The sequence below is a fragment of the Petaurus breviceps genome, unplaced genomic scaffold (genome assembly GCF_028583685.1).
Source record: "Petaurus breviceps papuanus isolate PSGF00001 unplaced genomic scaffold, PetGlider_PUasm1.0 174, whole genome shotgun sequence".
Classification (NCBI taxonomy): Eukaryota; Metazoa; Chordata; class Mammalia; order Diprotodontia; family Petauridae; genus Petaurus; species Petaurus breviceps.
The window spans coordinates 25,860,715-25,932,803 of record NW_027185761.1 but is presented as its reverse complement, the minus strand read 5'-3'; the positions used below and the strand labels follow the sequence as shown (position 1 = coordinate 25,932,803).

Genomic DNA, 72,089 nt, shown 5'->3' with positions numbered 1-72,089 from the left:
ACCCTCCCCAAACTCCTCCCCTAGACCATCCCTAGATTCCTCCTACAACCTTCTGTATATAAGACCCTATCTTGTCTTCATGTTTGTGAGAGCATAGAATGCCATGTGGGTGAGAGTGCCATAGAATAGTGAGAGCACCATAGAATGACCTAGTACAGACTTACTCTGTGTCTTAATGCAAGCTAACTTTTAATAAACTTTACTTTTCTTTGGCTGAGAGAAGACTTGAGCTGAATTCATTCAGCAGGACCCAGTGTGTTGGTATTTTGGGATCTCCAGAGCAACCCTAACCCTCTTAGTGGGTAACCTCTTCAGGTAGGTCTATAATCCACGAAGAAAGGCCCTTTGGATGCTTCCAAACAAAGATCCATGCCCTGTATTCTTAAAGTGATTGAGAAATTCATCAAACTGATCAGGGATTCCTCTGATCAACCCCCTTTTCTTCCCCTAAGGGGAAGGGGAAGCACAGAGGTCGGGATTATGATACCCTGAGAATATTTATAGATATAAGACAAGAACCAGTGTAAAGGGAAACACTAAAGATGAAAGAAAGAGAAATGCCTTAAAGAGTAATATCATCAAGGAGGCCAGAGGGGACAGGACAAAGTACATAGCTGAAGAAGTTAATCTCAGCAAGAAGGAAGACCATTTTATTGTCTGAGACAAAAAGTTAGGGGGAGAATATGGACCCTTCCCTCTCACCTCCCCTCCCCATTACTTTTCATTTACTTAGTATGGATTTTATATTTAATTATATGTGTGTGTATTGTTCCCTCCCCCCCCCCAATAGGATGACTCCTTGAGGGCAAGACCCTTTCTATTTTTGCCTTGGTATCTCCAGCACCCACCATGGAGCCTGGCACATGATAATCCCTTAAGAAGTAGTTGTTTGAAGGAATGAATAATTTGTGAAGCTAACATAGAAGTTTTGAGGAACACAGTTGAGAGAACTCATAGTAGATGCCCTGAGTCTTCTCAGTAAAGTAGGAGGAGTCATCTACTGAAAGTGACCCAGGAACAGTGGAGAGTCGGGGGCTTGAGGAGTCCAGAAAAAAAAACACAAAGTCTCCATTGTACCAAAGGAGGAAAAATACCAGCTAGACTGTCCTCAGTCTCTGACAGCTTACATTACGCCCTGAATCTCACCATGCTTCAGTGAGTTTAGATGTCAAAAACAAGCCTCTGAGCCTATCTTAGAAGTAAAGCGTGATGCTCAGTGGGAGAGGGGACAGAGACGAGTGACATAGAAGAGAATCACAGAATAAATGCCATGAGAGGCACGGTCTATGTGCTGCTTCCAAAAAGCTCCATATTCTTTTGGTAGCCTTGGGGAAAAGCCTGCAAAATCCTGAGGATGCCCAGCCCTAGTGGAAAGGAATAATGAGCTGGCTGGCTGCCGGGAGGGTCACAGGATGATACAGAGGGAATGGCAGGGAAGAGGAAGATCACAGGTTAGGTTCTCTGGTGTTCTTGGTGTTAGCTTAAACGATCAAAGGACCTTCCAGGGAGAGGCAGTGAGGACCATCTAATCCAACCCCCTCACTTTATGGGAAAGGAAATGGGAAACCACAAGCCAGGGAAATAAAGGCATTTGCCCAAGATGACATAGGTAGTTAAGTACCAGAGACCTGGATTTGAATGCAGAGCCTCTGAAACCAAAAGCAGCTCTCTTTCCACTGAGTCATTAAGAAGAACTCTGGTGAGATGGAGAGTGACTAAGATTGTGAAGGGACCGGAGCATTGCAAGGAGCTGGGGGTGACCTGGGATGACTAGAACTGGCCAAGTGGCTGGGCAGTCTAGCCACAACACAAGTACCAGGTGCCCAGCTGTGGCATGAGTGACAGTATTCAAGGAGCCTTCCTCCCAAGCTGCACGGCCATTCTTCAGCCCCTGGTGGGCCTCTCAGACTCATGCACACTCTCCCAAGCATCATCCAAATCTTGCAGCGTCTGGGATATAAACTGCCTAGGGGCAAGGACAAACCGGTTGGCATCTGCCATAGTACTGAAGGTACCGATGTTGTGGCACAGCAGAAGTGCTGAACTGGGAGGTTAGGAGTTCTGGGTTCTAATCCAGATTCTTCCACTGTCTGATTGTCAGACCTTGGATCTGGTTTCTAAGGACCCTTCTTAGTCTGATTGTAGGTTTATTCCCTTACAGGAAAAGAGCTGGGGCAAGACCCATCACAGGGGAAAGATTGCCACCTGCTGTGCCACTCTGGGAACTTCCCAAAGTGCCTCCAAACAAGACCTTGGACCGAGGCCAAAGAGAATTCAAAACAGAACATTTAAAGCTGAAAGGTCCTCAGGGGTTATATAATCCCAGATTCTCAATTGATAGATGAGGAAACTGGGGCCTAGAGAGAGGAAGTAGATTTCCCCAGGTCACACAGAAAGTTAGGGAAGGGCCAAGACTAGAACATTGATTTCTGGGCTCCAAAATATTCAATGTTTATTCCACTAGAATTCAGGGAATTAAAAACTTGGGTTTTTTAAATAATATTTTTATAACTATATCTTTATATAATTAATTTTCTTCATATTCCTAGGTGTTCTGTTTTAAGCATTTAAAAATAAATGGACTGCTTCTGAGAAGGGCCATAGGTCTCACCAGAGTGCCAAAGGTGGGGGTGGAAATTGGTCCATGACACAAAATCATTTAAGAACCCCTGCATGAGAAACCATCTTCTAAACTCAAACCTGATCACTATGTAATCCTTATAAAGTCAAACAGTTCCATTGCTAGGGGTCAGGAGCAGCTGCCCCAAAATAAAATTATGGCAAGGGACAGTTTTTATTCAGCAATTTCCTGCCAGTGGACATCCCATTAAAAATCCATATCCTATGAACCTATTTAGGGCTACCCACCCATCATACACACAAGGTGCTTCAAGCTGTAAAAGACCCAAAGTTTCCATCAGGATGCCTCATCTTTTTAACCTGCCCAGCTGGTGCCACCACTGTATCCTCTGGCCAGCCAGACTCTGTCTCACTCCTTCCTTTTCCCTCTTATAGAAACTGTCTAGTTCAATCCTAGAAAGAAATATCATGTATTAACCTATTATTTATTCACCAAATCTTATTAAGCATCTGAAGCGGGATGGCCCAGGGCAAGACTGTAGCTGAAGCCTGGTATCAAAGTCCAAGAGTCAGAAGTGCAGCTGGAAAGAGAAAGGTCAATTCTTTTTAGTACTTGTTGAGTTTGAGATGTCTGTGAGACATCTAGTACAAGATGTCCAAAAGGCAGTTGATGATACAAGACTGTAGCTCAGGAGAAAGACTAGGGCTGCACATATAAAACTGGGAATTGACTGAATAATTGAGCCCATGGATGCTGATGAGATTCCCCAAGTTAGATAGTATTAGAGAGAAAAGAGGCCCAAGGCAGAGCCTTGGTCTTGACAGAACAAAGGGGGTGAGGGAAAGAGGAGAAACAAGGGTGATTTCTAGGTTACTAAAATGGTTTGAGAGTGGGGGTAGGGGAGAAGTTGTATTAGTTGTATTAAAAAGTTGTATTTTAGACATCCAGGTGGCAATATCTAGCAATATTGCCAGACTGGAGCTCAGGAGAGACATAAAGGTGAAACACGCAGGGCTAGGACTCATTTGCTGGAAATAATAATTAAACCCATGGCAGCTGATAAGATCATAAAGGGAGAGAGTGTGGCAATAAGAAAAGATTTGCCAGGATAGAGCCCTGGGTTATGCCCACACAGAAGGAGCATGGTAGATAATCCAGCAAAGGAGCCTGAGAAGGTGGGAGAACCAGGAGAGAACAGTATCATGAAAATCCAGAAAGGAGGGGAAAAAAGGAGTAACTGTCAAACACTGAAGAGAGATTAAGAAGGATGAGAACGGATAAAAGAACACTAGATTTACCAAAATGGAAAGACTTTGAGAATTCTCCAAGATAGCAGACCTCACCTAAGACAAAGAGCATCATACACCTAAACAGAGTAAAGACCATTACCACCAGCAGGTTGGCCACCCCTGGTGAATCCTTTGGCTAAGGCAACCCACAAACCAATCAAAACACTATATGGGCCTCAGTCCCATTTGCTTCCAGACACTTTCACCATTATTGTGGCATGATGGCAAAAAAAAGGGGGGGGGGGAACAGGGAGTGACAAGAGATATACTTTTTGACCACCTATAAACCTTAATTTAACAGCTGGCACTCTAAATGTGAAATCTTTGCCCTGTAACCAACAAGGTGGCATATTATTGCAGCAACTAAATTATATTTAGATTCAAAATCAACCCAGAAGATACAAATAAGTTACAGGCAAATGGAAAGATGGTTCATAGTTTCTTTTAGAAGAGACAAAGGAAGAAGAGGGCAAGAAGAAGTATCACTTCACATGGTACTTGGCTTCTTCATATTGAAGGCCTCATGTGGTACACAAGCAAGCAAACAAACTTGTCTTTTTTTTCTCTTGAGAGAATAATGTATTTCATGAGGTTAATGAATTGCATGTACTGCAGGAAAAATTTGTACTTCAGTTACAAATATATAAATTCAGCAAAGTACAAGTTAAGACATATCCAGCATATGGTCTAGGCAACCTGGAAGTGCAGTAAATCTATCTCTGGGCTTGGAGTCAGGAAGACCTGAGTTCAAGTCCTGATTCAGATGCTTGCTAGCTGTGTGACCCCGGGCAAGTCACTTCATTTCTTTAGATCTCAGTTTCCTTATCTGTATAATGGGGATAATAATAACATGTAATTTACAGTGCTATTGTGAGAATAAAATTTGTAAATATATGTAAAGTGCCTTGCAAAATTTAAAGTACTACATAAATGTAATTAAGGGAAGTTCTTATTCTAGAAAAGCATAGGAATTAATCAAAATAAGTCCCATGTGATGAAAATAGAGTATTTGATGATAATTCTAAAAATAGAAGACATACAATCATCCTTGAAAGTCAATGGGAATTATATTTGTCCTAAGTTCAGCAGGATCTGGCCAGGAGGTGGGCCACATGGTTCCTGTAACTGCCCTTTCTGAATCACTTAGGAATCACTACAATGCTTTGTGCTTATTATGAGAATAATAAATGAATAAGAATATTTTCCTATCTGATATATACAAACTATGGAAAATAATTTTTTAAAATCATTATTCCCTCCAAGATGTTCATTTCAATATTTCTGTCCCATTGATTTAGCAATGTCACTCTTTTCTCCTCACAGGGCTTCAGATCAATGTGAGAAACATTATTAAATAGCTAATTTGTCCTGGGAGACATACTGAGTAATGGGACTATAAAGAGTTTAACATAGTACCTGGCACACAGTAAGCACTTAATAAATGTTTATTGACTGACTGACTACAAAGACAAGACCAGAACAGTCCATACCTTCTGGGAGGCAAGCAAACTATCCTGAAATGAGCGGCAGATCATGTGCCAGCATGGCTCAGAGGATGAAAATATATGGATCCCTGCCAAGAACTTGACAAACTCCTACAAACCAAATCTATACAAACTATTATGCCTGGTGATTTCAGTGTGAGGGAAGAAAGAAGGCAAGATGATTAAAAATAGGTCAGAAAGTATAGCCTGGGATTTAGAAATGAAAGACACCAAAAGACATGTAGATTACTCAGAAGATTCATCCTTATTTAGCAGGTATTCTTTAAGAAGAGAGTTGGAAGGTGAAAGAAAGAAAGAGAAAAAAGAAAAAGAGAGAGGGAGGAAGGAAGGAAGAAGAAAGAGGAAGGAGAGAAGAAAGAAGGAACAAAAGAAAAAGAAAGAAAAAGGAAGAGAGAGAGACTGTCTTAACAGAATCATAGAATCACAGAGTTCCAGAGTTACAAGAGACCACAGTAGCCATAGTCCAACCCAAATCCAAAAGAATACCTGACAAGACTTCCAATCATCAAAGGACATCTACTCAGAGATTTCTGTCATCTTATTTGCCCTCCTCTGGATACTCTTGAGTTTAGTAATATCATTCCTAAATTATGGCACCCAGGACTAAACACAGTACTCCAAAAGTGGTCTGACCAGGGCAGAACATGGGGAGACTCTCCTCATTAATAACACAGACCAAGGCTACCAAATCACGGTGATTCATAAAGAGTTCACTGTTCACTAAAACCTTCAGATCTTTTTCAGGCAAACTGCTGTCCAGCCCTGCCTCTCCATCCTATACTTGTGAGCTTTAGTTGTTTTGTTTTTTTTAACTATGTTTATCCCTACTAGAGCACATCTTCTTAGATTCAGTCCAAGACTCTAGTCTGTGAAGATATTCACAGATCCTGATGGTCATCCAACCTGTTAGCTATCCTTCCCAGCCTGAGATCATCTGCAAATCTGATAAGTACCTCATCTCTTCCTTTATCCAAATCCTTGATAAAAGAAAGTAAAATGGCACAAGACCAAGTATATAGAACACTGGGGTCCTCTCATGAGGACTTCCTACCGAGATGACATTGAACTATTAACCATTGCTCTTTGAATCTGGTCATTCGATGAGTTCTGAATCCTTCCAACTATATTATTGTTTAGTCAACATGTTTAAAGGTTTAGTCCACCTTTTCTGCAAGAATAGATAAAAAAGGTAGAAACACGACCTTCCCGCGGCTCTGGCTTCCACCTTCTCCAATCCATGTAAAAAGGGGACTCTAAACAAACTTTGGAGCTGCAGAACCCACAAAATGACACAAAGAAGCTAACCTCCCGCTGAGGACAGCCCAGCAGGCCGGCAGGAATCCAGCTCAGCCAGAGCCGAGCCCAGCCCCACACCGAGACTTTAGCCCCAGGGCGAGCCTGACCAGCTGCTGGCCAGAGGGACTCCAGATCAGTAGCAGCAGTGGCAGTTTCCAGATTTATCAACACATAGATGCGAAGGACAAAGTGAGAGGCCAGTGCAGTCTGGAATTTGGGACCAGTAAGTGGGAGTGCGTGGCTTTTACCCCCAGGGCGAGAAGCCGCTGAGACACCAGCACAGCCAGCCAGTGCCACATGGCAGCTTCAGCTCCTGGCCTGCAGAGTGTAGGGGGACCAAGCACCAGTCTGAGGGGTAATCGCTCTTGCTTTAACCTGCTTGGATCTGGATTGCAGTCTAGGGTGGAGGTCCTGGGGTGTGTGTCCAGCTTGCCAGAGCGTGTGGAGACCTCAGAGAGGGCACCCAACTAATACCTCTGGCAGCTGAGAAAACGCCAGCATTTGGGACGAAAGCTCCCCTGTCTGGTGGCAGAGTCCTACTGTGGCAAAAAGCCCAAAAGTCAAGTAATTGAGTGGCAAAATGAGCAGGCAAAGGAAACAAAGCAGACAGGAGATTCCAACATTACACTCCTATTTTGGGGACAAAAAGGAGCAAAGCATGGAACAGGAGGAAAACAGTGAAGTCAGAACTCCTGCACCAAAAGCTTCAAAGGAAAATACAAGCTGGTTACAGGCCATAGAGGACCTTAAGAAGCAGATAAGAGAAGTGGAGGAAAAATTGGGAAGAGAAATAAGAACAATGCAAGAAAATCATGAAATGAGAGTCAACAGCCTGACTGAGGAAAATCATACCTTAAAAAACAGACTGACTCAAATGGCAAAGGAGGCTCAAAAAGGCAATGAGGAGAAGAATGCCTTAAAAAGACGAATTTGCCAGATGGAAAAAGAATCTCAAAAGCTCACTGAGGAGAATCATTGCTTCAGAATTAGATTGGAGCAAATGGAAGCTAATGACTTTATGAGAAATCAAGATGCTGTTAAACAGATCCAAACAAATGAAAGAATAGAAGGCAATGTGAAATATCTCATGGGAAAAACCACTGACCTGGAAAATAGATCCAGGAGAGATAATTTAAAAATTATTGGACTACCTGAAAGCCATGACCAAAGTAAGAACCTAGAAATCATCCTCCTGTAAGTTCTCAAAGAAAAACTGCCCTGATGTTTTAGTACCAGAGGGCAAAATAGAGGTTGAAAGAATCTACCAATCACCTCCTGAAAAAGGTCCCAAAAAGAAAACTCCTAGGAATGTTATAGCCAGGTTCCAGAATTCCCAGATTAAGGAGAGAATATTAAAAGCAGCCAGGAAGAAACAATTTGAATATTGTGGAAACACAGTCAGGATAACCCGGATCTGACAGCTTTTACACTGAGGGATCGAAGGCTTGGAATATGATATTCCAAAGGGCAAAGGAGCTGGGATTAAAACCAAGAGTCACCTACCCAGCAAAACTGAGTATCATGTTTCAGGGGAAAATATGGTAATTCAGTGTAATAGAGGACTTTCAAGCATTCTTGCTGAAAAAACCAGAGTTGAATAGAAAATTTGACATTCAGATATAAGAAGCAAGAGAAGCATGAGAAGATAAACAGGGAAAAGAATTCATAAGGAACTTATCAAAGTTGAACTATTAACATTCCTACATGGAAAAACAGTAATTGTAACTTATGAAACTTTTCTCAGTAGTTGAAGGGATTAGAAATATATATATATGTATATATATGTATGTATATGAGGGTATATGGGCATATGAATACATATGTGAATGTGTGTATATATGTTTACAGATATACATACCGTGATTCCCTGATAATAAGACCTATCCCGAAAATAAGCCCTCCCCTTACTGTGTAAGATTCCTCTAAAATAAGCCCTCCCCCGAAAATAAGCCCTATTGAGATTGCTACTGTAGTGTAGGTGATCCCCTGCGCTACATGCTACATTACGGTACCCTCTGTATGCACCGTCCCCCCCCCAGGTGAAACGTACGCCGCGCTCTGAGCTGCATCCAAATCAGAGCTGCAGCAGTGAGCACGTCATCCTGTTCTTCCCCAGTGATTTGCTTGCTGGCACCATTGAGAGCAGTGCTGCGGAGGAGAGCTGAGGCAGGACAACATAAGCCCTCCCCTGAAAATAAGCCCTCTGGTGTTTTTCTTTCCCAAAAAATAATAAGACAGTGTCTTATTATCAGGGAAACACGGTAGATAGAGGGCACAGGACCAATTTAACAGGAAGGGATGATACTTAAAAGGTGAAATTAAGATGTGAGAGGAATATAATGAGAGGAGATGGGGAGAGACAGATTGGGGTAAACTATCTCATACTGAAGAGGCAAGAGAAAATGGTTACAATGGAGGGGAAGAATAGGAAGGCAAAAAGGAATGGGTCAACCTTATTCCCATTGAATCTGGCTTTGAGAAGGGAGTGAAATACACACTAAATAGGGTATCTCACCCTCCAGGAAAATGGGGGGGGAAGGGGATTAGAGGGGGGATGATGGAAGGGAGGGCAGGCTGGGGAGGAGGGAAGTTGGAAGCACCCACTTTTGAAAAGGGACGGGATCAAAGTAGAGAATAGAACAAGTGAGAGGTGGTATAGGAGGGGGAAAAATATAGTCAGTCTTTTACAATATATCTACTATGTTATTGTTTTACATTAGCCACACATGTACAACCTATACTGAACTGCTTATCTTCCCAGTAAGGGTGGGTGACAAAGAAGGAAGGGAATGAATCTGGAATTGAAAGTTTTAAAATCAAATATTCAAATATATATATATATGTGTGTGTGTGTGTGTGTGTGTGTATACATATATATACACTATTATTAATACCATCTTACATATAATTGGGAAATAAGATATACAGGCACTGAGGCATAGAGATCCACTGGAAAAGTCGAAAGGGGTATGGGAGAAAATATGGGAGAGAGCAGATTGGAGGAGGGGATATCCTGTGGGACTGCTATTTTGGGGCGGTGGGTAGGGGAAAAACGGGGAGAAAATTTGTAACTCAAAATCTGGAGGAAACGAATGATGTAAATCAGAAGTTAATAAAGCATTAAAAAAAAGAATAGCTACAAAATATTTAACCTCATCCTTTGTTAAAATCTAAGTAAACTATATCTAAAGCATCTGTTCATCTACTAGTTTAGTAACCCTGTCCAAAACAAAGAAAAAAGGTTAAGTTGGTATGACCTGTTCTTGATGAAGCCATGCTGGCTCTTTGTCATTATGGCTTCCTCTTCTGGATGGTCATTAACCATCTCCTCAATGATTTGCTCTAGAATTGTCCCAGGAACCAAAGTTAAGTTCGCTGACCTATAGTTTGAGGAATCTATTCTCTTTTTTATTAAAAAAAAATACCTTCTCCAATCCTGCAGTACCTCTTCAGTTTTCCATAAGCTTTCAAATATCACTGACAAAGGCTTGCCAGTCACACCAGTCAGCTTTTTCACTACCTGAGGAAATAGTTCTGGCCAGGTATCTTGAATTCACCCAAGAAAGTGAGGGGCTCTTTTACGATGAATCCCCTTGCCTTTCTTGGGAGTCATTCAGTTCTGGCTTTTCCAGTGCTAAGGTCTTTCTCCTTGGCAGGTAAAGCAGAAGCAAAATCAAAATGGACTGATTCTGTCATCTCTTTATCATCAGTTGTTATCATCCCATCCACCCCAAACAGTAATTCTATCCCTTCTTTTATGGGGCTTTTAAAAATAATAATAACAATGCTAGTAATAATAACCATGTTTATATAGCACTTCACGATTTGCAAACCACTTTACAAATATCTCATTTGGTCCTCACAACAACCATAAGAGGCAGGTGCTATTATTATCTCCATTTTACAGATGAGGAAACTGATGAGGAAAAATGTACATACCACATACTTTTAAATTTAATCTGCATTATTAACATTTCCTCCATCACTTTCTTAAGTCTAGACAATCAACAAATTAATGAATCAAGCCCTGATTTGCAGCATTTGCCAGTTTCTGAGGCTAACAGTTGGCTAGTCTGTGTGAACTAGCTCGAGCATACCATTGGGCTAATGGAAGTTAAGGGACTTAGCCAATGCTGTTGCAATTAGTAAGTGTCTGAAACAGGATTTGAACTCAGGTCATCTTGACTACAGGCTCAGTGCTCTACCTATGTTCTAAATTCACATACAGAAAAAAAACCAACTTTTTGTCCTTAGAACTCCTCCCCAGTCTCAGCTTATTATGAATTTCAGTATTTCTTTCACTATGGAGCAAGAGTGGGGCATTGAAGAATGACTATACCCAACAAAGTGTCTATGATTTGGTCTCTAATTGTCGAGTCCCTGGGCTGGGACCTGCCACCACTTTCCTCTTAAATGCTGAGATGGAGAGAGAACTTGATTGATAATCGATAGACAAAGATAAGATAGAAGAGGGAAGGGGTAGGCATATAGTGCCTATGGCATACCAGGCACTGTGCTAAACACCTTACAAATATTAATTCATTTAGTTCTCACATATTATTCCCATTCTACAGTTGAGGAAAAAGAGTTAAACAAAGGCTAAGTAACTTGCCTAGGGTGACATAGTTAATAAGTATCTGAGGCAAGATTTGAACTTAGGTCATCTTGATTTCAGGCCCAGCAGTTTATTTACTGCCCCATTTATTAAGCTTTTACTATGTTCCTGACACTGTGGGGATACAGATACAGGCAAGCAAGACAGTCCCTGCCCTCAAGGGGTTTACATTCTAACGGGAGTTACATATAGGAGTTATATTTGAAAGGGGAGGAGGCAATGCTGCAGGTGAAAAGATGGTGGGGGAGAGTTAAGGCCTGAGTAAGAGAGTCCTTCCTAAACTGGTGATGAGCACAGTCAAGGTGTGTGTAATACAATATAACAAAGAAGGGCTGTGTGAGCCCTCTTTTCCTGGTCAGGGACTTTGAATTCCCCTGAGGAAAATGGTAAGGGCATCCATTGGCTTAGATATGTGTCATAATATGAATTCAGGTGATGGTAGAATGGGCCAGACTAGAAAAAGCTAACAATGAAAATCTCCAAGTACTAATGGGATGACCCGAAGACTAGCAGATGGGGAGACATTCCAAACACAGAAATATAATTAGGCAATAATGATTCTGGAGACAAGCAGTAGGAATATGAATTCAGAAATCAGATCAGAAACCATGTGATAAGGACAAGGGGAAAAGGGTAGGAGGGACATAGTAACTATTTGTCAAATTTTAGGCGGCCTGAGATCCAGGGAATTTCTCTAAACAGAGTCAGGATGAGCAATCAGCAGAGATCCAAGGGGGAAGGCAGGAAGTATCTGAAATGTATGGCAACAGGTGCTTTGGATCTAGCTAGGCAGAGAAGGGAGTTCAGAGACAGGAAGCCCTTATCCTGATGCTATCCCATCAGTTCCATGGAGGTAAGGGAAGATTTCCAGATAATAGGTTTGAAGGAGGATCACCAGCCTGTAAATGGCATGCAAGTTAATAAGGACATAAGTAACACCCACAACATTCAGACTGATAACCAGTGCATAGCCAGATTCAAAACTTCAAGGCCTTCAGGTAGAACAAATTAAAACCCAACTCTTTGTCTAGCTTGCAGTCACCTAGCCCCAAACTTTCACAGCCAGAAATTTAGGCTTTTCCTGGGCCAGCTCCCCACCTCCTCAAATCTGGTTGTGAATTTCTGATTTTGACTTTTCTTCTATTTCTGATACCCCCTCCATTTGTTGACTTGCCCGCCTGTATCTGGTGGCACTTACTCCAAACCTCCATCCATGTTTCTGCTGTATCCTGCCCCTTGTTCAAGTTGGGGGATATTCATTTAGCACCATAGACCTGGCCTTGATTCCATCTTGAAGCCTGGCCAGATGCCAGACACAAGGGTCATTATAACCTGAGTCATAATCCAGGCACCCAGGATTAAATGTTATCTTCCTGCTATGATGAAAAGTAGCTGTACCCCTGCCTGATTTTTTGCAGTCCTTTCACTGGGGTGACTTTTGTTTCTCCTTCCTAAGACTGCCAATTCCTACCACATTTACAGACACGTATAGTACAACTGCTGCTGCTTTTGTTGCTGCTGTTTGTCCATGACATCAGGGAGATGATGACATGACGTGCAAGTGAACTGGATTTAAGTGAGAGAAGGCTGTGCAAATGTCACCTGCACATTTAAAAGGAACTTTAAGTAATTTTCATTATTTTTTTTATCTGATTTGTACATCCAGCCAACTAACTGTGCTTGTGGGTCATGCGGAACAAGGTTTTCCTCTGTTACCCTGAATGATTGGGAGTTGACTAGGATTGAATTGTGATCTCCTGCTATTTCATCATAAACCACAAATTTCAAATGTCCCTGGGTGACTGACTTTGTGCTCAGCATTCAGGTACAAAAACTCATAAAAAATGTAGCCCATTCTCTGTCCTTGTGAAGGTGGCATTTGGCAACAAACTGAAAGCTGAAAGGAGCTCAGACATCAAAGGACGCACATAGAATTAGTGTCATATTTTTAGTTAAAGTCCAAAGACGGATTCCACATAATAATCTATTTTTTTATATTTTACATATTTTCTTTTATTTTAGCATAACAATGATAAAATGCTATTCTTGTATGCTGAAATGAAAAAATATCAGATGAAGGAACAAAATATAGTTTGATAGTCAATTATCTTAAAGAAGGTTTCACTCTCTCTCTATGTCCAGATCATGGAATCTCTGGGTTCCTCCAAAGGACACCTTCTTCACAAGGCCTTCCCCACCCACCAAGTCTTAGGGCTCTCTTCCTCTTTGCTCTGGTAATTGCTCATACCCCATGATTGGTTGCTTGCATTAAAGCAAAAGAAGGTGAGCTCCTTGAGGGCGAGGACTTTTTTGTTTGTTTGTTTTGTCTTTATACTCCAGGTGCCCAGCACAGCCCTTGGCATATAGTAGAAGTGCTTTGAATTGAATTGAATCAAATTGCAGGGAATTGCACTGAATCAGTGATCATTTCCTAAGGTTGTTTGACCCAATGTTTTTGTTTTGTAGTACAAGAAAGAAATAGACTTTGGAGATAGAGTGCAAGTGTATGAAATAAGGGAATGGGAAATACAGATGTGAATTTAGATCATGTTGGTCTATATAGGGCAAACTCCATTATGTTAAGCTCCAATGAATTGTCCAAATTCTGCTGCTTTACTGAAAATTTGCTCCATCAAACGTGTGAAAATAAGCTACTGGCCACACCACACACACACATACACATGCCTCTCCTTGATCTTTCAGTAACCCTTCCTTCTCAGAAGCTTATGGCTGAAACATGAAGATGCTGGAGGGTGGGAAATGAGAGACCAAATATTTTTAATGTGGGAAAGGTGTACTGGTAGACAAATCAGAGGAGACAGGACAGAGACAAAGATTTGGGATGATGTAGGGCACTGGACCTGGAGTCAGGAAGACTGGAGTTCAAATCCTGTCTCTGACACTAGTTGTGTGACCCTGGACAGGTCACTTAATCCAGTTTGCCTCAGTTTCCCCATCTGTATAATGAGCTTGAGAAGGAAATGGCAAACTGCTCCAGTGTCTTGGCCAAGAAAACCCCAAATGACGTTGAGATGAGTCGGACACGACTAAACAACAATACTGGTGAGGACATAGAGCACACAGATAGCCAGGGCTATAGCTAAATGGCTAATGCTGTTCCCCTCCCAGCAGTCTGAATTTAAGTGCCCAAACTGTTCTAAGCATTTTGCAAACATTATCTCATTTGTTCTATGACAATCATGCCAGGTAAGTACTGTTATTATCCCCATTTTACAGGTAAGGACTGAATTATCAACATAGGGCAGATAGGTGGTGCAGTGAATAGAATGCCAGGCCTGGAGTCAGGAAAACTCATCTTCCTGAGTTCAAATCCCTGGGCAAGTCACTAAATTGTGGTTGCCTCAGTTTCCTCATCTGTAAAATGAGCTAGAGAAGGAAATGGCAAACCACTCCAGTATCTTGGGCAAGAAAACCCCAAATGGTATCACCAAGAATCAGAGACAACGGGAAAAACTGAACAACAGCAAACCATACTTGTGTGGTTGATTTTATTATGTCACATGATTGAAATCTACCAAAACTTAGGGGGGGCAGGGATCTAGCAGAAGGTATAAATGCTGGGGTGCGTTCTTGAGAGTCAATTGTTAAATTTCCAATGTAAGCATTTACATCTTGGAAATCAGTAAATGCTACCAGTCAGGGCTTGAAGTGTTGTTTTGTTGTTCATCTAGATTTAAGAACATGATAGAGAAAATGTTAGTAACTCAGATTAGATTTAAAAGTGTATTTGGTTTTTTTTAGAAAACTGGTTGGTGAAACATTTACCAGCTCACACCACCATGCCACCCTCTCCCCCTCCCCCAGCATTAAAGTCTAATTGAAAAAAGATACCCTGCCCCCACTCCTAGATTTACTACGGGCAGCCACCCACAGTGGAGGCAGAGGCTAAGGTAACCAACTCTCTGAGAACCACAGAAAGCCTGGTGCCTTCCCAGACTGCCCTTGGTGTTAGGTGCACTCACAACTAACTGCCCATCCAGAACCTGGAACTGCCAAGTCACGCTTGACATTACTGAATGAGCGCAGGCAGCTGGGCAGTAGCACCCCCTGGTGGTTAAAGATAGAGCACAAACCCTTTTGTTTTAGAGAGAGTTTTTTTTCACCGCAACTCAAGGAGACCATTCATTAAAGCATGGAAGGGTCACAGTCTGTATCATGCTCATAGGATTCACCAAAAACCCTGGGAGGTGGTTATTATAAGGGTCATGTAATAGAGGAAGAAACTAAGGATCAGAAAGATTATGAGTGTTACCCAAAATAACAACCACTAAAAAGTTGCTGAGTCAAAACTAAAATTCATATCCTGACTTAAAGCAGCCCGACCATCTTTGCACTGGCCCAAACTACTTCCTGTTTTTTAATCATGTCAAGTGAGTTTCTAGTCACAGCTTGCATTTTCAAGCTTTTTCTTTATCCCGTGTATGAAAACAAAACAAAACATTTTTAAAAACCATCTTAGTAAATTCCTCTTCTCTAATAGTTGAGTTCTTATTGATGGAGTTTTCATGCCAGCTATGAACTAGTGAGTCTCAGGGACAGAGGAGTGCAAACAGGCTAGAGTAGATGAAATGTAACAAAGACTGCAAAGGGGACATACACACTGCATGGCTCAGCGCATGGAGAGCTTGGTACTTTGAGATGATGATGGTGGTGGTGGTGATAGATAGATAGGTAGGTAGGTAGGTACGTACGTACATACATACATACAGCATAGCTCTTTACAAGTACCAACAAACAAGATAGCACACCTACCCTCAAGCCACTGGGTCCTTTTGGAATTGTGTGACAGTGCTAAAGGATGGAACCTTGAGATAGGATGACAAAGCAATCCCTTTATCAACTGCTGAGCCAAAACGGCCAGTGAGTCTGAGGAGCTTTAAAAAGAGAATGGCTCCACCTCCCTTTCCTTTTCTTCCTTCAAATCTCCCACAATGGAGATTTTTCACTAGACTTCCCAAAAGGGCTTAGGAGAAAGGGAATTTGACCTATTCTCTACCCCAGCCCCCTCAGAGTCGTGAGCCCAGGACAGCTAAAGATTATGTCCTGCCTGGGTGAACCTCATCCTGAGTTTGAGACAACTTCTTCTTTGTTTTTTCTTTCCTGATCTTAGGTGAATGAGTCGATATTGAGATGACTGTGACTTGCACTTGGAGATCACCTTGTGAGTTAAAGAGGTTTGATCATCCTGGATCTTTCACTCACTGAGTGTTGGCAAAGGGGAGAAGGCCCATACAGCTGCTACAACTCTTTCTGAGCAAATGACCACCACCAAGAGGATGAGCCTAAGTCCTAGCCTGGCTTGCCAAGAAACACAGACAGGGAGTTGTTTATGACTATTTGGTAGCTCCACACGTTCCTTTAAAGTTGTTGAGATTGAAGTATCAGACTCCCAAAAAGAGTAAAACAAAATTACCCCCATCTCATTTACTCCTAACACGTACATCAAGTGAAGGTGCATCATCCACTTTGCCCAGACATTTATCAGATGAAAACATATCTGTGATTATTCTCTAAGTGTAAAAAATGCCTAGACATTGTCATAGGTACAAAAGGAATTGGCTAAGGGACTTAGTCTCATCCTCTGAAGCTCATCTCAAACCACTAGTGGGAACCAAGGCATCCCAGTGACTGGTGATAGAGAAGAGAGATGTCTACATCTGGAGTCAAAGACAGACTGACTCAGGTTCTACAAAGAGACCTGCAGAAAAGCTATGCTATACCCAAAGAGAACATCTTGAGAACTACAGCTAAAGGAGCTCCAAGATCTATGTTGCCCATTTTACCACATCTAAGATTGAGCCCTCTTTTCCCCAGATTCTGTAGTGGAACTTTTAAGATGATATTTTGTACCAACTGTTCTCACTATACCACCTTTGTAAATATCCCTTTCTAAAAGTTAATTGTCTGGCTGATTAATTGATATGAACCAATAATCATGGAAGGAAACACACCAGTGGGGGCTCATGAGCTATAGCATTAAGAAAGAAATCTTCCAGCCCCTCAGGATTAATCCTAGAACCCTGAGAGGGAGATTATAACCTTGCTCTTGGAGACCAGCCTGCCAGTACTAGTGGAGCTTAACAGAGTAGCTCCAATGTCAACATGCCCTATGTATATGGAGCACTCTGCAGATCTTAAAGCCTTATAAAATGTCTATTATTTTCATAGTTTCAATATACAAATGATAGACAGTTAACAGAAGTAGAGAAAGGGGTTGCTTAATCTCAGTGCCAGGAGTCAGTTTTCAAATCTGACATGTATTGACAATGTGACTCTGGGCAATTCACTTAACCTCAGGCAGCTCTCTCAGACTATAAATTGTAGAAAAGTTGTCCAACTGCATTGCTAGAGGGAGTTTCCTGATGGGAGCTCCCAACATTGATCAAATTATAAGTCTGGACCCCCAATAGTGAAGGACAGAAGGGCTTGGCATGCTATGGTCCACAGGGTCATGAACAGTTGGACAGAACTGAAAGACTGAATAACAACCACCTTATATAGATATAGATACATGGAGATAAAAAAGAGATAAAAGAGTGTTATGAATAATGTGCATGCCTTAGAGCATAAAGGCCTTGGAGTCAGGAAGACTTATAGTCACTCTATGATTATGAGCAAATTATTTAACCTCTCAGTGTCAGGCAACTTTCTAATACTATGAGTTACAGATCTGTGGCAGTGGAAGATGTTTCTCCTACACATGAAATCACAGATCCAGACTCAATGAAAATGATCATAAATTATCAACATAACAGTCTATTATGCTCTTATTTTCATAATAGTCCCAACAAGTGATCATCCAGGGTGACTCCACTCCAAGCTTCTACCAAGCCCTAGAAAACTCTCCATAGTGGAAGGTCACCGAAGACTTGTAGTGCAGCCATCAGAAGTGCCTTTCTTGGTTTTGGCCTCTCCCTCTGACTAGATGGCTCTACCTAGAACTTCCATTTAAGGAATGTGTGTTGGACAACCATGTCTTCATTCCTCTTCAAGCTGCAGTCAGGACTTTCTCTATCATCTGTCCCCCTCTCAAATGTTTACCTTCTTTTTTGTGTGTTGTCTTCTTCCATGAGAATGTAATCTCCCTGAAAGCAGGGTCTATCTTTTTTTGTCTGTATATTTGTATAACTGAAGCTTAGGACAGTGCCTATCACACAGTACATGCTTCAAAATGCTTATTAACCATCTGTTCTCACCTCTCTTGGCCTCAGTTTCCTCATCTGTAAAATGAGAGAGTTGGGCTAAATGACTTCTGCAACCCTTCCAGGCCTAAATCTATGATCCTATGCCTTCCAGGCAGGGCTCCTCAGCAACTATATTTTTCACACAGTTCTAATTGTTAGGTAATTATTTTTTTATATTGGGTCAAAAAGAGTTTGCAGAGATCACTCCTGCTCCAAAATTGCAAACATTCTCTCAGGCTACAGAAAGGTCCCTACTTTCCCTTTTCATTAAATATCAACTCTCCCCATCATCCCCAGCCCACAGCACGCGCGCACACACACACACACACACACACACACACACACACACACACACACACACCCCACTGACCCTTAACTAGCTGCTTATTGTTCGGAGTCTTGGGAAAGAAGAAAGGGGGGAAGGGATAAGCAAAGCCTGAGAAACCAAGACTTCAGTGCCTTTAAAAAGCACAAAGCTCCCTTATTCCAGGGAAGGGCCCAGAGCCAATTTGGTTTTGTGGGCCACAGTGTACTTCTGGCTCTCTCCTGCCAAGTCGAGGCCCACACCAGCCCCAAGCAGACAGCAGCCTGGGAGTCCTCTGTGAAAAGGGAAAAGCAGTCGAGGAAAAATAAAAGGGGGCCAGCCAGAAGCCAAGCTTTTCTGTGAGCCTTGGGAGGGAGGCTTCCAGGCTGAATGGAGCCTGTGAAAGGGGCCTATGTGGAGCTATCTAACAGGGGAGGTGGTGGCTGGCTGGCTTCGCTCACCCTCCCATTGTAAATTCCAACTGCATGCAGTCATTTCCTGAAACCTAGGCAGGGGAAACTTGGCTGCTGTAAATTTCTTTAAGAGCTTGCCTGGCCACTGATCCTCTCCTATCCCACCCTCAGTTCCCTCCTGGGAGACTGAAAATCAGAGGTTCAAAGAATGTTAGAGCTTGAAGGAACCTGGGAGATAATCTGGAGCCAAGGTAGGCCAACGCCCTCCTTTGACTAAGAAGCAAACCTGAGGTCATTCCCTTGCCAACAGAACAGAAAGGGAGCAGCTTGTATCCTGGGTGCTAGAGAGATGCCTATGGAGGGATGATTATTACCTCTAGGGATCCCTTAACTTCTTTGTAGAATTTTACCACTTTGTATGACTTTGCCCAGAGGTAGCTAGGTGGCTCAGTGGAAGACAAGCTTAAATCCGGCCCCAGACACTCACTAGCTGTGGGACCCTGGGCAAGTCACTCAACCCTGTTTGCCTCAGTTTCCACATCTTTAAAATGAGCTAAAGAAGGAAATGGCAAATCATTCCAGTATCTCTGCCAAGAAAATTCTAAGGACAGTATTAGCGTTCTATGGTCCATGTGGTCTATATTTTGCATTTGTTTCTCTGTTGTACACACTGTATCTCCTACAACATAAACTCATTGGGGGGAGGGGAAGAATTTTCATTTAGTCTTTGAATCCTCTGTTTAACACGATACCTGGCTCATAGTAGGCACTTAAACGAATTTGTTGAATTCTATCAGTCGGCAGGCATCGATTGGGTGTTTTCTTGTGCCAGGCCCTGGAAATACAAAGAATAAGCTCGTGTTCTCAAGGAGTATACCTTCTCATGTTGCCCTCTCAGTTACACTTCTTTCTCTAACTGGACTGGATTACCATGACTCAGCTGCCTGCCCTGCTGGGACTTCACTCACCGTGGCCTGAGGCCTTTTTGCTCTAGAACATCCTGCTGCCAGGGCCACCTTCTTCTCTCACTGGGGAGCTCCTCTTAGGGTCTCTCTTTTGGAGAAGGGCCCAGGCCAACTCAGCTTCCTTCCCTTCCCAGCTGTGCTTCCTTGGATACCATGTTCCCCCCACCCTCACGGCATGAGAATCCTTTCTGCCACCCCCCAATCAGCTCCTTTTTATGTAAGTTCCTTGAGGGTCCTTTTTGCTTGTATTTTTATCCCCAGCCCCTAGCACAGGGTCTGGCATACAGTAAGTACTTCATAAATGCTTGTTGCCAGCCTACTGAGAAATACAACGTGAATGAGCAAATAACAAAATAAACAAAAGGCAATGAGAATGGGGCAGGGACAGGAAATACTAGCAACTGGGGAGGGGGATGAGTATCAAGAAAAGTCTCATATAAGAGGTCATTTTTGAGCTGAACTTTAAGAGAAAATAGGAAGGTAAAAGGCTGATGTGAGGAGGAAGTAGGAACAGTCATAGCTTTGAGGGACAGTCAGTAGAAAATCAGGGAAAGAGAAGATGGAATAACACATGTGAAAAATATAATTGAATTGAATGGGATTGTTGTGATGCTCAAATGAGATAACGTATGCATAGCTTGTATGTAATATGTTCCCCCTTCACAAGATTCCAGAGTACCCTGAGGGGCTTGGGGCAACATTTCTATACTTTCATTGGCTTGAACCCCCACCAGCTATATTTATTGTTATTAATATTAATAGTATTATTAGCCCCATTATTAGGGGGCCAATGACTAGCATCATTCCTTCCCCAGTTTCATTTCACCATTTTACATCAGTAGCTTTTAAACAAAAACTAGTTACTTCAAAGATATAACCAGAATTCTAAAACCTCTAGGGCATATTCTCCCCTCACCATCTACCTCATTTCCTACATAGCAGCAATGGTCCCACCAAGTTCATGTCCAAATGCCATACAACTTCCTAATGAATCTTTCTGCTGGTCACTCTCAAAGATCTATGATTTTTCACTGGCTGAGAAAGCTACTCTGGATTCTGACTCCAGATTCCTACAGCCTGCTCTCCCAACATTTCAAAACTCCCAAAGTCAGAGACTTAATTCCGTTCTCCAAATACCACGAGTGATGGAGTCACTGAGATCCCCCAGAATCAAATGAAGTAAAGAGACCATGGCTGAAACTAACAGGCCTTTATGAATTCCTCTACATGCTGGCAAAAAAACCTCCTCCTCAAGAGGTGGTCACATGACTGGAACCCATTCCAGAAGTTTTGCCATGTTTCAATAAATATCTCTTCCACATTATCATGATTCTATCAGAAGCAGCTCCCTGGTTTCCACCATGTAGAAACACAGCATCTCCTCAGATGGCATTCCATGTATGTGCCAGACAAAGCACTTTGCAAACCTCAAAGTCTTTAAAAATAATCATTTTTAATAACGGTGGCAGGGGATTTCTGCAATCTGAGAAGTTCAACAGATGAAAATTCTCGGTCACTCTTCTTATGCTCCAACAGAATCACCTTCCATTAAACCCAGTATTTTTGTTCTTCACTTCTCCACTTAAGGTTCCCACGAATCACCTTGGTATAGTAGTAGTATATTAATCAAAGGACGATATGGACCACATAGTTTTATTACTTTCTCTAAGATGAGTCATATATTTCATTCATTCACCAAATACTTATGGGTAAAATATTGCCCTAGATGTCATGAGATACAAAATTATATTGAAGTCCCTGCCCCATCAAAATAATAACAATAGCAACAGTCACTTATTTAGCAGTTTCAAGTTTACAAAAAACTTTATATACATGATCTCATTTGAGAGAAAGAACTCAAACTCATACTCCAATAAGTATAAAATACATGCTTTTGCCAATGATTCCTTTGTCATAGAAAGAGGATTGAACTTAGGGTCAAAGGGTACAAGTTAAAGGCCTATCACTATCACTTACTAGGTAGGACAAGCTACTAAATCTCTGAAATGGAATCTCCTCACCTGTACATATGAGAAGAGAGGAGGCCATCTTATGGAGCATGTCTGGGGATGGACCTGTGATCTGACCCTTTCCCATAGACCTCATGTACTTTTCTGACCTCCTATTGGAGAATATACAGGAACAGCAGCTCCTGGTTGATCCTTTGGTACCTGTGTTTGGAGAGGGGGTGAGGGAGAAGAGGAGTTGCTGCATCAAAAATGGTTGGTGACTGAGCCAGGAGGAGTCACAAGAGAAAACAGCTACTCATTGGCAAAATGCAAGAGTTGGACTAGGGAGCATCTAAGTTCTCTTCCAGCTCTCTAAATCTATTATCCTATGTATTATTCAGCACTTAGCAGTGTCCGAAACAGTAGACATTTAATAAATGTAGATTCAATTGGACTGGATTATTCAATAAACCTGTTGGGCTGACTTTTGGAAAAGTTGTTAGGGAATTAGAAGGTCTTTTATCCTCCTAAATCAAATACTTAAAATGCCTGAGGTACTTGGAGAAAAATAGACCAGACAATGGTATTCAAAATGGAAAGATACATCTTAGGCAAAAAGTCACAGACAAGTTTGAGGAATAAGGACTCAGACAAGGAAATATAAGTCATATCAGGAGTGGCTGGACTCCAGGATTGGTCATTTGAACAGATTCTGATATTAGCTAGAAGTAATACCAAATAATCTGGCTCCAACCTTCTTTTCTAGCCTTATTTCACACTACGCTCTTTTGGGCACTCTTTATAATAGTCAAACTGTACTTCAGCTGTTCCCTGAAATCCATGTGCCATCTCTCACCTCTGTACTATTGTAGAGTCTATGACCCCTGCCTACACATTTCAGAAGTCTTATCCTCCTTCAAGGCTCAGCTCAGGTGCCACATCCTATCAGCTTTATCTGATTCACCCAATTTAAAGTGTTATCTTCCTCTTTCTAGAATTCTTCTTCTAGATCTCTCCTTTTCCCAATAATTCCTAATCTCCTATAATTCTTCTCTGTCATATATTTCTTTTTTTAATAGTATTTTATTTTTTCCCACTTACATGTCCAGATAATTTTTAGCATTTATTTTTACAAGATTTTGAGTTCCAAATTTTTCTTCCTCCCTTCCCTCCCCTTTTCCAAAAATGGTAGGCAATTTGATATAGTTTATAAATGTTCTATCTTGTAAAACATTTCCATAATAGTCACAGTTGTGAAAAAAGAAATAGATAAAAGGAAAAAACACACAAAAAATAAAATTTTTTAAAAGTATGCTTTGATCTGCATTCAGAGTCTGCCAGCTCTTTATCTGGATGTGGATAGCATTTTCCCTCATGAGTCCTTTGTACTTGTCTTAGATTGTGTCACTAAGAACTGAGTCATTCATAGTTGATCATCACACAATGTTGCTAATACCGTATACAATGTTTTCCTGGTTCTGCTTATGTCACTTTGCATCAGTTCATATAAGTCTTTCCAGGTTTTTTTTTCTGAAATCTGCCTGTTTATCATTTCTTATTGCACAACAGTATTTCATTACATTCATATATCACAGTTCAGCTATTCCTTAACTGATGGGCATCCCCTCAATTTCCAATATTTTGACACCATGAAAAGGGCTGCTATAAATATTTTTGCACATGTAGGTCCTTTTTTATGATCTCTTTGGGATATTGACATAGCAGTAGTATAATTGGATCAAAGGATAGGCATAGTTTGGTTGCCCTTTGGGCATAGTTCTAAATTGTTCTCCAAAATATCTGAATCAGTTCACAACTCTACCGACAATGCATTAGTGTCCCAGTTTTCCCCCATCCCCTCTGACATCTAACATTTTCCTTTTTGTCATATTAGCCAATCTGATAGGTGTGAGGCGGCACCTCAGAGTTGTTTTAATTTGCATTTCTCTAATCAAAAGTGATTTAGAGTATGTCTTCATATGTCTATAGATAGCTTTGATTTCTTCATCTGAAAACTGCCTGTTCATATCCTTTGATCATTTATCAATTAGGGAATGTTTTGTACTCTTATAAATTTAACTTAGTTCTCTATATATTTGAGAAATGAGGCCTTTATCAGAGACACTGGCTATAAAGATTGTTACCCAGATTTCTGCTTTCCTTCTAATCTTGGTTGCATTGGTTTTGTCTGTACAAAAGCTTTTTCGTTTAAAATAATCAAAATTATTTATTTCACATTTCATAATGCTCTATCTTGTTTGGTCATGGATTCTTCCCTTCTCTATAGATCTGACAGGTACTCTATTTTAGTATTGATATTGCTTCATTGTCTATGGTACCTTTTTGCAAGATGTGGTTTCCTTCTTTATCTCTTGATTAGGTCTATTTTTGCTCTTACTTTGAGATCAGGATTGTTACCCCTGCTTTTTTTCACTTCAACTGATGCATAATGGAATCTACTCCAGTCCCTCACCTTTAATCTGTGCGTGTGTGTGTGTGTGTGTGTGTGTGTGTGTGTCTGCTTCAATTGCATTTCCTGTAAACAACAAATTATAGGATTCTGGTTTTTGATCCACTCTGCTATACAGTTCTGTTTTAGGGAAAAGTCCATTCCATTTACATTTACAGTTATGATTACTAACTGTGCATTTCTCCCCCTCCTATTCTTCCTCCTGTTTGCTCTCTCTCTCTCTCCTTTCACCCTTTCCCTCCTCAACAGTGTTTTGCTTCTTTCTTTCTACTACCTCCCCTGGTCTTCTGTCAGTCCCCCTCCCCCCTTTACTTAAGTTCTTCCCCTCCTACTTTCTTGTCAGGTAAGACTGATTTCTATATTCAACTGATTGTATATTATTCCCTCTTCAAGCCAATCCCTGATGAGAATAAAGTTCAAGTGATGCCCATCACCCACCCTCCCATCTTCCCCTCCACTATAATAGGTTTTTCATATGCCCCATTTTCATGCCCTATTCTACTTTTCCCTTCCTTCTGCACCCAGTGCACTCCATTTTCTCATCCCTTAGTTATTTTTTATGTCATTCCCTCAAATTCACCTTATACCCATACCTTCTATGTATATTCCTTGTAGCTGTACTATTAGTGGTACAATGTTTAAGAACTACAAGTCTCATCTTCCCATTTAGGGATATAAACAGTTCAACTTCACTGCCTTATGTTTTCTTTTCCCTTTTTCAGCTTCTCTTGGGTCTTGGTATTGGAGATCAAATTTTTTTTTGTCCTAGAAAAATTCTAGTCTTCTCCTTTTGAAAGTATGAAATCCTTCTATTTTTTTCCCCTTAAAGTATTATGCTTAATTTTTCTGGATAAGTGATTCTTGGTTGTAGTCCTAGCTCCTTTGCCTTCTGGAATATATTCCATGACCTCTGATCCTTTAATGTTGTAGCTGCTAAGTCATGTGCAATCCTGATGTGGTTCCCTGATATTTGAATTGTTTCTTTCTGGCCCCTCGTAATGTTTTTTCCTTAACCTGATAGTTGTAAAATTTAGCTATAATGTTCCTTGTAGTTTTATTTTGAGATCTCTTTCCTGAGGTGATTGGTGGATTCTTTCGGTGCCTATTTTGCCTTCTGGTTCCAGGATATTAGGGCAATTTTCTTTGACAACTTCATGAAAGATGTTGTCTAGGTCCTCCTTTTGATTATGGCTTTCAGGAAGTTCAATGATTCTGACATTGTCTCTTCTGTATTTATTTTCCAGGTCAGTTGTTTTTTCCAATGAGGTATTTTACATTTTCTTCTATTTTTTCATTCTTTTGAATTTGTTTGATTTATTCTTAAGTCTCATAGAGTCATTAGCTTCCAATTGCCAAATTCTAACTTTTAAAGAGTTTTTTCCTCAGTTAGCTTTCCTATTTCCTTTTCCATTTTGTCAAGTCTTCTTTTTAAGCAGTTGTTTTCTTTTTCTAAGCCATTGACTCTTTTTTCATAATTCTCTTGCATCACTCTCATTTCTTTGCCCAATTTGTCTTCTACCTCTCTTATATGATTTTTGAGCTCCTTTTTGAGCTCTCCCACGAGTTTTTTCTGGGCTTGTGACCACTGCCTGTTTCTCTTTAGGGTTTTGCCTACAGGTGTTCGGACAGCTGTCCTCTTCTGAGTTTGTGCCTTGATCTTCCCTATTACCATAAGAACTTCCTACAGTAAGATTCTTTTTTTGTTGTTTTTTTTGTTCATCTTTTTCAGTCTTTTTCTTTTCTTTTAAATTTGATCTCTGCTGCTGGGATTAAAGGGGGTACTGTCTCAGGCTTCTTGTGCCAGGGGCTGCAGACCCTGACTGCTTACCTGGTGCTGTACTAATGTTGCCCTGAGGCCCACAGGGGACCCTCTTGTCTGATGTTTTGCTGAGAGGGTGGGGCGGGGAGTGGCTGGCACTACTGAGGGCCATAGGGGTCTGGCAGTTTACCTGGTGCTAAGCGAGGGTCCTAGGGCTGGTGTCTGTAGTGTGCTGAGGGTGGTGGGGTGTTTCTGAATTTCCCAGGGCTACACTGAAGCATGTGGAAGTCTGGCCCCTGGAGGCTATTTGCCAGGGCTATGTTGAAGCATGGGGCAGGTGTTGGGAGCTGGAATCTGTCCATTCTCCAGCTATGCTGAAGCACACACCCAGTGTGGGTATTTGCCTGCTCCAATGCACTGGGGTTCAAGATCTCCTGCTGGTTTGCTGAGGTAGGGTTTGCTGCTGGCTTGCTGGGACACTTCCTGTCCTGGACTGCACTCCTCTTTTACCCAAGTGAAACAGACTTTTCCTGATAATTTTCCAAGCTTCTTGGGCTAAAAGATTGTTTCATCCTGTCTTTTTGCTGGTTCTACTGCTCCAGGATTTGTCTGGGGGCACTATTTTATGGCTGTTTGGAGGTAAATATGGGAGAGTTATGGTAACTTACTGCTTACTCTGCCATCTTGGCCCCTGGAAGTCCATCTACTTCTTCAAGGCAGAGACTCTATCAATGTTCTCTCTGTCCTAAGGGCCTGAACAGAATGCCTTGAAAAATGATAGGTGCTTATAATAAAAGTTTGATGAATGAACAGTAGATTAAATAAATGTTAGCTTGCCCTCCAAAAGGAAGGAAAAGAAAGAAATGTTGCTTAAGCACAGATTATTAAAATGAATAATGTTTTACATATAGGGTATAGTTGGTTGCTGCATTTTCCCCACAGAGACTTATGCACAAAAAATGTAGTAAAGTATCTCATCTAGGGAATGTAGGATCAGAAAAAGAGCTGAACCAAGGAGAACAAAGAGTAATGTTGATGGCCAAGTGATAACCCTGTTACTCTCAAAACATAAGAAAGATCTAGAGGAAGGCCTTTAAGCCTTGATTGAGGTCATGGACAATAATTACACTGCATCAGAAAGTGTAAATGGGTTGCAATCTACACCAAAGTAAGGAGTCCTTGCATCAATAAAAATCAAGTATCTGCTGAAGCACAGAAGTAAGTATTGAATGCAAATAACAATGTTGACCAATGGAAGTATTTTGGAAGAATGTATAATCCAATGGCTGATATCAGTCCAAGGTGTTCGCAAAGGAAAAAAAAAAAACATCAAGACCATGGGATTTAGAGCCAGAACAGACCTCAGAGATCATCTAATTTAACCTTACATTTTACAACTTAAAAAAAAGTAAAGTTTGGAGAAATAACTTGCCTAAGGTAAAGGGGAAGGAATAACCACTTACATAGTACCTACTATGTTCCAGGCACTGTGCTAAGCACTTTACAAAAACCTTCTCATTTGATACTGACTGCTGAAATTCCTCTATTTGAAGGCCCCAGAGGTATAGATCACTTATTTAATTAGCCAATCATCTTGCTGCTTTCTTGACCCAATCAAATGAGTTTATACTTCATCAAAGAATCACAGGACACAGTCAAACCTCATTACACATTTAAAACTGCATCATGTGTTATCATATCAGCTGAGCTGGAGAGGGGGAGGTTGCCTCAAAGGAGGAGCTACACAGACAAGGAATTGAGTCTGGACAGTTGGAGCTAAAAGTCAAAGAAGAATCAATAACTACTCGTAAGAGGTGAGCAGTCAGTCAAGACATCAAAAAGGTCCAATCTGGTGAAGACCTGTAGATGCTCATGGACAAATTGTGACATAAAAATGTAATAGGATAAATATCAGAGGTAGGATGTGTGGGGACCATAAATGGATCAAGTCAGAGCAATGTCTGGCTGGCAAGCATACACCAAGGGGATCTATCCAATGAGGAAGAAAGGAATCAAATCCAAGTATGTAGGTAAGAGGGATTTGGGGATAGGAAGTCAAAGACTCAAGGAATCAGTATTTGTAAAGTCAGTCACAGAGAATCAGGATGTGGGCCCTATTATTCCCATTGACTAGATCTCAGCCCTGGAGTTTGGGTCACTTTTTAATGCCCAAATATCTCCCCTCTACCAGTGTTTCTGTTGATCTTCAGTACCTGTGCAGGTGTGGTTGAGCCCGGGTGCTTTAAAGCAGATACTGAGTCTCACTGATCTTTGTAAGCCACCACAGGCTTACTGCAATATTTGAACACAGAAGGTGGACGTCCATTAAGTGGTTGTTGAATGAATGAACTATAGTAATGAAAAAGGCAAGGATTAGGATTAGGAGGTCAGAGGTTGCCAGGAAAGTCAGGGAATCAGCAGAACTGTGGTGAGGAAGACAGAGCATCACAAAAAATCAAGATACCATTGACCAAGGATGAAACTTGATAGTGAGGCACTATCATTTGCCCTGAGGCTTCCTTTAATACTTTCTGTTAGGAGGAACTGGGATTCCTGAATAGACAGTCAAGTCCAGAAGTATAAGAAAGGAAGTGTTTTGAGCTAGATGGAAAATGAGAGAACTGTGGGTGCCTAGAAATCCTGGTACTGGCATGAAAAGAGGTAGAAAAGATAAGCCTGGGGGAAGGTTCCAAAAGTTAAATGGATTTTGCATAAAATTTTGCATATAGCAAAATTCCATGCTGGCAATAACACTCCACAATTCATTTGTAAGGTACCTCCAAGTGGAGACAATTCTGAAAGAACAGAAAAGATAACAGATGATACTATTTTAGAGAGAGGAAACTTACATAGCACTTTGCTGTTTGCTAAGCACTACACTTATGTTAATTCAGGGGACCTCTGCGATCTCTTTGAAGTGAACACTGGCCCCAGTGATGTAGATCACAAGCCATCCTTGCCTGTTTATCTAGTGTGACCCTCCACTTCTGAACCCTCATTATGTCCTGGGATATTATACCATTTAAAGGAAATGTCACAAGATTTCCTCAAAATTCTCTAAAGAAAATGTTGATGTACTTTAATGTTTAAAAATGCAGTGTTATATAAAAACTTAAAGAGCACCTCAGAGAAAATGTTGCATAGTGGTAAGAGTGCTACACTTGGGGATCAGGAGAGACCTAGGTCAACATCCTGAGTCTGACACTAGATAAGTGTCTATGGGAAAGTGACTAAACTACTTTGAGCCTCAGTTTCCTCATCTATAAAATGGGCATCATAATAACAATAGTACCTCTATTGCATGATTATGGTAAGAAGCAAAGGTAATATACATAGGTCATTTTGTAGATTGTAAGGGGCCATATAAATTTCAGCTAATATTTTAAAAATTAGGAGAGTATCAAGGAATAAAACAATAATAAAGCATCAAATATTCCCAAGGGATTGGGAACACTGGGATAAAACTATAGAGCTCATTTTAAAAATAAGCTACAGAAACATTTTTAGGTCTCATTCCTCCTGTGATGAGAGAATTCTTTCCCCCAGAGAAAAGAGAATAATATCCTTCAACTTCCCCCCCTTCTCAACAAGTCACCTAGCTTTACTCTCTTTTCAAGGCTATCACCAATGCTCCCACTTTGACTTTCCTTCCTCTCCAGCTCTCAAATTTCTTGGTCCATTTCCTTTACTGATTCTGATCACTTGGCCCTGTCTAATTGCTTTTTCTCTTTTCCCTGATTCTTTTCACTTTCCTTTCTTCCCTCCTCTGACACACAAACAGCATAGCAAGGACTCACATGACTCTTCTCCATTTCTCTGATATTTAACACAAAGAAAGAGCTTCTCTCTCAGTCAGGATTGGGTTACCAGCAAGTCCACATTTCCTCTGTATCTCACAGATGTGGATGTTGGGCTCCCTCCAAGCAGTCATTATGTGATAAAGAAGAAAAAGCAAACAAGGTCACTTAAGGGTGGGAGAAGGAGTGGTATGGAGAGAAGAGAATTCAACTGAAGCTGTTTTTATTGAGCACCCACTACATATTCTTCTGCTAGTAATGGTCACAGCTGGAATGTAAAAGTGCAGCAAGTGAAGGGCACATGTGGGAACGACAAAAAAAAAAAATAAATAGAAACCATTAGCTGTTTGATGAGGAAATGTGACAAGTATAATTCTGTAGCATCACCATTTTGAAAGGAGAAAAAGAAGAGTGGTTTGTTTGGTTTCTTAAGCAATGATTATGGCCACCCATACATTCCACAAAAGCAGAGATGGCTTCTCTCTTGAAAACACTAACTTTATTAGCTTACAGAGCTCACTTACTCCCTGTGGACAGTGGGCCTAAAGATTTCAATTTCATGCCTTCTTCTGCACCAAGTAGCCAAAACAATCTCATTTGGGTCCTAATGCTTAATCTAGGTCTTAGAATCACAAAACGTCAGAGGTCACCTAAACTAACCTGTATCTGAACAAGGATCCCCGTAAACTACATTATTATTCCAAAAGAAGCAGAACAAGCCTTTAAGAAAATGTAGTAGCAGTAGTAGTAGTTACAGTAGTAATAGTAGTAGTACTAGAAGTAGTAGTAGTAGTAGTTGCCAGCATTTATATGCCATCTACTATGTGCCAGGCACTATGCTAAGTGCTTTACAAATATCATATTTTTAATGTCTTAACATTAATGTCTGAACCCTAAAAAGCACAGACATGGAAGGTTCAAAGAGGGGCAATAATAATTTACATCTATACAGTACTTACTACGGTATGTCACCGTATTGTTCTTAAATCTAATACAAAGTAAATGGAAGGTAGTCCTAGAGGAGAAAGCATTCATAATCTAACACTTGACAAAGGACGTTTACTTAGGGTATAGCATTCATTTGGCTGAAGGAAGCTTCCTCATGTCGATGCTTATCCTTGTGACCTGTTTGTTTTATATGCAGGTGACTAGGAAAGAAATCAACAACCCAAGCCTTTAGGTCCCCAAGTCCCCAAGACAGTTTCAATACCTTTTAAGGAAAAAGAATAGCTTAATGGGGGGGGGGACCTGCGGTAGACATTTCTTCTACCACACATTAGTTTGATATGTCTGGTAGGCAGAGATGTGGGGCTGGAGCTAGGGAGAGAGACTAAAGCTAGATTTTTAAAATCTGGGAATCATTTGCACAGAGGTGATAATTGAAACCATGGGAGCTGATGAGCTCTCCAAGTGAAAGAGAATAAAGAGAAAAGAGAAGTGGACCTAGGACAGAATCTGGAGGAATTCTCACAATTAGTGGGAATGACATGGATGAAGACTGTGAGAAACAAAAGAAGGAATTCTGTTTCCACAGGATTAAAACTACTCCCAGCTTTGAGAGGTAGCAGGATGTAAATCAGAGATACGCTGTTTGAGGGGGAACATATCAAGGAGAATGTGAAGTGGGCAGTTAAGGATGTTAACCAATGGAGAGCAAGTGGGGAAATTCGAATTGGGAACACAGCATAAACAGTTTTGCATTTGTCTGAGCAAGTATACTCCTTTAAGGAATTACCCATTTACAAGGAATGTAAAATAAATAGAATGAGAATTTTCCTGGCTTCACTAGTATTTTCTTTCTAGAACAAGCATGTTTCTCACAAGATGAAGCAAAAAAAAAGCAACTGAGAAGCGCTCATTTAGGTGGGAGGAAACCCAAGAGAAAACAGAAGAGAGGGTATCCAAGAGGAGAAGGTAGTCAGAAATGTCAAATGCTGCAGATGGGTCAAGAAGGAGGAGGACTGAGAAAAGGCAATTAAGAGAAAACTGGAATCTTTGGAGAGATCAGTTTCTGTTAAATGATGGAGTCAGAAGTCAGACTGCAGAGGGTTTAGAAGAGAGGGAGAGGAGAGGCAATGGAGGTGCCAATTGTAGATGGCTTTCTCAATAAATTTAGCCACTAAATGAAGGCTCAAAATATGATGATGGCTACCAGAAACAGATCAAGTAAATTATTTTTAAAGATGGGAAAGACATGGGCATGTTTGTAGGAGGCAGAAAAAATACTGCAAGCAATGTGAAAACAAATTAAATATCACGGAACTATAATCAGGATTACACAAGACCTAACAGCTTCTATACTGAAAGACCATAGGTCTTGGAATACTATATTTCATAGAGCAAAAGACCTAGAGTTATGACTATGGGTAACTTACCCAGGAAGATTAAGTATAATCTTGAATTTTAAAAAATTGATATTTAATTAATTGAAAGACTTTTCAGGTATTTGTGACAAAAAGGGCAGAATTTAATTGAAATTCAACATAAAAGATCCAGGAGAAATATACGGTAAACATTAAAGACCAATTATAAAGAACTCAATAAGGTCAAACCACTTACTTCTTAGAAGTAAAAATTTTATCAGTACTTAAGACTGCCATCATTATTTGGGTAGTTTGAAAGAAAACCTTGAGCTGAGCTATGTAAAATGGGGTAATTCCAAAAAATAAAACAGGAGAAATAAAAAGGAGAAATTATCTCATGCAAATGAGTCATGAAAAGAAGAACTGATACAGAAGAAGCAAGTTGGGGAGGAGGGCTAGTAATGCTGGAACCTTCCTCTCATCAGGAATGGGTAAAAGAGGGAACAACATATACCTCTAGAATGGTCTAAAAGTCTTTTAAATTTAGAAAGAAACAAGAGGGTGAGAGGATAGGATCAGGGAGGAACTTTTTAAAGGGTATATAGATTAAGAATTAGGAGGAAGGAGGGGATAAGGGAGAGACTCTTAGAGGGGTGGATAGATCACGGGATAGGAGGACAATAAGTTAGCTGAGGAAGGAGGGAAACACACAAGTGATTATAGCTCTGAATGTGAACGGGATGAATTTACCCACAAAATGGAAACAACAGAATGGATTAAAGATTTGAATTCAATACTATGTCCCTTTCAGGAAACAATAAAAATGAGTGATATACACAGAATTGAAATAAAGGGCTAGTAGAATTTATTATGTAAAAAAAAAGTAGGGGTAGTAATCACGATCTCAGACAAAGTTAAAGCTAAAATAGATTTAATTAAAAGAGAAAATGGGGAAACTACACTATGTCTCACCAATAGTAGTCTATATTGTTTAGGTCTCATTTCTCAAATATATAAAGAACTTTGTCAAATTTATAAGAATACAAGTCATACCCCAATTGATAAATGGTCAAGGAATATGAACAAGCAGTTTTTCAATGAAGAAATCAAACCTATATATAATCATATGACAAATGCTCTAAAGTATTATTAATTAAAGAAATGTAAATTAAAATGTAAACTCTGAGACATCATCTTACATCTATCAGATTGGCTATGTGTGTATGTTTATAGATATGTGTGTATATGTATTTTTATTTACATGTAATTGTAGCCTTCTCTAGGGTGGGGGATATGGGCAGAGGGAGGGGAAAAAGTAAAATTAAAAGTGCACAGCAGAGAAAAAAAGAAAATCTTGAAGGAAAGACAGAAAAGCTTGATAGCTTTGAAAACAACGTAATATTTATTACATAGGTTTTCTTGAAATGGAAATTTATTGTTTAATATTGAATCAGCTCTTACGTTTTGCTGTGTACATGGAAAGGTTTTTTTTTCTTTTCTCATTTTGTATTTAAGATGAAAAATAAAAGAAAATTGTTTTTAATTTAAAAAATTCAGAAAAAAGAAAATCATAGACCAATTTTATTAATGAATATGGATGCAAAAACCCTAAATAAAGTACTAGTTAGAAGATTACAACAACATATCACAAAGATTATACATTGTGACCAAGTGGGATTTTATCAGGAGTGCAGAGATGGTATAACATAAGGAAAACTATTAACATAATAGATTACATTAATAACAATAGTAATAAAAATCATATGATTATATCAATAGATACAAAAAAAACCCACCTTTTTGACAAAATACAAAACTCAATCCTATTTAAAAAAATTTGAATACATAGGTATAAATGAATTTTTTCCTTAAAATTATAAGAAGCATCCAGGTATCTAGGTGGTGCAATGAATAGAGCATCGGCCCTGGAGTCAGGAGGACCTGAGTTCAAATGCAGCCTCAAACAACTGACACACTTATTAGCTGTGTGACCTTGGGCAAGTCACTTAACCCCAATTGCTTTGCCTTCCCCCCTCCAAAAGAAAAAAATTATAGGAAGCATCTACCTAAAATCATCAGCCAACATAATTTGTAATGGGGATAAACTAGAAGTCTTACCAATAAGATCAGGAGTGAAACAAAGATACCCATTATCACCAATATTATTCTATATTATACTAGAAATGTTAGCAATAGCAATTAGAGAAGAAAAAGAAATTGAAGGAATCAGAATGAGCAATGAGTTAATAAAACTATCTCTTTCTGCAGATGATATGATAATTTACTTAGAAAATTCCAGAGATTCAACTAAAAAAAAGCTAGTTGAAACAATAATTTTAGTAAAGTCACAGGATATAAAATAAAACCACATAAATCATCAGCATTTCTACATATCACCAACAAAACCTTGCAAGATGAGATAGTAAGAGATACTCCATTTATAATAACCATAGATAGCATAAAATACCTGCCAAGACAAATCCAGGAACTATGTGAACATAATTATAAAACACTTTTTGTACAAATAAAGTCAGATTTTAATAATTGGAGAAATATTCAATTGTTTATGGGTGGGCAAAGCCAATATAATAAAAATGACAATTCTACCTAATCCTTTTTTTTTTCACTTTTTGGAGGATGGAGGGCAGGGCAATTGGGGTTAAGTGACTTACCCAAGGTCACATGGCTAGTAAGTGTGTCAAATGTCTGAGGCTGGATTTAAACTCAGGTCCTCCTGACTCCAGGGCTGGTGCTCTATTCACTGCGCCACCTAGCTGCCCCTACCTAATCTATTTTTTCAATGCCATCCCAATTAAATCACAAAAAATAATTCTATTAAGCTAGAAAAAAATAATAACAAAATTCACTTGGAAGAACAAAAGGTCAAGGATATCAAAGAAATTAATGAAAAAAAAAATGTAAAGGCAGGAGGTTTAGCAGTACCAGATCTTAAAGTATATTATAAGAAAGTAATTATATCTGGTATATTGTATCTAGGGCTGGCTAAGAAATACAATATATAGTAGTAAACTATTACAGTTACCTTGTGTTTGACAAATGTAAAGATTAAGCTATTGGGATAAGACTTCACTATTTGGTAAAAAAAAAAAAAATGTTGGAGAAACTGGAAAACAGTCTGGCAGAAACTAGGTATAGACCAATATCTTACACTATTTACCAAGGTATGGTCAAAATGCATTCATGATCTAGATATACAGAGAGATATTATTAGTAAATTAGAAGAACATGGACCATATTACCTATCAGACTTATTAATAGGAGAAGAATTTATGAATAAACAAAAGACAGAGAACATTGTGAAATGCAAAATAAATAATTATAATTACATTAATTTAAAAAGGGTTTGTACAAATAAAACCAACATAGCCAAGAGCAGAAAGAAAGCAGAAAATTGGAGGGGGGTGGAATTTTATATACAGTTTCTCAAATAAAAGTCTCATATCTTAAGTATATGGAGAATTTTGTCAATTTATAAGGATATGAGTCATTCCCCAATTGATAAATGATCAAAGGATATGAACAGGTAGTTTTTGGATAAAGAAATCTGCTCTAAATCTCTATTGATTAGAGAAATGCAAATTAAAGCAACTTGGAGATATCATCCCTCATCTATCAGATTGGCTAAAATGATAGAAGGGAGAAATGGTAAATGTTAAAAGGGATGTGGAAAAATCGGGTCACTAATACACTGCTGCTGAAACTGTGAACTGATCTAACTGTTTTGGAGAGTAATCTAGAATTATGTCCAAAGAGTTATAAAACTGTGTATACCTTCTGACCCAGTAATACCACATTAGGTCTGTATCCAAAGGTGATCAAGGGAAAAGGAAAAGAACCTACATGTTCTAAAATATTTATAGCAGATTTCTTTGTGTTAGCAAAGAACTGGAAATTAAGGGGATGCCCATCAATTGTGGAATAACTAAACAAGTTGTGATATATGATTGTGATGGAATACTACTGTGCTATAAGAAATGATGACTAGATTGAGTTTAGAAAAACATGAAAAGACTTGCATGAAATAATGAAGAGTGGGGGTGGCCAGGTGGCGCAGTGAATAAGAGTGCCGGCCCTGGAGTCAGGAGACCCAGGATCGGTTCTGGCCTCAGATACTTAACACCCACACAAAATAAGTGGCCGTGTAACTTTGAACAAGTTACTTAACCCCAATTTCTTTAAAAATAAAAAGAAATAATGAAGAGTGAAATGAGCAGAACAAAGAGAATGTTGTATACAGCAACAGCAATATTACTCGAAGAATAACTATGGAACAACTAAGTTATTCTGAGTATTATAAATATTCAAATCAACTACAAAGGACCTATGAAGGAAGATGTTATCCACTTCCAGAGAAATAACTGATAAGTAGAAGTATATGTAATATATATGTATATATGTATGTATGTATATACATATGTGTGTGAAACAGTAACCTTCTCTACTGTGTAGTAGGGAGGGAGAGAGACAGTTTGGAACTTAAAATGTGATAAAAAAAAATAAATAAAATAAAACATTTAAAGTATGAGTCATGGTCCTCACTAGAAAGGAGGAAGGGAGCCATGGAAGTCTTTGGAGAGAAGAGACAATTTGGAATAGCTACCACAGTGAATGAGATAAGGAGTTAACTAGTAGACACAGATAACAGCACAAGTATAGGAGTTAAAAAAAAAATAGTGAAAGTATTCAGCAGTAGGACAAAGGTTTTGAAAGCAAAGGATAAAGGAAAAGTTGAAATAATTCACCTAGGTATCAAGATTGGGAAATGTAGAGTGTAGTCTGGGAATTTGTTATGATCTAGGATAGTGCTGAGGTATTAAAAGTCATAGTGAAGAAGAGCAGGTTTAAGAGGGGCAAGGGATAGAAAGAAATGGAAAAATAAAAGATCATGATGAGATAAAGGAAACTTGGAGTTCTTGAACACGAAAGTGGAATACTAAGTGTGATGTCCAGATCAGAGATGAGTATCAGAGGTGGAATGTCAGTTGACATAGGACCCAGGAAGTAAGTGGACTAAGGAACTGAGAAGTTAGTCATCTGAGGAGACATCAGCATATATACTGAAATCCAGAATGAGGCCAGAATGTGAAGAGGAGGGAGAATGTAACCAGTAGATGATGGACAACAGAATCTGGATTGGGTGATAAATTTGGATTTCATGGATCTCAAAGGAAGAGAAGTTGCTAAGTGGTGGCAGTAGTAGGATAATCTAGAAGTGGCAATGGTGAATAGGAAGTATTCATCCCACCAGGATGAGTATATCAAGGGGGGATGACTGCAAGTGCATCAGTACTAGAAAGAATAGCCAGAGATGCAGTGTTAGCCAGGGATTAATGAATTCTAGAAAATATAATGAGCAATAGAGGATGTGTTAAAAAGTAAAAAGGAATTTTGTTACATATGGAGCAGGCATTCCAGAAGACCCGGTGAAAGGGACAGGCCTATCTAGGGTGGGACACTGGGGTAGGAGGCAGGGTTGAGGTTGATGAGAATGGGGAAGTAGACACCTCGGGTTGGGAAGAAAGCTTTGTATAGAGAGAGTAATAAGTGGTAACCAAGAGGTCTTCAGATGAAGGCAGATATTAGAAGATTCAAGGTCACACCTCCAAGTTTCCACACAGCCCCCAGCTACTCAACTTGTGGTGTTGCTATTTCACATGTAACGTCTGGAAGCTTACCAGGTTTGTTCCTGGCCAAGAGGGTGCCATGTCCAGGGCTCAATGCCAAGCCTGAAGGGCTGCCTTGTGTTTGTCAGGTGTTTGGAAGCCTGGCAAGTCAAGAAGAAGCCTGGATGCCTAGCAAGGAGGTCAGAAACGATCCTGTTAACAATGAGAGAAATGCAAATTAAAACAATTTCAAGGTTCTATGTCATACCCATCTGATTGGCAAAACTGTCAAAAAGGGGAAAACAATAAATGCTAGAGAAGCTATGGAAAAAATATTAATATACTGTTGGAGTTGTAAAACTGGCCTAGCTATTATGGAAAGCAATTTGAAACTATACTCCTAAAGCTATTAAACTGTGGGTACACTTTGATCCAGCAATATTGCTACTACCACTATACCCCAAAGAGATTAAAGGAGGAAAAGGATCCACATGTGTAAAAATACTTATAATAATTTCTATTTGGGGAGCAGGAAGTTGGAAATTGAGGGGATGCCCATCAAATGGTGATGGCTAAACAAGTTTTGGTATATGAATGTGGTGGAATACTATTGTGCTATAAGAAATGATGATGGGGACAATTTTGTAGAAACCTATAAAGATCTGTATGGACCAATACAGAGTGAAGTTAATAGAATAGGAGAATAATTTATATAATAACAATAATGTTGTAAAGACAAACAACTCTGAAAGATTTGGGAACTTTGACCAGCAAAATGACTAACCACAATTAAAAAGGACTCTTAATAAAACATGGTGTCCACCTCCTGATATAGAGGTGAGGGACACAAGTACAGACTGAGACATTTTTTTGAACATCACCAATTTGGGAATGTGTTTGCTATGTGGTTTAACAGGAGTTTTGTTTTTGTTGCTTTCTCAATGCATGGGAGGCGGGGAGAAGTGACAGGAAGGAAGGTGGGAGGGAGAGAAGGATCTTCATTTGAAAATAAAATGTAATTTTTGAAAGCTTCAAATAAACTGCAAAAACAGGAAATCCTAAACAAAAGATGGAGATTTGGGACACATCACTATATAAAGTAATAGGCAAGACTAGATCAACTCTCTAAGAAGGAGCAAAAGAAAGGCTAAAGCTTGGAAGAGACTCCTAATTGGAGAATGTGAGAAAGAAGAGGTCCCAACAAAAACAGAAAATAAATTATTGGGGATAATAGAAAAAGAAAAGAACAAGGTGGTGTTCTACAAGGAGAGGTAAGCAAAAAGTTCAGGAAGGATTTTTACTGAGTGACAGTGACAAATACCATGAAGAGATCCAGGGGACTGAGAAAAGGCCACTGACTGGGGCGTCACTGGGGACTGAGTATGGAAGTCAGACTTTTCACAAGTGTTAAGGAGGAAACAAGGTAAGGTAAGAAATGATAGCAGTGTTTTTAGGTTTGTCTTTGATAACCCTTGACTTCCTACTTGACTGGAGGATTTGTCTTGTGTGACATCTTTCATCCCATACATTTAATGTCACCAGAGAGAAGAACAATCTCCTACCAGGATGTCAACTTGCATTGAGCATACTGAAATAAGGGCTGAATGTGGTCATGTGAAATAAGGGCTGAAGGAAGAATAAGATGGAAACACTGCTGGGACAGAACTGTGTTAATCTGATTGAATGTGAATGTGATGTCAAGGGTGAACCACAAATATGCTAAGGGTGTCTCAGAGGAAATGGGTGGTGAGGACACAACATGAAGCTTATGTGTAGAAGAGAGGAATAACCTAGAGGTGGCCATAGTAGCAGATTAGGGTTTTCCAGATAGGGGACAAAGCTTAAAGGAAGAATAAAAGAAACCAGCAGGGAGGAAGAAGCTAAAAATGTAAGAGAGGGAGGAGATGGGTAGAAGGAACCAGGAAAGGGTGGAGTAGATAGAAGGAAAAGGGCAAAAGGGTTTTCTGCCCAATCATATGACAAGAACAGCATCATTTCCCTCAGCCAGGTGAACATCTGCCTGAATGAGTCTTCCCTTAGAAGTATACCTCCAGTAACTTAAAGACCATAGCACTGGAAGCTAGAGAGAGCCAGGGAGCAAAGTCATTGAACAACCAGCAGATGGAGAAATAATAAATTTCAGAATCTTTCTCCATTCCAGTCCACCCAAGTCATTTGTTGAACCACAGGGCAAACTCTGTGCCCTGCATTATTACATGCCAACAGTACCCTCTACTGAATACAGCCAATATTACACAATCCTACAACAAGAAAGGTTTTTTTTTAGCAAACTTCATACAGCCAAGACTGAGAAAATTCTTGTAGTTTCCTGAAAGGTCATTCTCATTTAGAAACATGTAAATGTATTTGAACCTTGTGGATTCCATAAGTATCTACTCAGTATAATCACAACACCTACTAGGTGCTGTACTAATATTCCGCTAGTCCTTAAGTACTGCCTTTGCATAAGCTGGCCTAGTACTTGGACTGCCCTCCATTCGCACTGCAGAATTCCTACCTTTCTTCAAACCTCAGCTCACAGCACTATTTGCTAGAGACCAAAATCCAACAGTTATCTGCCCTCAGGGAATTTACATTTTATTGAGAGGAAACATTACACAGAAAATTAAATGCAAAATATATACAAAGTAATTTGATGAAGGGGTAGTGGGGCACAAGTCTAATATGAGAAGTAGTTTATTAACAATAGGGCAGGGATTTCAGAGAACTGGGTGGAATTACAGAGGAAGGGTGGAATAGAGTTGAATGGGGACATGGTAGGAATAAGACTGATGGTATACAGAAGTACAGAGCAGAGAAGGGAGCTTTGACCTAGGCAATCTAAAACATGGAATCATAGATTTTGAGCAGAGTCACTTAGTCTAGGGGTGGGGAACCTGCAGCCTTGAGGACACATATGGATGTGGCCCTCTAGGTCCTCAAGTGTGGCCCTTTGACTAAATTCTAATTTAGTCACACTTGAGGACCTAGAGGGCCACATGTGGCCTGAAGCCACAGGTTTCCCCACCCTGGATTAAACCTTTGCAGTAGCAGGAAAAGTGGTAACATTTGATTATCAGCCCCTGTGGTTGAGGGAGACCACCATCAGTCTGATGGTAGAGACAGAAGTCAATGGAATCCTAGAATCTATCTGGTTATTGAGGGGTGAAGAATGTTTGAAATATTCACCTTCTAATTCTTCCTCAAGTTAGTTCAGTCCCTAGACTCACTCTAATGTTGCAGCATTTTACATGGAATGGGGAGAGAGAGCTCAGAGGATCTTTAATTCTAGAGAGTGGTGGCCATTGTGGAAGGGTAGGGGTGGTAGTAGGCAAGGGGTAAAAAATATATCAAATATGTTCTATTTTCCCTTTCTGTTACCTTTTGGTTAGGTTTCCATGGAAGTATTATAAATTCTGAAAGTATCTGGCTACAACTAGAATATCCATGTTTTTATTCATCGTCCCTCATTCAATACTTTAATAAACTACTACTTTTTCAATATTTTGTTCAGTTATAAAGTCCATAGAATAATATAATCCACTGATTTGAGTGTAATAGTTATAGGGAAGAAAAGGGAAGAGTTGCACCCAACTAGGGAGGGGATTGATGGTTGCCCAATGAAAAGTGATGACAAATTGGCTTTGGGGGTGGGTCATTGGAACTTATTTATCTTTCCTAGGATATTTGATCCTAAAATGTCTAAGTCTTACCTTACTGAACAGCTTTTGGTGAAACATGATTTTCAGGAGCCTTGCTTGCATTTAAACAGGGATTCTTTAATGTCATCAGCAATGAAAGAGTCATTTCACTAGTGTGGTACTTTTCCATTCCTTTATGGAGAAAGAGTGGAGAAAGGAAATTGGCTGTCATTCCTACATGATTCTGCCTACTGCTTCTATTGCCAACTATAACTGTTAATTTCTAACATGCACTCACAAACCCTCACAGCCACATGCAGTCTTGACAGTCTCTAAGATACAACTTAACAAGTTGGCTCCTCTGTCTAAAATCTACACATGATTAAAAGAATCAGTGAGGGGCGGCTAGGTGGCAAAGTGAATACAGCACCAGCCCTGGAGTCAGGAGGACCTGGGTTCAGATCCAGCTTCAGACACCTAACACAAAAAATAGCCATGTGACCTTGGGCAAGTCACAACCCCAATTGCCCTCCAAAAAGCAAAAAAAAAAAAAAATCAGTGATACCAGACTTAGGAGAGTGCACGAACCTCACCTTGATGAGTTAGGATATCTTGGCTTGTATAAGATAATCAGAGAATGGGTGGATGAAATGCCTGAGCTATTGTCATAGATCTTTGAAAAAAATCAATCAGTCCTCAAGCATTATTAAGCATCTTCTGTGTTCTAGGCCAGGAATGGGGAATCTATGGACTTCTAGGTCCTTAGGCTTGGCCTTTTGACTAAGTCCAAGTTTTACCGAACCAATCCTTTTATTAAATGGAATTGTTTTGTGAAGTTTGGAATGATTTAGTCAAAGGGCCATATGTGGCCTTTAGGCCACAGGTTCCTGTATCAGCAATGCCATATTCACAATGCCTATAGAGATTACAAATATGCTGATATAATTATCCATCACAAAATACGTCAGGTTTGCCATTTGGGGAAATAAACTAGAAAATTTATTAAGATACCAAAAGACTGAGTCCCAAAACCAGAAAGTGAAAGCCATCAGAGTAGTTATGATATTGGCACAGGTAGATAAAGTAGAAAGCACCCACATTTTCAAGCCTTTAAAACAGAACAGGCTACCTCAGGCAAAGGTCCTCCTCTCCCCACTCACAGCAACCACCCAGCATCCTGGAAGCACGCTCCCAGCAGCTCCGGCCCCTGGCAGTGCTCAGCAGGAGTCCTTAGCAGAAAGTCCTGCTCCCAGCAGCTCTGGCCCCTGGTAGTGCTCAGCAGGAGTCCTAACTCAAAAAAAAAAAAAAAAAAGGGCAACCGCAACCGCTGCCAACCGCCAACAGCAGGACCGTTAGCTCGGCTTTCACTTTTTCTCGCTTTCCGCTTTCTCTTGCTCTGCTATGTCAGCACGTCCATGGGGCATGGAAGATCTTGAAATCCCATAACCCTTACAGTTCCCCACCCCTGTCTAAGGCACGGAAGATACAAAGACAAATATGAAACGGTTCCTAAGCTCAAAAAGCTTACATTTTACCATGGGAGATAACACGTACAACTATCAATATATACAAGACATATGAAAGGCAGACCCTAGGTAACCTTGGATGGGGAGGCTCAGCAGCTGAGGGGACCAAGAAAGGCCTCCTGCAGAAGGCAGCAAGTAATAACAACTGACAGTTATATAACATTTTACATACATTATCTTGTTTGAGCCTTAAAAACAATTCTTTGAAATAAGTAATATAGGTATCTTTACCCTAATTTTACATGTAAAGAAACTGAGGCTGAGAGGTCGAGGAAGTATTGAAGGTAAAATGTGAACCCAAATCTACCCGATTCCAGGTCCAGCACTCTGTGTGTCGTACAATGCTGCCTTGCCTGTTAAAGACTTTAGCTTGAAAAGGCCAAGGTCCCCCACTGCATCCTGGGTTACCTCCAGTTGTCCTGATCCATATGTGGCCACTGTTCCCAGATGGCTCTTGAGGAGAAAGTGAAGCTGGTCCTCCTTCACTTAAATCTGATTCACTGCATGTCATGGCACCATCTCGCTGATTTCTTGGTCCTCTTCAAGAACTAAGGACAAACAGCAGCACAAGAGAAATGCTTTAGAACTACCAAAGGGTAAAGTTAACCTGGATTTTCAAAAAAGACAAGATTGTATAGACTGCAGGAATATTATAGACTAGTGAGATTGACTTCTGGAAAATTTCCAGAATATATTATTAAAGAAATAGTTTGCAACCTTCTAATCTAGAAAAAGAAGCAACAATCACTACGAGTCAAAATGCTTTCATCAAGAATAGGTCAAAACATTTTCATTTCCCTTCCCTTGCATATGATAGGTACTTCAGAATTGAACTAAAGAGGCTTAGTTAAACCTGCAAATGCTATATGGATTGCCTGGATCTCAGTCAAGCATTTGACAAAGTCTCTGATGCTATTCTTATGGACAAGATGCCCATGATTATCTACTGAAGGAACTAGTCTTGTTTAGTTCCAAAGAAGAGAAGACCTACTGGAGGAATATGGTGTCTGTTTTTTAAGTATCTGAAGGGCTGTTACATGGAAGAAGCAGGTTCTGCTTATACTCAGGGGGCACAATTTAGAGCAATGGGTAAAACATGAAGAAAAATCCAGAGCTATTCACAAGTGAAATGAGCCACATCTGGTGATTTGAGCTTCTAAAGTCTCTTCCAACACGGACACTCTGTGATTCTAGCGAACAGAATTTGAAGTCAACTATGAACCTCAAATAACCAAGGTGAGAGCACACTTGTGCATCTGAGTCAAGGGTCAGCAACCTTAGCCCTAAAGCCCTGAGCCAGTACCAGTAATAACATGTAAACACTGGGAGTGGAGGGTGGGGGGTTGGGGTAGGGTAGGAGTTCATTCTGAAGGTCCTCTCCCTATACCTGCTCTACCTGCCAGCCAGTCTACCTGCTCCCCTCCCTAGCTAGGCTCCCAGCTCCCTAAGCCATTACACCCCTCCTTGTGTATGCCCCTCTCTTGGAATACCTTCCCATCTCAACCTCTATTCCTGGTAAACAACCTAACCTGTAGACCCCAATAAGTGGGATGCCAAGGAGTAGCATAATGATTTTTGACCACCTGGGTAATGATCAAGGACTGAGGCCAATAGTAAACTCAGTCCCCGCCTTCCCTGACATTATCCTCTTCTGTCCTCCTTCTAAGATCCTTCCTCATTTGGGGTACAATGTAAAGAAACCTTGATTTAGAGTCAAGTACCTGAGTTCTGCCATTCGCATGACCTTGGGTAGGACATTTCTCTAAGCCTTGGATTCTTCATTTTGAAAATAAAGTTGTTACACTCAATGACTTCTAAGACCTTTCTCATCTCTAAATCTGTGATCCTACAGTCCTAGATTTATTGCTCTGGTTCCACCTTCTAATGACTACTGAAATCAATTTTTCTCCTGAAGACTTATTTCTTGGCACACTCTCCAAGACTGGTTGCTTCTCATCTCTGACACTAAGAAAGGCATGGTAAATGCCAAATTCCCCATAATTAACTGCATTTTTTCCCCAAAGTCTGCCATTTCAATTATTATGACTATGGAGAGCCTCTATCGAATATAATCTTTATATCCTTTATATTGCTTTTAAAAACTTTCTACCTTTTAATTAGGGTAGCTAAGCAGTGCAGTGGATAGAGTGCTGAACTTGAGTATCTTCCTGATTTCAAACCTAGCATCAGACACATATTAGCTGTGTGACCCTGGGCAAGTCATTTAACCCTGTTTGCCTCATCAATAAAATGAGCTAAAGAAGGAAATGGCAAAACACTCTGGTATCATTGCCAAGAAAACCCCAAATGGGGTCACAAAGAATCAGACTCAACTGAAAAATTAAAAAAAAAAAATTTTAAAGCAGAGTTAAGTAACTTGCTCAAGGTTACACGGCCAGTTATTTCTGGGTGTGGTGCTGAGTATCTGAGCCCGGATTTGATCCAGGTCATCCCAACACTGGAGCCGGTGCTCTTACTCACTGAGCCACCTGGCCGCCCCTAAAAACAAAATTTTTAATTGTCTCCAAATTATGAAAGTGGAAGTTAATCTAGCTTTTAACAGGAAGGGCTTGTCTTGGTTCAGAATAGCTGCAAACAGCAGTGGGCAAAAAGAGAGACTAGCACTTGGGGGTTTCCTGTCTAAATCTTTAAATACTTTACTATTTACATTTGATATGGAATCAAAATATGAGTTCTCAGCACAACCAGTACAAATGACCACTAGGTGGCAGATGTGTTTCACTACTGCAGTATCCTGCTAGCATCTAGCTAGAAATGGACCTACTTTGTAGTATGAATTGAGTCAGTATATGGTTCCTTTCAAAGTGAATGAACTTCACTTTGAGATCACAGGATTGTAGATTTGGAGCAGAAGGGATTCTGAAGGACATCCAGCCCAACCCACTCATTATAGAGCTGAGGAAACTCTGGTTCAAAGTGACTTGCCCAGGGCCACACAAGAGGTAAATGACAGAGGCAAGATTTGAATCCAGGTCATCAGAATACCAAAGCAGTGTTCCTTCCCCTGTACCACAGTGATTCTCCTTAAGGGAAGCTGCTTATTAAAAGGAAATGTGAGTATCAAAATTCTTGTATACTCTTGAAAATTCACAATTATATTAATTCTATGAACAAGAGACTTCAGACGAACTATATTAGAAAAGATAATTTTTTTGGATTTTCAAAAATAGGCTTTGGTTTTAAAAGAGCTTTGGGAAGTGAACAAATCTTAACTTGTTCAAGCCAAACGATAGAAAACTTATATTCACTACAATAGCCAACAGCTGATTATACAAAGTACTGCTAGATCTTGAGAATAACACTCAGTCAATCAATCGACAAGCATTTCCTAAGCCAGGAATAGGGCCAAATGCTGGAGACAGTAAGACAACAAGCTAAACAGCTCCTATCCTCCAGTGGTTTGCTTTCTAACGGGGGGTTCAACATGTACATATAACCCATATATACATGACATATACAAGCGCCTATAAGGTAATTTAAATATTTGCTGAGCAAGATTGTGGAAATACTTTTCTCCTACTTCTAAGTCCAAAAAAGGTTTTCCTGCAAGGGGTTACATTTTAGTTAGGCCTTAAATAATGAATGGGAGCATCTTTCCTATCATCTACACCCTTCCTCAAAAAAAAAAAAAAAGCAATCAACCAAGTAGTATTACCAACATCTAAAAATGGTCAGGACCTGAGGAGCAATTAGTCAAGTAGGAAGAGAGCCAGTGTTGTAAAATAACAATAATGGTGATGATAGCAAACAAAGATCTTTGCAAAGTACTTTATATCCCCAGTTGTAGAGAGTACCCAGGAGGAGAGAATGGTCAACAGTGACAAGCAGCAGATAAGTTGAGGACAAGAACTGGAAAGAGATCATATGATTTGGTGATTAAGAAATCACTAGTAGGGGTGGCTAAGTGGAGCACTGGCCCTGGAGTCAGGAGGACCTGAGTTCAAATTTGGCCTCAGACACTTAATACTTACTAGCTGTGTGACCTTGGGCAAGTCACTTAACCCCAACTGCCCTGCCTTCCCCCTCCAAAAAGCAAGCAAGAAAGAAAGAATCAGTAGTAGCTTTGAAAAGAGCAGTTTCAGTTGAGTGATGAGATCAGAAGTCAGCTTAAACAGTTGAGTGAGTGGGGAAAGGTAACAAGATTGAATAGCTTTTTCCCAAGAAGATAGGCTGAGAAAGGGAGAAGATATTTAAGATGATAGGGTCTAGGGAACATGACAGCTAGACAACAAAGTGGATAGAGTACCACACCTGGAGTCAGGAAGACCTGAGTTCAAACTTGGCCTCAGATACTTACTAGCTATATGACCCTGAAAAAGTTACTTAACCGTTTGCCTCAGTTTCCTCATCTGTAAAATGAGCTGGAGAAGGGAATGGTAAATCATTCCAGTATCTTTGCTGAGAAAACCCTAATGGGGTCACAAAGAGTCAGAAACAATTGAAATGACTGAACAACAGGGTCTAGAAAAGGTTTTTGTTTTTTTTAAGATGAGGAAGACTTTGGTGTATCTGAAAGCAGCAGGAAAGAAACCAGTAAATAGGAAGAGGTTGAGAGCCAAGATGGCAGAGCAGCAAGAAGTCCAGCTCGATTCCCCTAACACAACTCCTCCACAAAGATCTAGAAAATGTAACAGCAGATGAAGTCCTGATTAGGAAATCCAAGAAAAATCATTGTGAGTCATATTTCCAACCCAGGTCAGAATAGGGAGACAGAGAAATCTGTGGACCCCGGAGATGGGGTCTGGCAAGGGGTGTACCACACACAGAATTACAGTGCATAGGAATGAAAAGAGGACCAATCGTGCACCAGAACAAGGAGACGTCCCAGACCCATATAGGAGGGCCCTGACCTTGTGCAGGATGCAGAAACAGGTACCAAGGGGTGACTCTCTTGCTCACTATCTAGTTCCAGGTCACAGATCCAAGGCCTGTGTGTCAAGGAGACAATCCAAGGTGAGGAGCAGTCATGAGTCCTAGGCTGAGAGCAAGGAACAAACCCCCAAGAGAGAGATAGGGTCTTAGTTCCAGCCCAGTTTAAAGCCTGCAGTGGAAAAATCAAGGTCTGTGTTTCCCCAGACCAAAGGGAAGCTTTCAGTTCCATCACTCTGAACTTGCAGAGCTTTCCACTTGACTGACAGTGACTGTAGCCAGGAGCACTCTACTGGAACTTCCAAGCAAAGGTAAAGTCAGCAGAACTGTTGCGAAACCCCAAACCTAAGACTGGAACTTATAGAGTTCGGACCAAGAGGGCAGTGATCAGACTTTGCCCTGGATCAGAACCATTCTGGAGCACTGAAAGCTTACAAGACCTGAGCTGTCCCTAAGATCCCAGAATGACACAACACTCAATGTCCCCAAGAATGTAGAAAGACCTGAGGAGACAAAAGTTTAGCTGAGGCACTCCCCCTAGAAGTGCACAAGGCCTGGCCATAGCATGGAGCCCAAAGTTAAGAAACAGGCTGGAAGAATGAGCAAACAAACAAATAAACAGAATGCCACCAAAAAGAACTATTACAGCAACAAGGGTGCTCAAGAAACAAATCCAGAAGAAGAGAATGAGTCCAAAACATCTTCAAACAAATCCTTGAAGGAAAACAAAGCTTGAGCACAAATTTAACTAGAATTCCTGGAAGAGATGAAACAAAGAATAAGAACCTGTTATTGGGCTCCCAGTGAGTGAGAGAGAAGAGAAACAGGAAGCATGCTACACCAAACCTAGAACACTGATGCCTAATTTGTTCTCTCTCAGAACTCTCTTCCCTATAAAAAGAAAGTAGGAGATAAAGAGAAGGAAAAAATGTAAGAAAGTAGGATGGATTAAAAATAGAAAATAAACATTCATAACTGTGAATGGAATGAAATCACCCAGAAAATGTAAGAGGACCAAAGACTAGATTATAAAAAAGAATCCAGTAATACACTTTTTCCATGAAACATACTTAAAACAGAAAAGGGCACAGAGTTCTAATAAGAGCATAAAGCAAAATCTAAGGCAAATGTAACTCATTACATTAGACAAAACAACAGCAAAAAAAAAATAGACTTAATTAAAAGAGAAACAACATTTTGTTAAAAAGGCCCATAGACAATAAGGAGACATTCAAAATTCAAGAGAAGAAAAAGAGGAAAGAGGGACAGAGACAGAAAAAAAGAGATAGAAAGACCATAACAGAGACTGAGGCACAGCAGGAGTGATTATTGAGGATGCAATCTGCTAGGAATGACAGAAGATGGAACCAAGTGCATATGCTGAGGGATTGGCCTCATATTTAATATTCTCATATTAATTGATGTGATATGCGTGATTATACTATCTAGATATTTTAGAGTTCCCATTTTCCCAGGAGATTCTGGCTTGTGAGTCACAGACTGCAAATTAAAAGTGATCAAATTTTGACACACTCACAATTCCTGCATTCCTGCACATTAAGTAAATTGAATCAAAGACTGTAAAACTTGTTCCTGATATGGAACTCTGGTTCTATACTCCACCGAGTAATCATGACTCCTAAAACTTGAGACAATCAACTTAAGAACTGTTCCCACAGGACCCACAAACACCTGCATTGTCCACACATGAACCTGTCCTGGGAACAACTACTCAAAACTTGAGAATGATTATGGCATGGTCCAACCCACTTGTGGTTTTTTTGTTTTGTTTTGTTTTTTTAATGTATATAAAGCACTACCTTGCTCAGCAAGATGAGCCCTCCCTAGGAGGACTTCATGGTTGGCAAACTGCCTCTGACCTGCTCTCTTTCGCTACCTGCCATTTCCAGGTTAGAGACTGATCCAGTCTGGGCTACATTTAAAATTCTGTTAACACTAAGAAATGGAGAAAGAAGAATAAAGTGAGAGATGTCAAGGGGTTCTGAAATGAAGAAAAGTAAAGAGAAGGGGTGAATTCTGGGGTGAATGGCCACAATTTTCTCAGTAATAACATTATAATATAAGTAATATTAATTTCAGTACTATCACTAAGAGGGGAAGAGACATGGGAGGTTTGACAAGAGAAGATCTACAATAGCTTCTTCAGGGAGTAAGTAGTGAAGGTCAGATAACATCCAGTTAAGGTTGGATAATTATGTTTAGAATGCACCCAGTCATTAGAAATTAAGACTTGCCAAGGCCAGGGTCATGTAAGATTCAGAACAGTCAATGTTCTGAATCTCAAGTCATGTTGCCTCTCCTTAAATGGAATTATTAAAATGGACATTAAAGGGTAACAAAATTTTTCTCACCATATTAATTATATTAGTAAGATCTCAAAGGGATCTTAATTTAGATCACACAATTACATATGATTTGCCCAACTTTGTCACACTCTAGAAGGGACACATCTTTGGTATTTTCAAAGAATGTAGCCTTCTTGTTTCACTTAAGCCAACAAATTCTGAATACTTCACAATGAAACTATTTTAAAAATCCTAAATAATAATCTCATTGCAATTTCTTTTCTATCTTATTGGTCCAAGTTCTTTTGCACGTTTTCATCTCTTTGGTTATTTAGTCATGTCCAACTCTTTGTTGGATCCATTTGGGGTTTTCTTGGCAAAGATACCAGAGTAGTTTGCCATTTCCTTCTGTAGATCATTTTACAGATGAGGAAACTGAGGCAAACAGTTAAATGTTCAGAGTCATACAGCTAGTATCTGAGGTCAGATTTGAACTTGGGTCTTCTTGATGCCGGGCCCAGTGCTTACTGTCCCACCTAGCTGTTCTTCCATATATCTTAATTATCATTTCTATATCACTACCACTCCTCTTTCTTCCCCCTCAATCTTTTCTTCCACCATCTCCTTCTGCTCTCAATCCAACATGTGGAACTTCACACAAAGCAGTAACTTTTATCTTCAGGGGATTTTTGTGTTCAATGAAATACTCACTGGAAGAAATTCACTGCCCTAAAGAGCCCTGTAGTCTGCCTCACAAAAGACAATATAATTCCAAATTTTATTATTCCTGTTTTTGTAAATGAAGAAACTGAATTTGATAGATGAAATTAAAAAGTTACTACAGTTAGTTAAGAATGCAAGCATCCATTTTGTCTGCTAAGGAGTTAACATTCATTAGGCTCACAAGTGGGCATAGCCACATTCACTTGGAGAAATTCACAGCCCTTAAGAGCCATGAATTGGAATCCAGAAATGTGGGTTCCAGTCAAAGCCCCCAAGGATCTTCCCAGATCATAGTAAAATAAGAAAATTCAACTAGGGGATATCTAATGTTCCTTTGGGCTCTATGCCTATGTATAGACAAGGTACACACCACAGAAAGTAGGTACAATGTGGGAAGAATGTCAATAAAGACAGCTGCAAGATGGTAGGGGTTCGGATATCTAAATGCAAATGCATAAGATATGGGTAAGGAAGTGAACCAGAGCCTAAGGACAGGAGGAAAATTTGATGTTATAGGTATCACTGAGACTTAAGGGTGAAACCTATAGCTCTGGAAGGTTATACTTTATTATTCAAAGAAAGCAGTGGGTAAAAGGGGAAGGAAAGGATGAATATACGCTTATGAGGAAATCATGGAACAGAAGAGGCTTAAGTGGGGAACATCCGTGTGAAGACTCATGGATGCATACGGAAGCAATGTTGTCCTCTACCTATATTATGGACCAACTAAGCATAAAGAGGAAATAGACGATGAGTTTGGGGAAAAGACCATAAGCCTGTCACATAGACATGATACATTAGTGATGGAAGATTTCAATTACCTGATTATATACTGATGTTCGCTGGAAAAAGCAGGGCAATTGACTATCTTTTGAGTGGCTTCAATAAAGGTGGAGGAATTAGCAAAAGGAAATTCTATTGTAGATGTGATTCCCATCAACAAGAAATTGCTAGGTAGGAAAATGATGGAGAAGCGGTCATTCCTTCTTAAAAATTTGTAAAAGAAAAGCTAGCAATAGCTTGACACACAACCTAGATTCTGTAACGGATTTCAAGGGTTCAAAGAAAACGGTCGGGTTTCTTTTCTTTCTTTAATCCATAAATATGTGTTAAATGGAATACTATGCACCAGGTGCAGTGCTACCAGACCCAGCCCTCAAGGAGCTTCCAATCCCATAGGAAAGACAAGAAGCAAACACAGGCAAAGCCATACACAGGGCAGCCAGGGGAAGGCTTCCGGCAGCGGCAGCCGAGAAGAGGGGGCGGGTTCAGGAGCCAGAGCACAGGCGAGAAAAGGCCGCGAGCTACGGGACGCGAGCATCCCAAGCCCAGACCCGCCGGATCGAGGAGGCCGCGGCGCATTAGAGGGTAAAGGTCAGAGGCCTCCCGGCCCCTCCCCTTCCATTACCACGCGCCCTTTAGATGGGGTCTTCCCCGTCTAGTGGGCTGATTTGTATTTGCATTGTATTTGTATTAGCTCGGCAACGGGCACACAGTAAGCATTTAATAAATGCTTTGACTTGAAGTACGTGGAGGACCGCCACGCGGAAGAATGGCTGGGCTGGTTCTGTTCCGTCCCAGAACAAAACCACGAGTGCAAACTCTAACAAGCACGTTTGGGCCGACGTCAGGGAAAGCTCCTTGGCGAGCGGAGCTTCCATAGAGGTGGCTGGCTCCCCGCAAGTCTCCTGGAGATAGTGAAGAAGATTCCTGAGCCCAGAGTGAAGAAGATTCCTGAGCCCAGAAGGCCCCCGAGACCCGGCGATAGCACCCGGCAAGGGGTGGTTGCTCTGGACCGCGCGCCTCCAAGGAGCGCAGCAAACCCCAACTTCAGCTCCACAGCGTAAGCCTGCAAAGGCGGGCACAAGAAATCGGGAAAGAATACGAAACTTCCGCTTCCGGCGTGACCCGGAAGCACCACTGCTCCACCCGCTGCTTAACCGGAAGGAGCTCTTCGGGGGTCATCAGGCGTTAGGTGCCACCACCAGCCGGTAACGGGGCGGAGGGGGCTGACGGGGCTGAAGAAAGGTGGCGTGAGCGCCAGGGAGGGAGGCCGAGCCGCCGGGGCGCCTAGCCGAAGGTTCCCACGCGAGTCGGCCTCTCTCTTCCCCCGTGCCGCGTGGCGCGGTCACGGCCGCCGCGTGGTGCCCTCGAGAGCCTCCAGGAGGAGGGGGAGAGAGCTACCGGTGGGGCCTCGTCGCCATGGCTCAGGCGTCCTCCTGAGGGAAGAACGGTGGGGAGGGGGGTAGCTGTTGACCTCGAAGTGACCGGGGCGGGTCACCGCGGCTCCCCTCGCCAGGCTTTGCTGAGCCCCGCCCCCGTCCGGCATCGGACGCTTTGGGGGCGGAGATCTTTGCGAGCGGGGAAGAGGGCCCTGCGGGGAGCCTTCGGCTCGTTGTTCACCCACCCGGAGTAGCCGTTGTAGGTCTTTTTGCACCTGGACCCTGCCTCCCTTTCCCTGTTTGCCGGCCGGGATATCGTGTTAAAAAAAACAAAACCCACCACCCACAGAAGCTCTTATAGGGAGGGCTTGCCCTTGTGGCTGTTTCCCCTCCTCCTCCAGCCTCTGCGTCCCGCCCCCACCCACCTTGCTCCTCTCCAGCTCGCTGTGTTTTGCAAATGTAGTGTTGTTGGCTCCTCGCTCCCTGAGACGGCGCAGCCTTTACAGCTTTCAGATGATGTTCTCCTTTCAGCGTAGCTGGCGAAGAGCGCTGTTGAGAGTGTGAAGAGGTGCCAGTATGTCGCAAGTCGAAGGAGCTTCTGACCAGCTCAGTGAAGTGAGCCTGGATGAGAAACAGAAGCCTGCCCCCGAAAATGTAGACAACTCCCCCAGTAACAGCCCTCAAGACCTCTGTGTGACCATTGGAGCCACTGTGCCAACTGGCTTTGAGCAGACAGCTGCGGATGAAGTAAAGGAGAAATTGGGCTCGAAGTCCAGAGTCAGCAAAGACAGAGGCAAGATATACTTTGACATTTCAGTGGAGAGTCTTTCTAAGGTTTGCATATATACTACTTAAAATATTTCTAAACTAATGTGTATTCCAGTCTGCCAACATCCTGTATCCTTCTTGTGTTCAGGGTCATTTGTTTTAAATTACTTCTTTGAAAGATAATAATGTAAATGGATGAAGGATGTGCCCTGGAGTCACATCCTACAGTGACCATGTAATAACCCTGAACAAGTAATTCTTGTGACTGACTGCTTAGTAAGTTGCAGAATAGTCGCTGATTTGGAGTTCTTTAATCACAAGCCTAGGCCTCCCTCAAAATTGTGTGTTGTTCAAATATGACTCTTCATGGCCCTGTTAGGGGTTTTCTTGGCAAAGATAGTGAAATGATTTGCCATTTGCTTCTCCAGCTCATTTTTACAGATGGGGGACCTGAGGCAAACAGGGTAAGTGACTTTCCCGGGGTCACGTAACTGGTAAGTGTCAGAGGCTGGATTTTAACTCCTAAAGATGAATTTTCCTAATTCCAATCCCAGGGCTGTATTCCTTGTGACATCTAGCTGCCCTCAAAATCAAGTACTGATTTATAATGAGATTAATAGTTTCATGGTTATAAAACTGGAAATGCTTTTATAGGATTATAGACCTAGAATTAGAAGAGACAGACCTTAGAAGCCAGCTAGTCTTATTGCCTCATTTTTTAAATGGGGAAACAGACCAATAGAAATAAATTATTTGCCTGTGTTCGTACAGGCAGTAAGCATCAGAGATCTAATTTGTTCATTTTACACGAAAAAAAAAAACCCTGAGACCTAAAAGAGATTATTACTTTGTGCAGTGTCACAAATAAGCAGCAAAGTCAGGATTCAATCCCAAATTCTCTTATCCATATCCAGTATTTTTCCCACTGTAGTGTATTTTCAAAATAAGTCAGAAGTCTTTAAAAACATTTCTGGATGTATAATGTAGCAGCCAAGAATTCATCTCTGTCTTGACTACAACTATTCTCAGGTATAAAAGGAGACATCAGTGATAATATATATTAGTGAATCTGATATCAGAAGAATATTTGAAAAGAATAATTGTGAATCATAAAGGACATATGAGAGTTCATTAAAAAAAAATGCATACTGCCGTAGATGACTATAAAGAGAAAAAGGCCACATCCTTGACTTCTCCAACCTGACACTTTACTTATGTAGTCTCCAATCGACATACAGCTGCCAACTTCCCTTGGGGAAAGGTAGAAGCAGCTTGGTAACCAAAGAAGTAGAAACTAGGTTGTATTTTTTGATTTTGTTAAAGGCTATGATGAGAGCTTTGCAACCACCAAACCTGTTTATATTTAACAAGTTATAATTTCTCTGCTAAAACTGTCCTCATCCAGCACTTCATGATGTCATAGAGGTGATTGAATTCAAAGGCAATGCCATTGGAATGCAAGTTATGGCAGGTCCTGCCAAACTTGAAAGGTTTCATGTATGGACTTGGTATTGGATTGCATTGTCTGAGAACTAGTCTAGTTAAATTCTGAGGAGCTTATTTCAAGTTAAGTTGATGAACATTTTGGTTGCATTTACTCCAAAAAACCCTCATCTATTGAAATGTATAGGCAAGTAGTTGCTTTTGTGAAATGATAGTTTGTTGATATGTTAACAGTTCAGCTCAGCTTACAGCTTCCATAATATTTTGAACTTTTCTTACTGTGTTTTTACATTATGCTTTACATTAAAGTTATTTGTGTAGATGCTTATCTTTTCCCTACTAGACTAAATCCTTGAAAGAAGGCTTCTTAGCTGCCTATGTGTGCCTGGTATTGCATTGAACATAGTAGGCAAATGTGTGTTGAACAAATAAGCTTACTCATAGAAATTAACCTAAAACTTTTTTTTTTCAGGTTCATGATCTAAGATCAGTTGATAATTTATTTGTTGTTGTTCAGGAGTTTAGAGATTATCAATTCAAAGAAACCAAGGTGAGTTTTCCAAAATAAATTATTTTCTCCAAGGAGTCTTTTTCAAAGTTCATGCATTCAGTGACATCACTATGTCCATTTATAAAGTAGAATTTATATGGGGTCTTTTAAATTATATTCAAAAGCTTGAGGTTTACTGACAGTTCTGTTCCAAAAGTCAACTTTTAGTAAGGATGTAAGTTTTAGTAAGGGAAAACAATTATAGAAAATAAAAACAAATTGCTTAGACTCTTAGGAAATGGATTGGATTATGTTGTGATTTAAGTTAAGTTGGCTTTATTTCTTATGAAGCTTTGGCTAACTTAGAGAACTGACTCATAGGTAACCACAGGAAAAGTTCTAAATTAGATTAGGAAAGGATCAGGATTAGATCAGGACCAAGATAAAATTTCAAAACTACAGAAGGGAAAATTATTCTGTGACTGCAAAAAAATTGCAAAAATCTTCACTTTGTGAATTTTACTTAAAATAGAATTAAAACTTACTACATCAGGCAAATCATGCTCCCCTTATACATAATGATTTATCTGTCATGGTAACAAGGAAAATCTATAATTCAAAGTTGTTGTGGGAGGTATATCTTGATAGATGGTCCTAAATGGACAGCAATTGATACTAATAGTGGAATTCTACTGTTTTTGACTATTTAAGTAACAAATTTGGATAGCTTGCCCTTTTTTGGAACTACTGGGAACTAAAATTTGCCAAACCTTAACTTACTGACAAGTTGTTCCAATTTTGTTTACCTTTCGACAATACTAAAATATTTTTTTTAACTCCACAATTGCTATAAATTTTCCTAGGAGTCCATAACTACATCAAGGACTTTAGGCTTCTGTTCAGAAGTCTTAGTTTTCCTTTTAGGTTTTTTATTGAGAATTGCAATTTCATTATTTATCTTTTCTTTCAGTTCCTTTATTAGGCTCATGCTTGGAGTTTTGGCAGCTATTCCATTCACTTTTCTGGGATTCTAGTGTAGTTATTTCTGAATTACTCTTTTTTCATAGTTTTAGCCTAATTTATCTTCATAGTGTTTCTTTATTGTATTAGTTTCTTTGCTTGGTCATTTTTTTTCTCAGCCTCTCTATTTTATTTTTCCTACTAGAACTTCCTTGTGGGAATTTATTTATTTTTCTTCGAATTCATGTTGTTTAGTTTCCTTGCTACATTTTTGTAGTTGTTTCTGAGATGTTGAGGGGGAGCTCAACTTTCTTGTCAGAAAGAATATAAAACTCTACCTTTTGTTCCCAGATAGTACTCAAGCAGGCCTAACAGCTGGTCTTTGTCTCCAGAGGGAAAGCTCTCTGTTTTATCTTGCCTAGAGCACCAGGGCTTGGTGAACTCATGAATATCAGCCTGCTGAGGGTTGCAGAATGCTGCTTGAATTAACACTAAGGGAGGCTGAAAAGGAACAGCAAATAAATAGGGTTGCTGGAGAAAGCCCTTAGTGGGAGCCATCATATATGTTAAATTGTTCGAGCAACTTTCTATTTCTGTAGTTGCCTTAGCTTCCATTTTGTAGATCAGGAAGTAGGGCCAAGCTATGTCATACTCAGAGGAGAAAACAGGTAGCTGATTTTCTTCTGTGTTTTATCCTGTGGCGACTACCCTATAAAGGATCCTTCCTTTCTTCCTCAATCCTTCCTTCCTCCCTCCTCTCTTTCCTTCCTCCTCCTTTCCCTTCTTCCTTCCTCCCTATTTGTAACTTTTTTCTTGGTGCTCTTGCTTTGAACTTCACAATAATTTGTTCTTTAGATATGTTACAAAAATCTAGATAGTCCAAATGATTGCATGTTTCTAAAATTTGAAGTATTACATCCTATCCTATCTTTCATGACCCATCTCAGATTCATACATCATGCCAAAGAAAGCTTTCCCTAGTACCCCAGCCAGCATTAATCACTCCTGCTGAATTCCACCATTTATGGCATTCATATGGGCATTAATCATCTGCTACCTTGAACTGTTATTTAGTTATTTCATATATGTATATCTTGTTTTCCCAAGGACCATAAGCTTTTTGAAAATAGTGATTATTTTATGTTTCACATGATGCTCAGAATAATAGTTGGTGCTTAATTGTTGCTTAAATGGAAGCACCTGAGAAATGCCTAAATTTTGATTTTTCTTTTTTAAAGGAAGATGTTTTAAAGGATTTTGAAGATTTGGCTGGGAAGCTTCCTTGGTCAGACCCTTTAAAAGTATGGAAAATCAATACTAACTTTAAGAAAAAAAAGACAAAACGCAGAAAATTAACTCAGCAAAATACTATAAGCAGAGAAAAGGTGGATGATGGACAAGGAGACATGGGAGCTGAGAGGCAGATCATCAATCCTACCATGGAGGAGGTCTTAGAAACCATTGAAAACCAAGATGACACCATTTGTGAAACCCCCGTATTAGCTTATAGTAAAAAAGTATCTGAAATACCATCTGCCATTGAGAAAGAAAGAGTTAATGAGAGCCCCACAGAGGAAACGAAATCTCAAGTACTCAAGTTCCGAGTCACATGCAACAGGGCTGGTGAAAACCATAGCTTTACCTCCAATGAAGCAGCAAGAGATTTTGGGGGAGCTATTCAGGACTATTTCAAATGGAAGGCTGACATGACCAACTTTGATGTGGAGGTACTAGCTATCTCTTTTGAGGTTGGGTGTAATTTTTGTTGTTGTATAGCCGGGGACCCTTAGGATTATGGCTCTTTAGAAGATTCAGGGTTCTTGAGGCATAGAATTGTTAGATTTGGAAGGGACCATAAAGGACATCTAGTTTGACTTTTTTTCATTGGAAAAAACAAGCCTAGGGATGTCACACAACTAGTTAGTGACAGCCAGGTCTGGAAAAAATAGCTTCCTAATTTATAATCTAGCATTTCCAACTATACTAGGTTGCCTTCTGTATTGATACAGCTGAATGAGAGGGCCTGGTTCAAGTCCAGGCTTGGACTTGAATAATATAAATACTATTAATAATAAATAATAAAAATACCTTTTATTAGCTGTGTGATGTTGCACAGTCATTTTACTGCCTCAAGCTTCAGCTTCCTTCTTTGTAATTGAGGGCAGTAATACTTATACTACTGATCTCACATAAGTGTTAGGATGATCAAATCAGATTTTATATATATATATATATATATATAGTCCTTTGTAAAAACAAGTAAATGCCAGCTATTATTTTCATTAGTAACTTGGATGAAAACACAGATGACCTGCATATCAAGATTTGCAGTTGAGATGTAATGGTCAAGATGGTTAATTCATTGAATGACCAAATCAGAATCGCATGTACTCTCAACAGATTGGAATGATGAGCCAAAACTATTAAAATAACATTTTATAGAATTAAATTTAAATTTAAAAATTAGCTACATAATTTAAGGATGAGTCAGAAGTGTGATGTTAGTGCCTCACAAGTGAATGTAATCAGGCTACATTAATAAAAATACGGTATTCAGAACAGGGAAAGTAATAGTCTCCTTATACCCTGATCAAACCATATTTTGAAGGTTGTTCCCAGTTTTGGTTGTCACATTATTTTTTGTCTTTTTGGAGGGGGGGGAGGCAGGGCATTTGGGGTTAAGTGACTTGCCCAGGGTTACACAGCTCATTAAGTGTTAATTATCTGAGGCCAAATTTGAACTCAGGTCCTCCTGCCTCCAGGGCTGGTGCTCTGTTCACTGCGCCACTTAGCCACCCCCTGGTTGTCACATTTATAGAGTTGACATTGCTAATCTGGAAGGATGTCCTGGAGTGGAGTGTAGATGGTGTCAAAGCCATGTCATATATGGGGAACTAGGTAATGTTTATAACCTGCAATCAAGAAAACTTCCTGAGAACATGATAGTTATCTCCAAATATTTGAGGAAGACCTAATTTTTGTAGATTCAGAGAACAGAAAAGGTCTTATTCATGGAAGTTAAAGGTAAACAATATGAGATATAGTGGAAAGAAGACTGGATTTGGAGTCAGGAGACCTGTATTCAAATGTAGCCTCTGCTGCATCCTTGCTATGTGGATGTGAAAAAGTGATTTCTGAGGCTCACTTCCTTCTATAAACACATGTCTCATTTATTTAGATAAATATAGGTAGTTACTGTTACCACTGTTTACCTCTTGGGATGTGGAAACCACCATGAACTCTGATCATCACAGCTCAATAAAAGGAAGGCTTTTCTAAACTAGGCCTTTCCAAAAATAGAGTAAGTTGTCCTATGAGACAGTGGGTTTCCATCACTGGATGTATTTTGAGACACAACTTTTCAGAGAAGTTATAGAGGAGACTCACATTAGGGAGGGAGGGAGGTGGGCCTTAAAAATTATTTCCAGCTGTGAGCCTATTATTCCTATGCTGTCTAAGGAATTAATTGATTTGTGGTGAGGCTGAAAGAACCAAAGAATGAGGTGGTGCCATAGGTCAGGCTTAGAGTTAGAAGAACCGTCATTAGTGGATAGAGTCCATGGATGTATAAAACCAAGAGTTAGGTTTAATTGGCCCACATCTTCCATAGTGCTGCTGTGAGGATGGATGAGACAAAATACATATAAAAATGCTTTCACTCTGGAGAGAAAATATCATCTAGAGTAAGAGTATTTTGAGATGGTGTCCTTTTAGGCTCAAAAATTCAGAATATATATAGTTCTATAAAATTCTGTTTACTACTATTATGAGTGGTCCCTTCACATACTTTTAGCTCCATTAACATCATGCACAGAAATGTGGTTCGTAAATTTTCCAACTATTCCAGTTAACCAAGTTATAGAGATTTGAAACATGGACTTGTTTCATTGATGTATACACTTTGAACATGCTTAAAATCCTATTGATTTATCTTGTTGAACTTTATCCTAGGTTCTCTTGAATGTCCATAATAATGAAATAGTTGTGGGCATTGCATTGACAGAAGAGAGCCTTCATCGAAGAAATATTACACATTTTGGTCCTACGACTCTAAGATCCACTCTTGCTTATGGCATGCTCAGGTAAGTGAGTGGGTTTAACATCCAAATTGGGTGACATATTGGGCTGAAATCATCAGTGAAATCTGTGTGTGAGCACACAGGACTAAAGCAGTTCATAACTCTATAAGCATAGTCTCTAAGGGTATCTCTAGCTAAAAATGCATCACTCTGTAGAGCCTATCGGCTCTAGGACGACAAGCATGCAGTTTGTTCACTAAGTCCTTTCAGTTTTTTCAATTTCACTGTTAATGGCCTTTAGGTTGCTGCCACACCACAAAGAAGCATCAAAAAGGGACTTTAGTAGGGGATTATTATAGTCATAGTATAATAGTAGCTCTTACACAATTAAAAGCTGAACATCTATGTTCTTTTCCTAAATCTAGCATTTTACTACCTGCGATTCTGAGTAAGTTAGTGAACCACTTTCTTCATAGGATAGAGAAGATAAATATGTTTTTCTGTGTCTTATATGTTTTCTTTTTGGAATATTGGCATAGGAGTAGAAATTTTATTTGAAATTATTGTAAATTTTATTTCCATTTTAGTACAGTAATAATTTAAGTAGAGACTTTTAAATTCTATGCTAACTACTGTGCCAGCACTGCATATAGATTGCTTTATAGACAGTGCATCATGGTGAAAGAATTATAATTTTCATTTACTTAGTGACCTGTACTTTTCAGAGTGTTTTCACTCACTACTTCATTTGATCTCCACAAACCCTATGGGTCCTTTGAGATTTGTAGAACAAGCTATTTATTTAATTAACTACATTTCCATATAGGGCATGCCAATTTTCAGTGTCAATCCTGTCTTTCTCTCTTCCTATAAGTAACCCTTTCCCTTTTTCCTTTCCTTATATTTGCTTTCTTTCTAACCTCACCTCTTCATAGATTAATTCCAAGTAGAGAACTGAGGTCCATGTTTCACTACACAATTCATGATTTGATCTTGTCTTGTGCAACAGAAAAATGGGGTCATTTGCTCAGGAAGGACACCTTCATTCCTCATACCCTCCAATGCGTAATTTGTGATTCTTTGACAGTTGTAAATTTTCAACCAGTGTTCTGCCAGGTGTGACTACAAGACATATTTCTAAGCACATCAACTCATCTACTACTTCTGTTTAAGCTTTACTCACCAAAAAGTCAGTAGGTAAATGTAAACATCTGCTGTTAAGATCAGGGCATGTGTATAATTTAAGGTCACAGAATTGTACTTTTTGGGAATTGAAGTGACCAGTAGTGTATAGTGCTATCCATGCATGAAAAGAATACCACTATAAAATACCAGACAAGTAGCCACGTAGGAAACATCTCCAAGAAGGGGGAGCCCACCATGTCTCTGGACAGGCCATACCATTTGGACATATCTAAGTATTAGAAGTTTTTCATGACATCAGCTCTTAAATTTATTTCTTTGCAATTTCCACTCATAGTTCCTGGGTCTGACCTGAGGGCTAACCCTCTTCCTCTGACAACCCTTCAAAGACAGTCATCATACCCCCTTCTGAATCTTCTCTTCAAATATCTTTAGGTTCTTCAGCTGATTTGGAATCAAGGCCCTTTACCATCCTCATCCTACCTTGGATGTTTAAATTAAGACCTTGTCCAAGGGGCACTGCTGAATCTTAAATTAATCTCTGTTTATAGTCATTTAAGGTTTGCTTCATTCTAAAAATACATCATCATAAGATTATTTTTATTATTTAAGGGTTTTCTCTTATGTGTTTGTGTTTTTTATAAAGTTCATTGAGAAATTTTTAATGTTTCCTAAGAAACCCACTTTGTGTCTAAAGTTAGGTATAAGCATAATTTTTAATAATGTATTTTAATTAATGTTTTTTATCTGTCCTTCCCCTTCCAGAGAGCTATCTCTTATCAATAAAGATTTAAAAAAAAAATATTCTACACCAATGAACCCTCCTCCCCCCCTACAAAGGTGGGGGTGGGTGGGAGGGAAGGTGTCTTTCCATATATCTCTTCTTTGAGACCAAGTTTATTTACATTTTTGTATTTTGATTGTTTTTAAGTGGTTGTGATTTTCATTTATATTGCTGCAATTCATCATATATACTGTTACCTGGTTCTGCTTATTTCACTTTATATCAGTTCATGTAAGTTTTTCCATTTTCTCAGCATTCATTCTGTTCGTTGTTTATTCAACACAGTGATAGTCCATTATATGGGGCACAGTTCCCCAACTGATGAGCATCCACCTGGTTTCTGGTACTTTGCTACCACAGGAGTATTGCTGTTAATAAATATCTTGGTGCATTTGGAGCCTTTCCTTTGCACATAATTTTAAAAAAAAATTTTTAAGAAAAAGAGTTGTAGTGTTAGTATATTGCTACTATAGCTTTTCATAGGTTCATTTTATAAGTCCCTGCTTTTAAAAAATTCTCTTCCCTTAGACTATTTGCTTCTTTTTTCTAGGCTCTGTTCTCCTCAGCCTACTGACATAATAGTAGATCCAATGTGTGGAACAGGTGCCATACCAATAGAGGTAATAACTTTTATCTAGCTTTTGAATTGAATAGTAGTAAACACATAAAATTCTTAATCTCTTTTTTCAATTTTCTCTCCCTTCTCACCCCCACCACTATTGGGGAAAAAAAAGAACAAAATCTTTGTTGTATAAATCTATAGTCAAGAACAAATTCTTGCATTGGCCTTGTTGAAAAACTTGTCTCCTTATGCCCTAAGTGTATCTTCCCTCTCTGCCTGCCAAGATGTAGGTGGCTAATGGGCTCCATTGGTCCTACAGAACAGAAGTGTCTGACCTGAAGTGGCGCCTGTGTCGAGAACCAGATTAAAATAAAGTTGGGAAATATTTGTGAAAATAAATAAAAATAGTCAACATGCACCCACAGAAATATTTATATCAAGTTTAGTGGCCCCCATTTCTATTTGAGTTTGACACCACTGGTCAAGAATCATTTTGGTCATTGTGTTAAGAGTTCTTAATTTCTTAAAATAGTCTTCCTAAAGCACAGATTTGATGATGTCACTCTCCTGCTCAGGAATATTCAATAACTTCTTCCCTTAGAGTTTTCTTTTAATTCTTCACTTTAGTATTTAGAAGAGTTCTTTGTTTTTACAGTGTTGTTGCATAAATTGTCCTTACTTTGCTCATTTTCCCTGGATTGAAAGCATACCTTTATCATTTTTTATGTCATAATACATCACATTACATTCATATACCATACTATTTGGCCATTTCCCAGTAGATAAGCACCACCTTAGTTTTCAGTTCTTTGCAACCACAAAAAGAACTCCTATAAATATTTTCATTAATATGGATCCTTTTCCTTTTTCTTTGGGATATAGACTTAGTATTGGTATTTCTGTGTCAAAGAACATACATGGTTTTGTTGGATATGGTTCCAAATTGTTTTCCAGAATAACTGGATCAACTCAAATCTCTACAAACAGTATAGCGTGCCTCCAACATTTATATTTTTTTTTTCTTTTTGGAGGAGGGTGGGCAGGGCAGTTAGGGTTAAGTGATTTGCCCAAGGTCACATGGCTAGTAAGTGTTAAGTGTTCCAAGGCTGGATTTGAACTAGGATCCTCCTGACTCCAGGGCCAGTGCTGTATTCACTGCACCACCTAGCCGCCCCATAATTTTCATTTTTTGTGAACTTTGCTCATATGAGGGCGGTGAAGTGAAACATCAAAGTTGTTTTAATCTTGTGTTTTTAGTTACTTGAAATCTTTTTTTCATATGACTAATGATAGTTTGGATGTCTTGCTCTGAAAACTGCCTGGTCATATACTCTGACCATTTATCAGTTGGGGAATGGCTCATAATCTTACACATTTGAATCATTTCTTTTCATATCTTGGAAATGAGATGTTTACACACACACACACACACTTTTCTTCCAATTTTAATTCTGTACTGGTTTTGTTTGTGCAAAACGCATTAATTTTATATAATTAAAATTGTGCTGTCTGTAAAACTATCTCGTGTTCATGAACTGTTCTCTATTCATAGATCAGAAAGGTAATTCCTTCCTTGTTCTTCTGTTTACGATGTCACTACACATTATACTTTTGAATATTACATATGGATATAAATCAACAAAACTTGAGTGACTCAAGCCTATAGTTTGAAAGGAGCTCAGGATAGCACTATTGGCCAAAATATATAAAGTCAGTTCAGGTACTATGCCAAGGAATTGGTAAATTGCTAGCATGAGTCCTGTCCATAATAAAGGCTCCAGTGGAGTCCCTGAGTGTGTGCTTTGTATTTATATAGCTTATACATTGATAGCATCGAATACATAAGCATAATATATTTATTGAAAAAGCTGGCATGATTTTAGCCAGGAGGGTCATATTTTAATGAATTCTTTGAAGGGATGAGCCTACAGGCAAGAAGAAAACCCTTAGAAATTTTTTAGATCAGACTTGTGAAAGATTCCACATGAAAAGGTTCTTGAAAAATGAAGTTACCATAAAATAAAAGAGAAGAAATGTTTCATCTCAGATAATCCCTTCCATCTTACACATAGCTACAAAAATACTCTTCCTAAAACAGGTTTGACAATGTCACTCTCCTGCTCAAGAATATCCAATAACTTCTTATTGTTTTTAGGATACAATACAAATTCTTTACTTTAGTATTTTAAAAAGCCTTTTCCACCCTACTTTTTAAATTTTCATATCATTGCCTTTTATACATCTGTATCCTAGCCAAATTGCTCTGTGTTTGATGTTCTTTAAACTCAGCATCTTATTATCCCCCTTGCCCTTTGCCCAGATTGTCTCCATGCCTGGAATGTATTCTCTCCTACTCTGTCTCTTAGAATCCCTACTTTCCTTAAAGATTCACATTATGTCACTTCCTACAGGAAATGTTTCGTGACCCCATGAGTTTTCAGCGTTCTATCCAGCTCCGTGCCACTATTAGAAAGCTTTTAAAGTCTGTTTTTCATTTCTGTATTTATATCCCTCGCATGCAACACAGTGCTTTATATGTAGTGGGTGCTCATTAAATGCAAGTGAAGTTGAACTTAACTTGCTCAAAAGCTAGGAAGAAAAGATGAGGAACCTTGCAGAAGAGAAGAGTATTAATAATGGTTTCCCCTCCTATTCAGTGGCAGATACATTATTCATTTCACATTCTTATACATCATCTAGGAGAAAGCATCATATAGTGTGCTCTGGTTTTCAGGGAACAGTAAATTCTTCCATGTGGGAAAATCTCAAACCATGGAGAATCAACAACAGGAAAATCTCATAAGTTTATGAAGAGGAAGATAAGTGTCAGTAGGAAACTTACCCACTTAAAGAAGTATCCCAGACTGTAATTAAAAGTCAGCCCTGAACTACTTGTTAAAATCCAAAAGAGGTGGCAGTGAATCATTATGAATTATTTCTGAAAAGCATGAGCTCCTAAAGACAGAAATAAAAAATTCTAATCATCAAAAAGTATACTCAAGTATGATGTGTCAGCCTCTCAAATATTCTATATAACTCTGGTCTCTGCTCTTTAAGAAAAGCATGCAGAAGTGGTAAAAGTATCTGTAAGAGGCAACTAAAGTGATAAGGGAATTAATGGCAATCCATATAAGGGCAGACTAAGAAACTTACAAAGGATAAAGCTCTGAGTTCTTAAAATCCTGGAGAGTACTACCAATAATGTCAATAGCACATAGTTTCCAAAATACTTTATCTTTGGCAAAACCTTTGAAGCTTGAAAAATAAGATAACTTTTAGAAATACTAAAAGTATTGTGATCAATGATGTGATCTCATTAGTCACAGAATTTTAAAGCTTAAAGTGACCTTTGAGATAATCTACCTCCAAGCCTGTCATTTTACCAGTGAGACCATTAATTCCCTCTCCAACCCAGAGGCACACAACTAGTAACAGTGGCAGAGCCGGGATTTGAAAATCCATCTTAGGAATCCATGGCTAGTGCATTTTCTACTCCACAGTGGTAAGTGCTGGAAGCATGAATAGGTTAAAAGAATGGTTCATGAATGGTGTGGCTGTATCACGATTATAAAAGAAAGGGCAGTTTACTGCACAGACCTTTTGAACAGTTTATTTCCCCTAGAGGGTGAAATGGTGTCTTTGACCATTGGTCAAACCTAATATAGTAATCATTTTTTTCTGATTTGACTTTTTACTTATGAGAGATCCTTATAGTGTTAATAAGTTAGCATTAACAAACCCTACAAAAAAAGAAATGGCATGATATAGTGACTTTTGAAAATATTTATAATGTATACTTTGCCATCATTATCAATGTAGGCTATATTTGGTGTAATTAAGATGAAGGGGAATTAAAGTTTTGTTCCTTCTAAATAATAATGCTTTGTTTATTGAAGAACATGACTGGAATATTGAAATTGCTTAATCCTGTAGCCCATTTCTTTTCCATTTATGAATTTACAATATTTACTTTTGGTTTTTAGGGGGCTGCCGAATGGCCTTATTGTTTTCATATTGCTGGTGATAATAATCCCCTGGCTGTGAAAAGAGCAGCAAATAACATCTGGTCGTTACTGACAAAGGGTCAAGTTAAAGAAAGGTAAAAATAAAACTTAAAGAGTATGTAGTAGCTGTTAATTGAAAGAAAATCACTTCCAATGTAGCACTCTGTAAATGATGCTACATGAGAATCCAGTTTAATTTTGAATTTCCTACCTTCAGTTGTGTTAAAGAATCTTTCATTTTATCCCACAGCAAAGCATTCTGGGGCCTGCCCATAGATGCTATTCAGTGGGATATCTGCAATCTGCCTTTGAGAACTGGTTCTGTGGATATTATTGTCACTGATATGCCATTTGGAAAAAGGTAGGATACCAGAAATAAATACAAAAGTTGCTGAGCTCTGTGTTCAGTTCTTATGGTTAGCACCCACAAATCTAAAGGGAAATGGTTTGCTATTATTTTTCTTGTATTCACAGCCACAACAAAGAAAAAATGCATTCTTAGCTAGCACAGCTGGTCAGTAGAGCTCTTTTTCATATAGATCATAGTGATGTGATGGTTTCACCCATTTCATTTACTTTCAGTAAATCATACTGCATAAAACCAAAAGATAGTTTCTGGTACTGACACTTGGGTTACATTACTTTTTTAAGAACCATCATGAGTCATATAATACAGCAATATTTCCCAAGACTTGTTCTAAATTAAGGACAAGCCAAAGAGATGATCTCTTTTGCAATTGAGTTCAAGATACTAAATGGTCTTCATTTGTAAGGTGCAGTAATATTATGTTATTGTATGAAATTATTTGCTCTCATTTTAGTTCAGAAATTTTTGAAGATTATAAACTTCTCTCAGACCACATGGGCAAATTAAATTTAAAATAGTCTTCATCATTTTAGAGATGATAAGGTAAGCAGTTAAAGATCAGTAACAAAGCTTATACTAGTGGAGATAATACTAGCTAACATTTACATAGTGCTTTAAGGTTTTCAAAGTACTCTAAAACAGATATTTTACTTCATCTTCATAACTACCCTGGGAGATAGTATATACCTTCATAGAGATGAGAAAACTTGAGGCAAACAGATGTTAAGTGACTTGCCCAGGGTCACAGTAAGAGGGAGACCCCACATTTGAACTTGGGTGTTCTGACTTTAGGACTAGCACTGTATCCACTGAGCTATCTAGCTGCCTTATAAGACTTTGCAGTTGTAAAAGCATGGCTCATACTATAAGAGCAAAGAAATAGAGGTTTCAATATGATGATTTTTAAAAATGGAGATTAAAAGAAACAATAGAAAATGCACTCTACTCCACGTTCTCCTCAACTCCCATTGTACAGGAATTACCATCTTTTCTCTGTCAGTTGTGGTAGAAGAGAGTTCAGGAAAGGAGTTGTATATTAGAAACTGTATAATGTCCGTTGTGGTATGTCACATACACACAGTCAGGACTTCTTGATCCTAATGATACTTCTTGTTTTACCCCTGGGTGCTTCAGAATTAATGGTATCTGTTTTTTAGCTTCTGAAACTCCCTTGCTCTGATTGCTCATTACATTCAGTAATGCATTAAGTTATATAGCTGTTACATATTCATCGCTAAGTAATTGGTTTGTTTTTTTTAATACAAAAGTGTTTCAGAATTCATGCCAATTTCTAAACATCCTGGTAGTTAAGGGAGATGGCTCTTGCTTCCCATGTGAAAGAGCCCTGCTTTGCTTAGTCTTAGTGCAGTGAAACTTTTCATCACTTGTAGCATAGGCTTTTTTTTTAATTTGCTGTGAAGTGGAATATTGGTCCTTGACCTTGACTGTTTTGTAGGGTAGGATCTAAGAAGAGAAACTGGAATCTTTATCCATCTTGTCTTCAGGAAATGAGCCGTGTCTGTAGACCTGGGACAGGACGAGCTGTGCTGCTTACTCAAGACAGGAAATGCTTTGCCAAGGTAATCTTCTTTAAATTGTGCACCTGTAGGTCCTTAGATTTAAGTAGAAAAACTTCATTTTGGTTATATTGTAGGGGTATTTCTAGTTCAGTTATCTTAGATGGAATGTGTGTTTGTTTTTTTAAGTTTCTCTGAAGGGGTCTTCAGTACCCCTTTGGATTGCAAGGACATTGCTAATGTAATAAAGAGGATGCTATGGTTTTCTGTGTTTACACAGGCATTATCCAGAATGGGGCACGTATGGCGGAAGGTGCATACTGTCTGGGTGAACATAGGGGGTCTTCATGCTGCAGTTTATCTTCTCAAACGTACTGGTCAAGTGTTTATTCACCCTTCAGAGCTAGAGCATGAAAAAGGAACATCTTGAGGATATAGAAGACAAAGACTGGTTTTTCTTTCATGTCTTCGAAAGTTATGTTTAATGTGCCTCCCACTACTAAAAATGGCTTGAGGTAGCATGAGGAAATTGATATAAAACATGCAGAAATAACAAAAGTCCAAACTAGTCTGAAGATATTCATTTAACAGGAATGTAGCAGGTGAATATTCTGTTAGGAAAGACATCTCTAAAACTCAGAAGGGACTTGTCCCTTGGATAAACTTGTTACATTTTCCAGGGAACCAAGAAATAGCTGTGTAACTTGCATTTTTCCTAAAATGGCCTTAAGATGTTCAGAAAGATTGCTTAAATGCTTTTCTCTGTGCATTTTTCTCTGAGCATTTTATGTTTTAGGCCTACCTCCATGGGACAGATTTTGCATTGTAGTTTTGGGGAAGCTACCTATTAAGAGTGCCTCAGTTTATATTTCAGTGAAGAAATAGCCTTACTTAAGTGGCACTCATTCTTTCTTGTTACCTCAACTAAACAGCAATTCATTTTTAGATAATGTGCACATACTACCCCTAGGACGAGAAGAATGCAGAAGTCACAGGAAGTTTTAGGGAAAGTTGCCATCTGCCTTACAAAATGCAGTATAATATAGTATGCTGTTCACTTGAGTAATTTCAGAGATTGTTTTGAAAAGGTGGTGATTAACTTGTGCTGAACCATTTCAGTTTTACAATAAAGATGCATTTTAATAGATGAATATGTCATGGGACCAAGTCAAATTATATAAGGGTAATTTTACTTTTAAGTAACTTCATATTTGAACTGTAGAGATACCAAAGTTTATTGGACAAAGAGGTAGGGCATTTTATCAGTCTGTTAAGCGCTGGAAAGCATTTTTTGGTCACTTTAAAGGAATAAAGTACTAATATATGACGACATTGTGTTGGAAAAATGTTTTATTTTGGGAGTTCTTTGGTTCCCTTTTCTCCATGAGCAGCATCTCTCACTGCATACTACACAAGTCTGTACAATTGAATGCCTCCCACTCAAAGTGAATGCAGTAGTGACTCCCCAGGGACCATGTACTTCAGATCAAAGAAGGTTTGTATAAATTGATTGATGTTCACATTTTTTTCCATTTTCCAGATGTATTCAATTTAATCTTTCAATGCCATGTCACTGTAATAGTTTTACTTAGCTGATTTTGATGCCTTGCATTTGGGGGGAGAAATAGCATTTCTTGCTTTTAGACAATTCATGTTAGCCACAAGGCTGATGATTGGCTGGATCATTCTAGACTTGCTTATCTTTGTTTCAGAAGTAAGCATAACACTTTTTAAAATATTTAGTCCTGTACTAGATTTTAGAGTCATCACCAGAGCACAAGCCTAAAGTTCCAAGTATATAAATAAATTGTATATAAATATAAAATTCTGACACAGCAAACATTATCATTTTAACTTCCTACCAAAGTATTAGCCACAAAGTCCAAGCAACATAAAGATATGCTATTTGCATATATTGGTTAGGCTGGTGGGCAAACGTAACTTTTAGCCCTAATTAGTCTAATCTTCACCATTACAAACACCATTACAGCAAAAATATCTATAAAATAGTTTTAACCTCTATATAGTCTCATTTGAGTAATATTCAGTACCATGAAATACATTTTAATAGAAATGTGACTTGTAATTCACCTGAGACTTAACTGGTAAAGGGCTTTTAAGAGAATTATACTTTTACAATCTCATTTTAGAAAGAAAATTTGGACCTTCCCAAGATCTCACAATATAAAATCAAATTATATTTAGCCTTATCTTAAATATGAGCTTTTAAAAAGGAGCATTCAACAGGGAAGTGTAAGGTAATTTCTGTTGATGTTGGTTGGGGCTTTATTATATAGTACTGTATGGGGGTAGATGGGATGGAGTTGTCCATGATGTTTTAGGAATTTAATTTTTTAAAAGATTTGGATACATAAAGGAAAAAAAAAATTTTTTTTAAAGAAATTTATTATGGATCACATATCTTAGGTCTTGAGATTATTCAGCACTATCATTCACAAGGCACTTTTGTAATCAACCACTTAAAACTTTTCCCTGGCTTCATGGAGCTCACAGTTTAAAAGTAGGTAGTATAAGACACAAAGATAGCTATACTATATCAGTAGTTTCGGTCACGTCCAACTCTTCATACTTCCGTTTGGGGGTTTCTTGGCAAAGGTGGTGGAGTGGTTTGCCATTTCCTTCTCCAGTTCATTTTTACTGATGAGGAAACAAAGGCAAATATAGTTAAATGACTAGCACAGGGTCACA

General features: G+C 39.4%; 1 protein-coding gene and 1 long non-coding RNA gene across 8 annotated transcripts; one reads left to right on the top strand and one right to left on the bottom strand.

Annotated features, from left to right (window-relative positions):
- Positions 1 to 14,781: 14,781 nt before the first annotated feature.
- Positions 14,782 to 53,881, bottom strand: LOC138158085 (uncharacterized). Of its 4 annotated transcripts, none has more exons than XR_011167550.1 (7): positions 53,749 to 53,881; positions 43,651 to 43,790; positions 42,846 to 43,003; positions 41,789 to 41,908; positions 38,148 to 38,288; positions 19,961 to 20,043; positions 14,782 to 14,974 (listed from the first exon to the last, which is right to left on the bottom strand). It is a non-coding gene; the product is annotated as an uncharacterized lncRNA (long non-coding RNA). The 4 variants fall into 4 exon arrangements; XR_011167547.1 differs by lacking the exon at positions 53,749 to 53,881 and adding an exon at positions 51,983 to 52,704; XR_011167549.1 differs by lacking the exon at positions 53,749 to 53,881 and adding an exon at positions 51,983 to 52,704 and having other exon boundaries at positions 42,877 to 43,003.
- On the top strand, positions 53,003 to 70,712 carry THUMPD3 (THUMP domain containing 3). 4 transcript variants are annotated; one of them, XM_069084030.1, is made up of 10 exons: positions 53,003 to 53,136; positions 53,855 to 54,157; positions 56,007 to 56,084; positions 58,223 to 58,711; positions 60,936 to 61,066; positions 63,481 to 63,550; positions 67,476 to 67,591; positions 67,747 to 67,857; positions 69,320 to 69,443; positions 69,661 to 70,712. In XM_069084030.1, the coding sequence occupies exons 2-10, from the start codon at positions 53,900 to 53,902 to the stop codon at positions 69,808 to 69,810; spliced, it is 1,527 nt and encodes a 508-aa protein (XP_068940131.1). In that variant the 5' UTR covers positions 53,003 to 53,136; positions 53,855 to 53,899; the 3' UTR covers positions 69,811 to 70,712. The 4 variants fall into 4 exon arrangements, with proteins under 4 accessions (XP_068940131.1, XP_068940129.1, XP_068940130.1 ...); XM_069084028.1 differs by having other exon boundaries at positions 53,011 to 53,152; XM_069084029.1 differs by having other exon boundaries at positions 53,026 to 53,152; positions 53,860 to 54,157.
- The last annotated feature ends 1,377 nt before the right edge of the window (positions 70,713 to 72,089 follow it).

Bases quoted from the DNA above. Each gene is read 5' to 3' on its own strand.
- THUMPD3 (XM_069084030.1), top strand. From the start codon at position 53,900: ATGTCGCAAGTCGAAGGAGCTTCTGACCAGCTCAGTGAAGTGAGCCTG. The intron at 54,158-56,006 runs GTTTGCATATAT...TTTTTTTTTCAG, and splicing joins CAGTGGAGAGTCTTTCTAAG to GTTCATGATCTAAGATCAGT. The intron at 61,067-63,480 runs GTAAGTGAGTGG...TCTTTTTTCTAG, and splicing joins CTTGCTTATGGCATGCTCAG to GCTCTGTTCTCCTCAGCCTA.